At 56.4% G+C, this 65,918-nt stretch overlaps 2 protein-coding genes across 2 annotated transcripts; one reads left to right on the top strand and one right to left on the bottom strand.

The window, feature by feature from the left end:
- The first annotated feature begins 1,526 nt into the window (after positions 1–1,526).
- RUVBL1 (RuvB like AAA ATPase 1) lies at positions 1,527–32,122 on the top strand. The gene is made up of 11 exons (XM_068982151.1): positions 1,527–1,717; positions 4,900–4,986; positions 12,349–12,481; positions 17,587–17,738; positions 20,378–20,467; positions 21,185–21,334; positions 22,869–22,932; positions 23,940–24,138; positions 27,403–27,505; positions 30,889–30,980; positions 31,771–32,122. Exons 1-11 carry the CDS (start codon positions 1,577–1,579, stop codon positions 31,928–31,930), a joined length of 1,371 nt encoding a protein of 456 aa, XP_068838252.1. The 5' UTR covers positions 1,527–1,576; the 3' UTR covers positions 31,931–32,122.
- Positions 32,123–37,524: 5,402 nt separating this feature from the next.
- Positions 37,525–51,054, bottom strand: SEC61A1 (SEC61 translocon subunit alpha 1). The gene is made up of 12 exons (XM_068982581.1): positions 50,949–51,054; positions 50,742–50,809; positions 47,867–47,932; positions 47,700–47,778; positions 46,616–46,747; positions 44,871–44,980; positions 44,444–44,597; positions 42,715–42,875; positions 41,534–41,731; positions 41,098–41,289; positions 40,397–40,473; positions 37,525–39,354 (listed from the first exon to the last, which is right to left on the bottom strand). The coding sequence occupies exons 1-12, from the start codon at positions 50,953–50,955 to the stop codon at positions 39,168–39,170; spliced, it is 1,431 nt and encodes a 476-aa protein (XP_068838682.1). The 5' UTR covers positions 50,956–51,054; the 3' UTR covers positions 37,525–39,167.
- Positions 51,055–65,918: the final 14,864 nt, after the last annotated feature.

Here is a 65,918-nt window from a genome sequence, read left to right on the forward strand (position 1 = left end):
ACTCCATCCTCCTTTAGGGCCTCAGTTTCCGCACCTGTAAAAAGAGAATGCTGGGTCAGATCAGATTTCTGCACCCTTCTTTAGCAGGAAAAAGAATGCAACCGCTCTGGTGGAAGAGGAGGTGGGGGACAAAAGTTTCCATTCACTGACAGAAACCATTACCAAGTCCGGTTAAGATCCAGTGTGTAAAATACACGCAGCAAAACTGCCTGACTCTGTGTGAACGTGGGGGTCCAGAACCGGGCAGAAGCCTTAGCTATGAGCCAGACACTGACGCTAAAATGATGGACAGCAGCGACGAGGTCTGCGGTTTCACAATGCCTGCAGTTTAGTGGGAGAGACTGACACTGACCGGATAGTCATGCAAGTAACTGGAAACCTTGACTCAGAAGTGGTGATGGAGAAGCGCAAGGAGAGACGAGAGTCAGCAACCACTGCAGCACGACGTGACTTCAGGCCTGTCTCAGCCCCGATCCAGAAAGGCTCCCCTGAGCTCTGGGCAAGTCCCTCGTTTCTCTGGACCTGAGTCCACTCACCTGTGACACGGCAAAGCACCATCTTCTTCTAAGGCCGTTAGCCTTAGAAGGGTTCTGTGTGGGCATTACCATATCACCTCCTGGTGCCTTCCTAGGCTCTCCAGCTGTTCCAGGTGGCCTGCTCTGGGCTTGCACACCTCACCATCGCAAGCTTCCCAACTAAGGACTAAGCTTGTTAAGGCTGCAGACTTTGTATTTAAGCCTGCATCGTGGAGTGTCCGGCTCAGAGCAGGTGCAAACCAATGTTTATTGAACGGATGGGTGGATGGGAAGAGCACACTGTTCCAGGCAGCGCTGACATTTTCATGGAACGGACAGGACGCAGCCGCGGGATGACCGTACCGTCCAATCCGAGGGCTGGGATGAGGGTCCCACAGGCTGCCGTGCCCTAAGTCCTCAGCAGAAATTCCAACTGCTGAGGACTTGCTGCGCGCTCTTGGGTGAGGTGCGGGGCCTCTGCGCCCGCATCTTCATCCGGACTAGGAATTACCCTAAGCGTCACCCACAGCCAACTTAATCTAAGTAAAGAGAGAGGCGGAGGCGAGGGGAAGCAGAGGACAGGCCCCCTGAGGACGCTGAGCACGGCCTCCCCGAAGACGGCGGGAGGAGCGGCTGTCAGAAAACTGCTCAGCCGGCGCAGGTCGAAGCTTAAGTTCTAAACCTGTCTGTTCGTCTCCGACACCGAGGTCGAACTTGAGCTCCGCAGAGCGGTATCGGTTCGAACGCGCTCGCGGACCGGAAGGCCCGGGGAAGAGCGGGACGCGCGCCCCTAGTGAGCCGCAGCGCCGCGCGGCTAGGCCCTACCCAGGAAGGAAGCGCCGGCCGCGGGGGAAGCCAACCGTGGGACACCGCCGGAAGCTGGTGGGCGGGCCCTACCGGCAGCCGCGACGGGCGCAGCCAGGAGCCAATGGAGCGCGGAGGCGCTCCCGCCGCGGCCAATGGGACGCCGACCGAGGCGGGACCAACCGCCTGTAACGGCCTCGTGGTGACGCGGGGCGCGCTGCCTGGGCTGTGCGGGCTCGGGGGCTGCGGTTGTCAGCATGAAGATCGAGGAGGTGAAGAGCACCACGAAGACTCAGCGTATCGCCTCCCACAGCCATGTGAAGGGGCTGGGGCTGGACGAGAGCGGCCTGGCCAAGCAGGCGGCCTCGGGCCTCGTGGGCCAGGAGAACGCGCGTGAGGTGTGGCGGCGGGCGGCGGGGCCGGGGCTGCGGCGGGGCTGCGGCGGGGCTGAGGCGGGCGCTGAGGCGGGCCCTGCGGCGGGGCTGAGGCGGGGGTCGGGGCAGAAAACGGGCGGAACCCTGCTCTCCCGGACCGTGCGTTTCGGACACAACGTTTAAACCGCCAAACGGGAGTGTTAGACTTTGGGGACGGGCTCTGGGGGGTTTCTGAGAGCGCATTGGGAGGCCCTGGAATTTTAAAGCCGGAAAGTGGCCAGGCTGGGCAGGTGACGGGTACCGAGTCCTTTTTTGACCATTCCACTTAAAGCCCATATCTACCGAGGGATGGCGGTGCCCGGTCCTTTCACCCACATTATTATCACAGAACTATTCAGGCTCTGGTTTTTTTTTTTTTAGTTGTTGCTTTTTTGTAGATGAAAAAATTCAGGGTGAGAGACCTGTCCACCCAGTCCCCTGGCGACTCAGTTTAGCAACACTGGAGTTTGCGCCTGCGTTTCTGACTCCTGAGACCGTGCTGTCTGTGTAGCAGTCCCCCTCAGCCCGTTGCCAGGACCTCTGCTGTGGCTCAGCAGCTCTGTCAGTCCAGGTCAGGACTCTTGCCCTCTAGCCTAACTGTGCTAAGAAAGGGCCAAAGAGAAGCCTCCATTCTGGACACCATGCTTGCAGAGGGGAAACTGTGGCAGGATTAAGGTGACTAGCTTCTCTTTATCCAGCCTCAGCTGTCTGAGAGGCTGTCACTGCAGACAGTCGCTGCGTCATCTCCATGTGCTAAGCAGCCCCGTTTCCATCGTCCTATCGTCCCCTCCATCCTTAGACTGTCCCTCTCTACTTTTTTATGGCACTCTTCTGACATACGACAAAACTGAAAGAGCTCCCGGGTTCTACAAGCGACATTTTACGCCGTTGCTTGTCTTCTGTCTGTTCATTTAGCCCTCCAGCAGGCTGCCTTTGCATGTCACACTCAGTCGCAGACATTAGTAGACTTCACCGTAAATCCGTTAGCATTCGGGCCTTGATGTTACGAATTCTGTTTTCGGATGAGAAAATTGTGTTTCACAGAGATTGGGTTATGGGTCTCAGATTACTCAGCTGGTGCTTGGCAGAGCTAGGCAAGGCAACCTGACTCCAGAATCCATGCTGTTAACTCAGATGCTGTGTGCCTCCATCTGAATATGAGCTTCCCAAGGATACAGACCGGGTCATGTTAAATATCCAGAACCTGGCTTATTATAGGGACTCAGAATTTATGTGCTGATCTATTAGTCATCCCACCTCTGCTGCCAGGTCCTTGTTTGGGTCTGGTCACATCACCAGCCTCCTTGATGTTTAATAAGCTCACCTGAAAAATGAGAGTTACAGTTCTCTAAAGGCCCTTCCAGTTCACACTTTTTAGATTTTGGAATTCACTGGAAGAAGCTCACTGGAGAGAAGGAACCTAAATGGAAGAATATTAACGGGAAGAGGGAGTGTGTGAATAAGAGCACACAGACAAGGCTTGAAAAGTCTTCCTCCCCTTTGAATCGCCCAGAGCTCCAGTGCTGAGGGTTATGAATGATGTCAGAGGTCACTGTGGAAGGACCTCAGTGGCTCCTTTTTCTTGTTGAAAATGCGACCTCTGAAGAATCTCTTCTGGGCTGTGTAAGTGTGCCGTGCTCTCCCAGCTGAGCCAGAAATGGGGTGGAGCACATCCACATGGTTTCCTTGAACCTGTGTTTTGAGGGGCTGTCTAAGTGTGAGAGCAAGATACACCTCCACAGTCCATGGTGAAAAGAGAGAGAAGAGTTAGGTGTGTTCACAAGACATTGTCAGCAAGGTGCTGTCCAGGGAGAAAAGCTGTGACCTGCCTTGAGACAAATGGAATGCACCTCGGAGAGAGGCGTGCTTTAAATCGTGTAAGGGATCTTGTGTAGTCTCAAGATACAGGAGTTCAGGGAGTGCGACTTTCTCAGCCTTGCTCCAGAAATGCTCTAAAACGCATACAATCAGCAACCCGTTTATAGACTTTCTGTGATGGACATCCATATGTGTGTCAGTATACAGTCGGCCCTTGAGCAGCATGGGTTTGAACTGCATGAGCCCACCGCATGCAGATCTCTTTCAGTGTATAAGTGTTAGGACCCTTGGCTGCTGTCACGGACGTGCAGGGCTGGCTGTAGAGTCATGTGCTGATTTTCGACTGTGTGGAGATTGCGCATCCCAGCTTCAAGGGTTCATGGGTCAACTATATACACATATAGATGTACGTGATTATACATATAAATACACAATGTATATGCTGTACAGAATGGCTTAATACTCAGAATGTTTAAAGTATGCTAACAAATAATTTAATCTTGAGGATTTGAAAGGCAGTTCTTGGGTCTTATGATGCCATAGATTAAACATCACATGTAGCGTTTGCTTGCAGCATTCTGGGATAGTTAACTGATGGCCAACTAGTAGAGTGTGCCATTGATTCTTAGTACTTAGTGGGTTAATTTGAGAATCTAACGAAAGCTGTGAATCCTCTCCCTGGAAAGGTGCACATGTGAAGATATAGACAGTTTCATTTCCGGTTTCTAGAGGCCCCTGGCGTGTGTGCCGCGGCTCCCGTTTCCATTCTCCATACGGCAGCCATCAAGAGTCTTTAAAAACGAATCTTCAGAACATGGCATGTAGCTGAGATGTCTTCACTGGTTTCCCATTACATGCAGAATGAAGCCAGACTTGACTGGGGACTGGCAGGTCCTGTTCCAAGTCCTGCCCCTCCTGCCTCCACGACCTCGTCTCCCTTTTCCGCTTGTTCTCTGAACTCTGGGTCATGCAGCCTTTCTGTCCCTTGGGTGTGCCAAGCTCATTGCTGTATTTTGAATTGCTGGGAACACTGACTTCTGCTCCACCTGGAGTTTCATGTATCAAATATAATGTCTAAGAGGCCTTCCCAGCTCACTCTATAGAGTAACCTCTGCCCCCAGCCACTCACCCTTTTGTCGCCCTTGTCTCTTCCTAGTGATTTGTGTTTGTCTCCTCCACCAGGACAGGAGCTCTGCAGCCCTCATGTTCTCCAGCACCTAGAACAGCCTCTGTGGTGTCCTGGCATTCAGTGAATGAGTCTGTGAATTGTGTGCGCCAGAGACTGGACTTTTTCCTCCTGTGAAGCATTTTAATATTGATTTACTGTTTCTTTCCATTGTGGTGTCTAGGCATGTGGTGTGATAGTAGAATTAATCAAAAGCAAGAAAATGGCTGGAAGAGCTGTCCTGTTGGCAGGACCTCCTGGAACTGGCAAGGTACTCATTTTCTCTCATTTTAAAAATCTGCCTAAGAGGTTGATTTTAATGTCTAAACCAAATTGAATTTGTGTCTTAACTAGTCTTTGTTTAGCTGAATTGGTTATATGTATGTTTTTAAAACTGATGTGCAGGAATACAATTGAGTATCTAAAATTCATGCTTCTAAAATTCAGATTATCCTGGCTGACCTCCAGAGAAAAGAGAATGAAGTCCTCAGAGGGGCCTCATTGTCTGTAATTTGTCTTTTATCTCTTTCGAGTCTCCTTTGCTTTGGAAATACATTTCTGTTGGCCTAGGGCGTCATAAAATCTTGGGAATGACATCTTATTTGGGAGGGAAAGAAAATCGGTCAGCAGGCAATTTTCCACACGCTGACGACGCAACACTGTGCTAGCTGTGAGAGATGGCAGGAGAAGGGAAAAAGATTTTTATTTTTTTATCGCCAAGGGCCTAATAGGCTCTCCGGGGCAGAGAGGAGACCGTGGCACCAGGAGAGTCTCCAGTTGAGCACTGAGCTGCAGGGCATCACCTGGCCATAAATGCAGCTGGCATTGCAGCAGAAGGTGGCACTCGGGCTGGTACGGCTGGAGGAATTGAGGCTTGACATTTGCTCTTGGAGCCGGGAGAGAGTTTGGCTTTGCAGGAAAGAAAAGGGCCTTCTAGGCCAAGATGCCTAACAGCCTGTGGGATCTGTGAGGGGCTTGGCCGGCATCTTGAAACACACCATCTGGGCCTGTTTGTTCTTTAAGAGGGCCGCTTGATGCTTCCCTCATAGCTCCGCTGGTAAAGAATCCACCTGCAATGCAGGAGACCCTGGTTTGATTCCTGGGTTGGGAAGATCCGCTGGAGAAGGGATAGGCTACCCATTCCAGTATTCCTGGGCATCTCTTAGGGTTCAGCTGTTAAAGAATCTGCCTGCAACGAGGGAAACCTGGATTCAATCCCTGGGTTGGGAAGATCCCCTGGAGAAGGGAAAGGCTACCCACTCCAGTATTCTGGCCTGGAGAATCCTATGGACTGTATGGTCCATGAGGTCGCAAAGAGCTGGACACAGCTGAGCAACTCACTCACTCACTTAATACAGGAGAGGAGAAGCTTGGCAGTGAGTTTGTAAAGAAGGGGGTTCCACCCCGGTGCTGAGACCCCAGGCAGGCCCCTTAGCCTTTCTGAAGCCCTCCCTGTTGAAGAGTTATTAAACTTGCAGTGGTAAGATGGTGACTTTACCATTTTGAAGTCATATGATTGAATTGCCAGTATATCTTACATTGATGTCTTAAAGTTGAGGAAAAAGTGCTGTATTTGTGAACAAGTAAACTTTACAGGGCTGTAAACGTGAACTTCAGTTTCCTTTCTGCTCATCACCGTGTGTGTGTTCGTTGCCCAGTCCCTAGACCCCATGGACTGTAGCCCGCCAGGCTGCTCTGTGCATGAGATTTCCCAGGCAAGAGAACTGGAGTGGTTGCCTTCCTTCTCCAGGTTCGTCACTGTATTTACCATTCATTTGCTTGCTATTCCTTCTCGTATCTTAGACGTTTGCTCTCCTTCCATTTTCTTCTTCCTAAACTGCATTGTTAAGAAGTCCCTTCTAGAAGTTTGTTGGTGGCAACGTCAGGTTTGTGTTGATTGTATCGCCCTTGTTTTGAAAGGTAGTTCTGTTGGACGTGTAACTCAGCTGACAGGTGTCTCTCAGCGCTGTGTCTCAGTGGTGTTTCCTGCCTTTTGGCTGCTAGTGTTGCTTTTGTCTTTTTTCTCCGGGTGTTTTTGGGATATTTTGGGTTTGGTGCTTCACTGTAGTATGTCAAAGAGTGGATTTATTTCATTTATCCTGCTTGACGTGGATCTGAGTGTGTAATATATCTAATCAGTTCTGGGAACTGGCTAGCCTCTTTTTCTTCAGATGCTACCTTTGTCTGGTCTCTTCCCTCTCCTGAAATCCAGTGACTGACGCTCCCCTGCAGAGGTCCTCCGCCTGGACCACCGTTGCCCTCTGGGGCCCTTTGGCACTCTCCTGAGACATTTTCGATCGTTGCACTTGGTGGGGCAGCGAGTGCTGCTGGCCTCTTCTTGGTGGAGGCCGCGGGGCCTGCAGGGCGTCCTGCAGAGCGTGGAGCGGCCCCCACCGCGAGCTCTGCAGCCTGAAGCGCCCGGGCCAGGGCCTCTCAGCTTGTCCTCGAGACTGCAACCTCTCGTGTGTGCCCCGTTTCTGTGGCCCTGCTGCATTCTGGGTAGCTTCTTTAGGCCTCTCTTCCAGTCTGCCTTGTAGCCTGTGAGAAAGCTACTCTTCAGTGCAGTCCGTTGAATATTTTCCATTTTGCAAAATTGGAAATCTGCAAAAGAGTGGAAAGGACAGTTTGATGAGCCCCTCTGTACCCTCCTCATAGGTGACTAATGGTAAACGCTTGGCGACATCTGTGTTTTCTGTATTTTACTTCTGAACCATTTGAAAGTGAGTGCCAGGACCTTCTTTGCCATGATACTGTTATCCACCCAAGAAATGTAATGTTGCTAGTAGTATTAGCTAATATTTACTTCATATTAAAATATCTGTACGTCGTTTCCGTTCTTGGCTCTTTCATTTTTTGTGCGTCTATTTTTTTTGTTTCATTTTGTTTTCATTTTTTATCCTTCTTATTTGAATTATAATCACACGCCTCACGTTGCAGTCACGGTAGTTTCTTTAGTCTCTTTATGTAGAACAGGCACCCTTCCCTGCATTTTTTTGATTCCTTTTACAGTGGTGACATTTTTGAAAAGCCCAGGACCATTGTTTTGTGCAGTGTCCCACAGCGGTTGTCTGATTTTGTTTGAAGAAGCACCCAGCACTTTGGCAGAGCACTGCGCAGGTGGCATTGTGTCTGGAACCTGCCTCACAGCGGAAGGCTGGCACCCCACCGCGTTCTCTTTGAGGGGACTGGCTCGCTCTGAAACAGTCTCCTGGGAAGTGACACTGAGATGTCGGGAATGTCCTTTCACCCGCGGCTGCAGCGTTCTTCAGTGGTCTTTGCCTTATCAGTTACCACAGTGGTGGCTGCGCAGTGGCGACTTCCTAAAGCTCTGTATCCTCTGTTAATACATGTGTGCTGCGCTGCGTTCAGTCGCTCGGTTGTGTCCAGCTCTTTGCAACCCCGTAAAGGACTGCAGCCGCCAGAGCCCTCTGTCTGGGGGTTCTCCAGGCAAGAATGCTAGAATGGGTTGCCATGCCCTCCTCATTAATACATATATTAGCCTGCTTTTTTTTTTTTTCTTTTTACTTCTTTTTGTAATGAAGAAGCCTCTCCCTCCTCCTATTTTTAAATTTTTTCATTTCTTCAAGATCTGGCTATTTTTGATTGTCTCTTGTTTCTTGTTCATGAAACAATCTCTTATTCACTTTATATCCTGTGTCTGCTTGTGGACTTGTGTTTGATCAAATCTGAGGCTTCCCTGATCTCCTGGTTAGGGCTGAGTACTTCCTGAGAGGACTTGTGAGGGGCCCTGCTTGCCACCACCCCAGGGCACGTGATGGGAATTTTGTGGCTTGGGTTTCCTGGCCGTCAGGCCGTGTAGAGTCCATTCCTGACTCTGTCTGAGAGCCTGCTAGGGAGGCCTCAGCCGGAGCTGTGCTGAGACTGGCCAGCCTGTCCCTGGCCCTTGGAGAGCTCCTCTCGGCTCAGCTTGTCTGCTGACACGTGCTCTTGGAGGCTTTTATGTGCCCATGGCTTCTGGCATCTGTCCCAGGCCCAGCCCCCCGGGCATGGTAGCTTCCGTTCTGGATCTGTCTTGACTGTTTACTCATTCTGGACGTTCTGTAACAGGAGGGAGTGGCTGTGGCTCTCTCGGCCAGTTGCTGGAACCGTGGGTCCTTGGTGCTCTGGTAACATCGTAGCGTTTTCCTTCTGGGAGATACCAGAGGCCCTCGGCACCTGTGGGTTACCCAGTCCCCCTCCACACGCTCAAGGCGCGTGGTAACTCTCCTGCGTTACTGTGTGCCCGTGGGCCCCAAGGTTTAGGCAGCTTAACTGAGTGGCCGGCAGGAGTGTGGTGCTTGTTCAGAATGTGGCCATTCCCCTCTTAAGGCTGCACACTCATAATAATGGGGCTTTGTGTTTGGGTTTTAGAAAAAGGTGTTCATATGAGATTGAAAATACAGTTGACTTTCTAATCTTGGCAACACCTCTTTGTGCCGCTTGCTTGGGGGTGGTCATGCAGAGGTAGGTCCTAGAGATCGGGGTTTGCATTCTGGCCCTGGTGCTTGCTAACTGACTTTGAGTGAGTTGGAAGTTTGACTTTCAGTTTCTAAATCCAGAAAATGTGAGCTAGACCATCAAGTTCATGGGCTGGCTGGGAGGGCTCAGCAGGATCTCTTGTGCAAGTCAGTTCAGTCAGTCAGTCGTGTCCGACTCTTCTGACCCCATGGACTGCAGCATGCCAGGCTTCCCTGCCCATCACCAACTGCTGGACTCAATGGGCTCAACATCCATTGAGTCGGTGATGCCATCCAACCATCTCATCCTCTATTGTCCCCTTCTCCTCCTGCCTTCAATCTTTCCCAGCATTAAGGTCTTTTCCAATGAGCCAGTTCTTTGCATCAGGTGGCCAGAGTATTGGAGCTTCAACTTCAGAATCAGTTCTTCCAATGAATAACCAGGACCGTTTTCCTTTAGGATGGACTGTTTTGATCTCCTTGCAGTCCGAGGGACTCTCAAGAGTCTTCTCCAACACCACAGTTCAAAAGCATCAATTCTTTGGCGCTCAGCCTTCTTCACAGTCCAACTCTCACATCCATACATGACCACTGGAAAAACCATAGCCTTGATTAGACGGACCTTTGTTGGCAAAGTAATGTCTCTGCTTTTGAATATACTATCTAGGTTGGTCATAACTTTCCTTCCAAGGAGCAAGCGTCTTCTAATTTCATGGCTGCAGTCACCATCTGCAGTGATTTTGGAGACCCCCAAAATAAAGTCTCTCACTGCTTCCATTGTTTCCCCATCTATTTGCCATGAAGTGATGGGACCGGATGCCATGATCTTCGTTTTCTGAATGTTGAGTTTTAAGTCAGCTTTTTCACTCTCCTCTTTCACTTTCATCAAGAGGCTTTTTAGTTCCTCTTCACTTTCTGCCATAAGGGTGGTGTCATCTGCATATCTGAGGTTATTGATATTTCTCCTGGCAATCTTGATTCCAGCTTGTGCTTCATCCAGCCCAGCATTTCGCATGATGTACCCTTCATAGAAATTAAATAAGCAGGGTGGCAATATCCAGCCTTGATGTACTCCTTTCCCGATTTGGAACCAGTCCATTGTTCCATGTTTGGTTCTAACTGTTGCTTCTTGACCTGCGTACAGATTTCTCAGGAAGCAGGTAAGGTGGTCTGGTATTCCCATCTCTTTGAGAATTTTCCAGTTTGTTGTGGTCCACACAGGCAAAGGCTTTAGCGTAGTCAGTGAAGCGGAAGTAGATGTTTTCCTGGAGTTCTCCTGCCTTTCTGTGATCCAGCGGATGTTGGCAATTTGATCTCTGGTTCCCCTGCTTTTTCTGAATCCAGCTTAAACGTCTGGAAGCTCACGGCTTACGTCGCGCAGCCTTCGTGCCAGTCACTCTGTGCCGCTTAGTGGGTGCAGGTACAGTCCGTACGATAGCCGCGTCTTATGCCATCCTCCTGAGAGCCTTTAGACGGAGGCAGCCGGACACCCCCGAGGCGTCTCATAACCACACAGTTCTCACTGTCGCAGGAACGCACCGGCCGTCTCTTCTGTGGTGGCTGCTGTGGGGTCTGCCCTGCATCGGGCGTGGGCCTGTCTCTGAGTTCACACCTGAGGGGGGGGAGCTGGGCCTGAAGTGCTGGGGGAAGAGAAAGAAGAGAGACTGGGAAGGTGAGCAGTTTGGATGGAAGGTGGGCCTGGCCGGCCTGCGGCTCTTCCCACGGGAGTCCTGCTTGAGCGTGCTGCTGCCTTGCTGCCACGCTCTGGAGGTTTTCCCTTCATTCTCAGAAGACGGGAGGGACAGCCTTAGAGATAGCAGCCTCGAGGGCGCACGCTTGGGTGCCTGCTCACGTGGGCGGTGGGCCGAGTGCGGCGCCCGGGGGCTGGCGCGAGCCCTCGCTGGGGAGCGGCTGCCTGGGTGTCCACTCAGTGCGGCCATGTGGTCACTGGGGCCCGCTGTGGCCAGAGCTTCTTGCTTCTCAGAAGAAGCTGCATAACTATTTTTCTGTGAAATTTCCCAAATTCAAGCATGGGCAACAACTAAGTTGAAAAATACACCTGAGACTCTGCAGGCCAAAATAGGAGCAGTCTGTGGGCAATCAGCTTGCTACCAGTGACTAACCCAGGATTTTGATTTGACTGATGAGAAAGTCTGGCATGTGGCTGTCCCATGTGCTCAGGGTCACACTGAACATTAAACCATCAGCAGGGAACAGAAGAGGCATTTTTCCTGGGCCAGTTTTAAAACTGCCTCAGAGATCCACGGCATTCTTTAGCAGCTAGCTTCTTGTCTTAGCCTGTGCACCTTGGGAGCTGACCTTACCTGGGCTTTTGTGTCAGAGCTGAGGAAAGCTGAAAGCAGCGTTTAAGGTTCTGGCTCTTTGCGTTGATGTGTGAGCATATTTCTGTTAAGTCTGTCTGTTCAGCAGCTGTGGTTATTTTAGCAAAAGTCATTTCGTAGTTTATATGGGCACGTTCAAGTGTGACTTTACCAACTCGTAGCCGTAGAATCCCAGCCTGGGTGTCATTCTTCCCGATTTGTGGGGCCACTCGGCATAAAGTGAGCAATCCGGTCACTTGTTCCTTGATTACTGATTTCGGATGGGCTGTAGTTGATGGCTTCCTGAGTCTGTAAAGATAGAAAGCAGTATCTCAGAGACCCAGCAGAGCTGTCCTGCTGCGACGTGGTCAGGGCCGTGTTTTGACACTGAGGGAACAGTTTTGGAAGCCTCTGCTGACTCTGATGGGAACATGATCTCTGGAACCCCGCTGCCAGACCTTGAGGCTCCGCTCTGCCATTTTCTAGATTACGGTACCAAGGACGAGTTATTTAATCTGTGTCTCAGCTTCCTCATTTGTGAAGTGGGGAGAGTAGTGGTGTCCAGCTCATACGGTTAGCGGGAGGGGCGTGTGCAGCCCCGGGAGCTGGACCTGATGGGCTGCGCCTCAGTCGTGCCAGCCGTTGTGATGACAGGGACTGCTGGAGATGCCACTCACATCAGAGATCGACTGCGCAAGAGTCGTCAGTGTTCACTGTGAGCCGTGCAAGCCGTATTAGAACTGAGAGGACTGTAATTCCAGTTCCTAGTTAATAACTTCTGCTCACAGCATGTGTTCCTGAGTTACTGCATTTCAAGAGTGTGAAACAAGTGCATTTCCTTTGTTTTCTGTGTAGACAGCTCTAGCTCTGGCTATTGCTCAGGAGCTGGGGAGTAAGGTCCCTTTCTGCCCGATGGTGGGGAGCGAAGTGTACTCCACGGAGATCAAGAAGACGGAAGTGCTGATGGAGAACTTCCGCAGGGCCATTGGTGAGTACCCGCCCGCGCCTGCCAAGGCTTGTCCTCACCTGCCTCCTCCTGGCGAAAACGCCTCTGGGACTTGCATTTGTGGCGCTGCTCTTTTCTGTTGGCACCGTTAGTGTTATCTTTGCAAATGACACAAAACCCCAGTTTTTCTAGAAAGTGCTTTAGCAACCAGCAAACGCGGGCCCCAGCTATGGTTTGGGGTTTCATCTGACAGAGTAGATTCTCCTGGCAGCCTTCTTGTGCTTTCAGAGATGACAGGCCCCTGAAGAGGTTTTGGACGTGAGCCAGCAGCCCTGTGTGTCGTGCTGTCGGAGCGCCGGGCCTGCACGCCCAGCCGGTCAGTGAGCGAGGAGCTGTGTGGGGCTGCAGAGCTTCGAGGCAGCGGTGCCGACCTCGCAGGGCCTGCAGCTCCCGTGCTTGTAACGTGTCAGGCCCTCTCCTGACCGTGGCCTTTCACTGCCCAAGAGGAAGTTCTCTGCATCTTGCATCTGACAAAACAGAGTCTCATAAAGTTAAATAACTTGCCTGTGGTGATCGACCCAGAAAGTCGCCGCAGAAGCATAGTCTGAGCCTACACCTGTCCGGCCCTGGGGCCCATGCTCTGACTAACATACAGCGAGCGGAAAGGGACTGCTCTTCCGAAATGTCCCTCATTCCGGCCAGGACTTCTGGGGCCTTCTCCTGGTCCCATGCCTGTGGGTCTGGGTCTGGGGAAATCTAGTCTCCCTCAGGCCTGCGTTTATCTCTAGGATGGACTTGGTGAGGAATGGGCGACGGACCCTTGTCAGAGCTCCTGTGTCACTGTGGAGTCCCTTTGGTGGTCAAACCACGGTAAATATTCTCAGGAGGGACATTTACTAGAAAACTTCAAGGAAGTTTTCTTCAAAGTTTAAGAAACAGTGGGTTTGTCTAAGCCCAGAGTTCTTTCCTCAAGAATCCAGCGTCTAGTTTAAGGGGATGTTGAATAGGGCTTTTGCAAATTATGCTGAGTGAAAAGAGAAGCAGGTGAAGAGTGGTTTGGGGTTCACGAGAACCCCTCTGGCGGGGATGGAGGGTGAGAGCGGAAGCAAGGAGCTGATGAGGGGTCTGAGCGAGAGGTCTTGCGGTGTGGACCAGCCTCGTGGAGGTGGAAAGACATGGCTGGGTCCTGGGTCCGGTGGGATGGTGGAGCGATGACGTTTCCTGAAAGATGAGACGTGGGGCTGGGAGAGAGAGGACGTGCGGTGCCTGCCGGGTGCCGCCGTTTTCGGTGGAGGGGCAGTGTGGAAGGAGGGCCTGTTGGATGTCGCTGTGGGTGCGGCGGACCCCGCCCCAGTGGCGCCCTCGTTCCCGGCCCGTGGCGGGGCGCTCAGCGCCGCTTCTCAGGATGAGAGGAGGGTGCACTTGGAGCAGGTGGAGGAGACAGAGGCTTCTGCATCTCAGCTCCGCGTCTGACCGGTAGGTGTCGCTTGGCTTACACAGTGTTTTCAGTAACTCTCGAATGCGTTGCCAGTGTTTGGAAATTGGGATATGTCCTGTAAAATGAGAAAAGCTTTCGTTCCTGCACAGCCATGGGGGTCCCAGCAAAACAGGCTAAGCTCTGGATTTTTTTCAAACTGCAAAATACTCTAACTGAAAATATTTTTTTACCCTGAAACACTGGATTTTTTATGTACCTATTTTAATTGAAATATAACAGACACATAGCAAAGTGTAAAAATACCTATATTTTAACAGTAGTGAAGTAGCTGCTCACGCAGCCACCGTTCAGCTCAGGGTAGAGAGCGTCAGACATGGCTCACGCGCCCCCAGGCGTGGCCCCTCGCCCCCCACGCGTCCCCACAGGGCGTGAGAGCCCTGGCGGTGGCTTCTGAGCAGCCGCAGCCCGCACACCTGAGTGTGTCCCGGGCCGTGTGGCTTAGTTTTGCCCCTTTATAAACTTTCTCTGGACAGAATTCACTTTAGGCGCTGTGTCTTGCTTCCTCACAGCTTTTATCTTTGTAAGGTTCGGTTCCTGTTACTACATTTCGTGCTGTCTCTGGAGTAACAGTGGAAATGGCTCACAAGGCCCTCCTTTTGGTTTAACTTCTTCCTGAGTACTTTTCAAGAATTTGAGGAACATGTGCCAGAGATTTTATTTAACTCAGTAGCTGATGAGATAAAAAGTAAGATGTTTCAGTTGGTTCCAGTTATCTGAGTACTTTTAAAATATATATTTATTTATCTAGAAAATTATTTTCTGAAATTGGTAAAAGATGACAAAGCTCACCTTTACACGAATGCGTATGTCTGAACTGCTTTAAGTTAATTTAAATGCCTTAAATTTTGAAAAAAACGAAGATGAATTTCCCGAGCATCTGTCCAGTGATTTGCCGTTTTTGAGCTGAGGGGACAATGTGATTGTTTTGATGGCAGCAAGGTGAAGAGGAATTTCTTGATCCTGCCACAGACTAGAAAGGCAGGCCATTGACTGCCTTCAAAAGGGAACCCTGTGCGTCTCCCTCTGCCTTTGAGTCCCTGTGAAGTGGCAGAGGGGGTGGGGGGAAGCAGTAAGCTGGCCAGAAATGAAAAGCGAGGGGTCTGTGCTGCTTCCTGACGCGATGAAGGTCCCTGTCAGGGATTTAGAAACCTGAGCCAGCAGATGAAACCTGTGTCGTTCTCGATGTCGTTGCCAGAGAGCACGCCAGCCCGGCCCCTTTCCTGGCTAACAGCCGGTCTCATTGTCCGTCCACACATCCCCTGCCTGCTTGTCAGCACAGAGCAGCTTCTAAACAAATGCAGGGCTGGTGAGAGACGGGAATGCCTTTCTTCCCCACTCAGGAACCTCGTGTCACCGGTGTCTGCCAGGAAATAGAAGGACGCCTTCCATTTGAAGGAGCTTGTCTGTGTGGGCTATAAGTTTTGATTTAAAAAAAAAATCAAAGTTCATTTTAAAAGTACAGAAATTTCCATGTTGTCACAATCTTCTGGTGTGTCCATGTCATTTGGAAAACTTTTGTCTTCATTCTTAGAAACTAGGCATTAGGTGTGGTGGAAAGGAGGTTCAGCCTCTTCTTTGGGGCTACTCTGAGACTTCCGTTTGTAGCCGTCAGTCAGGTCGAATGAAGGAGGGTAAAACTATTCCTTAACTCTAATATCTGAGTCTTTGTCCTGATTGGGTTTCTGGGCAAAGAAGGAAACCAACCCAGTGATAATGCTGGGTTTGAAAGTGGGAAATGCCTGAGAGTTTGTGGAGCCACAGGCCCATGGGATCTTCGTCTGTCAGGACAGAGATGCTGATGGTGAGGCACCCAGCCACCACGGGGCTTCCCATCCTCACCAGCTGGTGCCGCCACGCCGTGAGCAGAGCAGAGCTCTTGGTTCATTCTGTAGATGAGTGTCTCAGCTGAGCTTGTGTGTTGTGATCATCTGGGGAGCTTTAAACTCATAGTGGTGACAGGGCCTGACCCCTGAAGTCGGAATGCAGTCAGGGTGGGGTCAGGTGAGTCTGCAGGGTGAGCGTGTGACTGGACACAGTGGAGACGTGGAGCTGTGCTCTCAGCTCCACCCGGCAGTGCTCTTCCTTTGCCTGGTCCTGCTGCTGTTATTTTCTTGAAGTGAAGTCAAAGTCGCTCAGTCGTGTCCAGCTCTTTGCGACTCCATGGACTGTATGGAATCTCCATGGAATTCTCCAGCTCAGAATACTGGGGTGGGGAGCCTCTCGCTTCTCCAGGGGATCTTCCCGACCCAGGGATCCAGCCCAGGTTTCCCGCGTTGCAGGGAGATTCTTCACCAACTGAGTCACAAGGGCAGCCCCATCGCTTACTTAGACATTTCTCTTCATGTGGTTTTAAAGGGACTTGGTAGTTGGGTGCACACATCCAGAAGAGTGCACGGAACATCGGTATGTATCTCGGTGGGTTGTTTTAAGTTGAAAAGCCATGAAACCAGCCCCCAGTCAAGAGAGAGATGGCCGCCAGTGCCCCAGGCATCCGTATAGGGGCGGCTCCCTTCCGCTTCTGAGATTCAGCCCTGTTGTTGCGAGGAGCCACGATCGTTTCCCGTTGCTCTGTGGTGTTTTTTGGTATGAATACATCACAGCGCAAGTGGCTCTTCCACTGCGGGCAGACGTGGGGAAACGTGGCCAGTGTTTGGCAAGTAAGAATGACGCTGCGTGACCATTGCTGGCTGTGTCCCTGCGTGCACACGTGCACCGCAGCCTTGAGAGTGTAAACCTTGGAGTTGAATTGGAGGGTCACAGATATTCATGTGTTCAACTCTAGGAGGTGATAAACACCGCATTAATTCTAAACCAACTCACACTCCCACCAGCAGTGTCCTGCATTCTTACCAACTCTTGGTGTTGCCCGTCTTTTTAATTTTAGTGATTCCGGAGGTTGTAAAGTAGTATTTCATTGTTTTTTCTTTTATTAAAATTTTTATTTTGGAAACTGTCAAGTATCCAAGAAAAGTAGTCAAGTGGTAGGAAGGCTCCCCATAGCCCCATCTGATTGCAGACCTGCTTTCTAACCTATAAATAGTTGTGTATCTCTGGAAAATAAGGACTTAAAAATGCCATTTTCACCCCAGAGGAAATTAACAATAAATTCTTAAATGTCAGCACACGTGGTTAATGTTTAAATTCCAGGTTGTCCCGTAGGTGTCAGAATGTGCTGCTTTCATAGCGTTATTGTGCGATTAGGATACAAAAAAAGGTCTGTATGATAGATCAGCTGGCATGTATCTTACCTCTTTTGAGTCTGTGTTTCCCTTATGTTTCTATTGTTACCTTTGGGCAAAGTATAAACTAGATAGAGAGGGGGGAGGCCATACTCAGGGGCTGGCAGAATGGGAGTAAGGGGGCCTGTAGGCACATGTTGACTGGAAGGGGAAGGACAGGGCAGGTTCCATGGGAAACGCTCTCAGTGAGTTGGCCCTGTAGTGTGGTCGGAGGAAAGGGGTCCTGGAGAGGGACGGACCCTTCACCTCACCCTGGGGCTGCGTCTGTGCAGTGCTTCCCTCCCCAGGACTGTGTGAGCGAGGCTGACTTGATTCTTACAACGTGGAGGTTTTATGGCTAAAAGGACTGTTGAAAAAGTGAGAGGACGCCGCATTTCTCAGCACGGTCTGTTCTGCCGTCTCTCTTCCAGGGCTTCGGATAAAGGAGACCAAGGAGGTGTACGAAGGGGAGGTCACGGAGCTCACCCCGTGTGAGACGGAGAACCCCATGGGGGGCTACGGCAAGACCATCAGCCACGTGATCATAGGGCTCAAGACGGCCAAGGGCACCAAGCAGCTGAAGGTGAGCACGTGCCTGTGGGCGCTGCTCTGCCGGGGCACCCCGCTGTGGGAGCGCGTCTCTGCAGGGCAGCAGATGGCGCCTGTGGGCAGGGCTGGCACACAGACGGCTCAGTGAGGACGGCTCCTCCTCGTTGACGCCGAGGAAATTGTGTGTGAGCTGTGTGGTGCATCCTGCGTGCCGCCAGGGGAGCGCGTGTCTTGGGCCTGGCCGCTGACGGCTGGTTCCAGGGCTGGCGCTCACGGGAGACGCAGCACTGAGCGGCCTGGGGAGGGCTGAAGAGCCTGGCAGCGCGGTCTCGCGGGGCCCGGCGCGGGGCCCAGCTGCAGCCCCTCCCGTGTGTCGGGGCCTTGAGGCCTGCTGGCTTTGCTGGCGGTTCTGCATAGGCCCGGGGCTCTGGAGAGCGTGGCGGCGGCGGTGGAGACGGTCCTGGGTGACCTTCCACCCCCGTCCCGTAAGCCTTGAGGAGACTCTAGTGTAAGACGATGACTGAGTCTGAAGGTGGGAAGCGGCTGAGAGTGAGACACCACAGGCCGGGGGGAGTGGCAGCTGCCGCCGTGGTGAACGGAGCAATCTGACTGTGGCTTTGCCTTGTTAATAATAAGAAATAACCTTTTCTTCACAGCACTTATTTATTGTATGTGTCAAGCCCTGGGCTGAGTGCATCAACAAATCTGTGTGTGTGTGTGTAATTTCCCTTATTTTACAGATAAAAGAGCTCTGAGGCACATGAGGAGGTTAGGCATTTATCCTAGGATCGCACAGCTAGTTAGTGGCGGGGCAGATTCTCGGAGTCCTACCGACTGCTATCTGCGCTGTAACTTGCTGGTGGGACCTTTAGGCGTCAGTTGAGCTCTCTGGGGCTCCATTTCCCTATCTGTAGACTGCAGTAGGTTGACCATATAATGTCTCCATCTTTGCCTTCCTCTGCGATTTTATCGTTCTTTGATTTTGTACGCTGGTGTCTTGGTCACTGCTTTATGGAGATCATAAAAACGTCGCCTCTCCAAAGCGCTATTCCTCTTTGTCCTGACAGGGTTCCCATCTCAGGAGCTTGCCTCTGCAAGTATCTCTCTTAAACCTCCCCCTCATCTCTCCCATTCTGTATTAATTACATTTCTTAGCAGGATCTGCCACCTTTCCAGTAATTACATCTTCAGTCAATTCATTTGGGAAATTAACTGATACAAAAATGCTTGATGCCAAAAAAAGAAAAAAGAATGTGTACTATCCAATGTAGGATAGATAACATAAGGTGTACAGTTTAATTTCAGTTATCCATAAAGCTGCTTGGCACAGTTTCTCTAAGAAAATAACAAGAGGATGAATGTTTTGCTTTCAAAATGAGTACTTCCTGCCACATGGAGCATCTATGCAAGCTGTTTGGAGGGACGGGTGTTTCAGGGTGAAGGACAAGCCTCTGCCGTTATAGAGTGCCGCCCTTGTCCTGGCCCCACGTTAGGGGCCCGCACACCAGCCTTGGCCTCGGCAGTGGTCCAGGAGGGTGGAGGCCTGGGCTCCTGTGGTTACTGTTTGTAACAACTTCATTGAGGTCGCATTTTAAGTAAAATTCACCCATTTTAAGTGCACAACTCAAGGAATTTTGATCGGTCTACAGAGTGGTATAGCCATCGTCACAATCCAATCTTAGAACATTTTCGTCACCCAGGAAAGAAACCTCACGCCTGTTTCAGTAACTTCCCATCCCCACCCCCAGGCCCTGGCAACCGCTGATCGGCTTTGTTTCTGTCTATTTGCCTTTTCTGAGCACTTCATAAAAGCAGAATCATGCCGCATGTATTCTGTTATGTATGGCTTTTCCTACTGAGTCCTGGTAAGGTTTATTCTAGTTTTGTTTGGGAGTTGAGAGTCATAGTTCCCCTTGAAGTTTAGCAGAGAGAAACATCTCTGAATAAAGACCCCTCACAAAAGATGCGCTCCTGGAATGTCGGCCGCCGAGGTGGCCCGAGTCTGGACGACCTGGGGAAGGCAGCTTTTCCCACGAGTGTCGCTTTTCCCTCTGGAGATAGAAGCAGCTGGGCCCGAGGAGCAGACACTGGGATTTGGGCCCACTGGCTTCAGAGAGACCCTGGTTTTCTGTCCCTTTGAATGAATCGCATCTGTGATGTGACCACGCCTGGGTGCTGTCATGTGGGTGAAGAAAGCGAAGCTCAGAGAGCCTTGTCTAAAGCACAGGCCTGCCGAGGGGCAGTCGTGGGGAGTAAACAGGTTCTGTCCCTGCCTCTGGTGCAGAAACTGCCGCCCCCGCGCGAGGTGGGGAGGGCCAGGATTGCAGCAGGGAGAGCAGTCTCGAAAGGGGGTGTTAGGGCCTTTGGTCTCATGGACAGCACGGGCCCCACCTGGAAGTGGGTAGAGCTGTGTTTGCCAGTTTGCAGCCTCTGGAGTAAAAGGAAGGAGGAGCTTAGGTCTCCCTCTTTGCCCCTCTCCTGCCTGCTCTCTGGGACACGCAGGCTCTAGAGCCCACCTCACACATCCTCACACACGCATTCTTTCTCCATGTGATCACTGACTACCTCAACTCTCATGTGGGAAGCTGCCTTACAGTATGTCAGAATATGTGTATTATGTATATTATATGTGTATTATATATTCCTTGGTTCACTTCTTTTTCTTTTTTTAAGCTGGACCCCAGCATTTTTGAAAGTTTGCAGAAAGAGCGAGTAGAAGCTGGAGATGTGATTTACATCGAAGCCAACAGTGGGGCCGTGAAGGTGCGGCCACAGGGGGAGCCGGGCGGGAAGCGGCCTCTCTCTTCATGGGGTCTGGGGGGTGGGAGGGGCGCTGGGTCTGCTGCTCCTTTGTGGTTAGTCAAGCTTGCTTTCCCTTTATCTGCATTCTTTAACCTTCTCATGACGAAAACAGACAGTCTGTTAGAAAAACACTGTAACCTGTTTGGAAGGGGAGAGCAGCGAGGAGGTGAAATAGCGGTAGTCATTTCCAAATTGAAATGTGCAGGGTATTTAATCTTCCTTTTATCTCTTTGGTATTTTCTTCCCAAGATATATGCATGTGGAAAGGAATGCTGCATTAGTATCTGATTTCCGGGGTCCTGCACAGAGTCCCTCACTGTTTAATGGATGGGCATAATACTTCATATCGTGTGCTAAATCACCCACCTACAAAAGAGTCTGAGCAGCGCCTCCGTCTCCAGTTAATCTACTGGGTTCGCCCTTTATCGGGAATCGCATGCAGTTAAAACAAGGGGGAGATTCTGGGAGAAAGTGTCGGGTGTCCTCCTCAGCTGGGCTTTTGGAGCCCGGCGATGAGCAGCTAGTGCCTTCTCTTGGCATCAGGGGACCAGGCCACGTTTGGAGTTTGTCAAGGTGCTGTTGGCCACAGTTGGGCTGGAGACGTGTGTCTCGCTCTGAGGGGCGTGGGGACTTGGCAGTGGGCTCCCCAGGCACTCAGGCTTCTCTCTGTCTCTGTAGAGGCAGGGCAGGTGTGACACCTACGCCACAGAATTTGACCTTGAAGCTGAAGAGTACGTCCCCCTGCCCAAGGGGGACGTGCACAAGAAGAAGGAGATCATCCAGGACGTCACTCTGCACGACTTGGACGTGGCCAACGCGCGGCCCCAGGTACCGCCCCCGGGTCCTGCTGGGCAGCCGCCGCCGGCCCTGCTGGCGCAGGGTCCGTCTGTGCGCTGGGGGCTCCTGGACGAGCTGTCGGTCTTGCCGCTTCTGAGGGCAGACAGTCCTTTTCTGCCTGTCATGTTCGGCAGTTAACATCGCCAAGAGCGACGAGGGGCTCCTTTGTTCCAGTTCCGATGCTCTAGTCACAGATGCTTCCTGCACGTTGCTCCTTCTCCCAGCCCAGCCTCCGGCCCGAGCTGCCAGCTTCTCCCTGGCTTCCCTCCAGCACTGGCTCGGGCCTGGGATGCTCTGGGTGTGGATGGTAGGGGGCAGGAGTGTTCTTTGAGCCCTTTGCAGGATTTCAGAGAGCCTCACAAAGTGGTCTTCCCCTGCCCAGCAGAACCCCCAGTTTTATAGCTTTGAGCTGGAGCTGTCCCTGCTCCTCATGTGAGTAGAAGATGGATGCTTGTGTCCTGACTAATAAAGCGTGGGGAAGCGCGGGGTGACTTTCTGTCATCTCCGGGGAATGTGTGCTTCACAGGACTGACTCTTTCCCCACTGGTGGTCTTTGGGTCTGGTTTCCTCTTCGTCCTAAAAGAGGCTATCCCCGCCGGCAAGGGAAGAGCTTCTAACCTGAAATCTGATCTGTGGGTGTTTTGTCCCTTGGAGCCTTGGCCAAGAAGCTGCTGAAGAACCTCCGCTCGGTCTGTGCAGCAGCTGCCCCAGGCCAGCCTGTGGGAGCCACTCGCCCGAGTCAGCTCAGGGACTGTGTGGCTCCGACACTGATTGGCTCAGCTGATGGTCTCTTTGAGTCTTCAGGTTTTCTATGATTTAGGGCCCTCTGATTTTCTCTTTGCTCCTTTGAGAAGAGGGCGTACTGTTTCCTACCTGGCGGGGCTGCTCTGGGGATCAGATGCCCTCAGTGCCAGGAACCATTCGCCACCTGTCACTGCTGTGCGTTCAGGGGCCACCTGCGTGCCTGGTAGGGCCTGGCAGCCCCAGGTGACCGTGGAGAGCCAGCTTCTGGCTGCCGGTATGGAGGGGCTGGCAGCTGGAGAGCCTGCCGTGGAGCGGCCTGCTGCACCGCCAGGCTCCAGGCCCTGGGCAGCTCTGGTCACTAGGCCTGATGAGAAGATGCACGCCCAGAGTCGATGCCGCCCGACAGGGCCGGGGCAGCGGGACGGGCTTGGAGCTTCCTGGGAAGTAGGATGTGATTCCCAGCAGGTGGGCTCGAAGTGAGTCCTGGAGAGTCAGGTGCCTAGGGAAGGGTTGGCAGTCCTGTGGAGTCAGGCAGGCATTCGGGACTGGGAAGAGACATGGCTGGGACGGGGTTTTGCTAGATTGTGGCAGGGTGGGGGAGCCTCTTAAAAGCCCTGTGCAGAGAAGCTCCTCAAGTTTCCAGTGCAGGTGCCAGAGGTCTGTGCTTCTCGGGACCTCTGCTGAGTTGATCAGTTGGTGAGGGCCCCTGGGGGAGGTGGTGATGAGGCGCTTGCAGCTGCCTTAGGGAGCGAGGCTGACCCCTGAGCCTTCTCTTGTGCAGGGGGGACAAGATATCCTGTCTATGATGGGCCAGCTCATGAAGCCCAAGAAGACGGAGATCACAGGTGAGACGAGACGCGGTGCCGGGGCCCAAGCCCGGCGGCGTGCGGGGTCCTGCCCCTCCTGACAGCGGGGGCCGCGCTGGGTCCGCACGCGCATCCCGAGAGGGAGACAGGCGGCCCCCGGTGCGTCCCGCCTGCAGCGCGCTGCCCACTCGCCCCGGGGGCCCCGGCCTGCCTCCCCGGGTGAGGCCGCAGGCCGGCTGCCCCTTTGGGGCCTCTTGATTGATCTGCTCCTCTTGCTGACTGTATCCTCCTCTTTTTTCTAATTACTGCACGTAGCTTTGTTACTTGAAAACTGTCAGCATTAGAGTAGCTGTTTTCTTTCAAATTTCAGCCAGTGGCACGATGTGAACCCCCAGAGCAGTGTCCTTATCGTAAATGGCCTCTCCAGCCCTGCCTCACAGCTGTGGCGGAAGGTGCTGGGTGTGTGGGCTGCCCCCTCCTGCTGATGGGACAGGTGCTGGTTTGGAGAACGAGAACTGTGACCTTGGACAGTTACTCAGCTTTTGAGATGCTCGTCCCTCTTCGAGCTCTGAGATGGGGCCTCTCCTCAGACCTTGCCATTCTTCACGGGCTTTCCTCCAGAGAGGATTCTGAACGCAGCCTATTCCTTCTAGGCGCTTGATTGAAAGTTAATTAACCGAAGCTTTGTCACACAGGCCACGAGAAAGGGTCATTTAGTCAGTGTAGCACAGGGGAATTTGCATATGAAAACCGCCCATCTTCCAGGCGCTGGTGTGGTGTGATGAGGCCTGGTGGGGAGTGTGACGGGCCAGGCCGGGGGTGTGCGCCCTGGTGAAGACGAGCGCCTACAAGCTCAGCCCAAGTCCAGGGGCGGGCAGTGCTCTGGCTTTTAGGGAGCCCTGCTATTTGCAGATGAAACTGAAGCCTGGAGTGGGCTTGTAGCCTGTGGGGGGGTCACACAGCTCGCACGCAAGCCCAGCGCTAAACTTGGGCTCGGGTGGGATTCGGAGGCACTGACGCTGCCTGTTACCCTCGTCGACTCCTAGATAAACTCCGGGGGGAGATCAACAAGGTGGTGAACAAGTACATTGACCAGGGCGTGGCGGAGCTGGTCCCAGGCGTGCTGTTCGTGGACGAGGTCCACATGCTGGACATCGAGTGCTTCACCTACCTGCACCGCGCGCTCGAGTCCTCCATCGCCCCCATCGTCATCTTCGCGTCCAACCGAGGCAACTGCGTCATCAGGTACCTGAGCCCCCCAGGCTCCTCGGTGTCTCCAGGGCCACGCCACCCGTGCGTCGCCCGGCGAGGTGGGGAGGAGGGCGCCCTCTTCCTCCTGAGGGGAGCGCTCGGAGTGGCTTGATTTCACTCCAGCAGTCACCCCGTTTCTGCGTGGGAGGGCTTGCTCGTGGTAACTGGGGTTCCCGTGGGTGTGACTTGGTCATGTGGTTGGAATGGGCAAAGGAAAGGTCGGGTGGGCCAGCCCTCAGCGACACGGCCTGTGTTGACTTCGTCCCACGTGAGCTCCCCCAGGTGTGTGTTGTGAGCTCACTTTTCAGATGAGGAAGCAGGATGACAGCATGGGGTGCCCCTGGGCACAGATAGGACAAGAACCCAGGCTTCTGACAGTGAAGCCTGTCCTTTCTTTCTGGCCCAAACCTTTTCTTGGAGCCACACTGGCACCTCCCCACCAATCCCCGAGGCCCACCTTCAAGAAGGGAGCCCAGGGGTGTTCCTGGTGGTCCAGGGGTTGAAATCTGCCTCGCAGTGCAGAGGACATGGGCTCTTCCCGTGGCCCAGTAAGACCCCACGTGCTGCAGGACAGCTGAGCCCGTGCACTGTGGCTCCTGAGCCGGAGAACTGGAGAGCAGCCCCCACCCAGCGCAAGTAGAGAAAGCCCACACGCAGCAACAAAGCCCACCTCAGCTTTAGAAAAGGAGGGGCGCCCAGGGGCCGCACCCTCTCCAGCGCCTGAGTGAGCACCGTGTGCCCAGTAGTTGGCTGCCCGTGTTCTGCACCCCCTGGGTGTGGGGCCTGCTCCCAGCAGTGCTGGGGCACGACAGGGTGGTGCAGGGGCCTCTGCAAGCCTGCTGTACAGTGGCGAGGGTGGCAGGGCCCAGAGACTGCATGCTCCTGGCCCAGGGGGAGCGGGAATCTGAAGAGAGACCCCAAGACCATGACTGTCTCAGCGCAGAGCTGCAGCCAGAGCGAGTGAGGCGCCTAGACCTGCCTCTGTAGAGGCGCTCTGTCTCCGCTGAGCTTGTACGGCAGCCGTGCTGTTGGCTCTGGGGCAGGCCCCGCTCAGGTGGCCATTCTCGCCCAGGGTGAAGGTCTGTGTGCGCGCCGCACGTGCAGGCGGCAGCTTCGTGCAGCCCCTCTTTGAATCCCTGTAATGCTGTCTTGTCAAGAACACCGCTCGTCACCGTCACAGCTGTCTTCTGGTCTTGAAGGGAAGGCAGCTTGGACCAGGTCCAGGCCAGCCAGGGCCTGGCTACCTGGGCAGCATCTGGAAACGACACCTGGCCTGGAGAGCCCGGTGTCCGGCCACACAGACCCCATGTATGTTTTCTGGACTTCGCTTTGGTGGGGCCTGGCTTCAGGGTGACACTGGGCAGACGGGCCCAGCCTGGACAGGTGGCGCCCCCTGCCGAGGGAGCCCTGCGGCCAGAGCCGATCCCGGCCGAGAGCTGGGCCGAGAGCTGGGCCGAGAGCTCTCAGGATCAGAGTCCTCTTCGCCTCCTGCCGTCTAGGGAAAAAAGAGGCATGGGAGGGTGGCCGTGACCTCAGAACCCACCCAGTGGGGCCTGGGGAACTTGGCCCCAGCCCCATCCAGAAGGATGTGTGTTCCAGAAACCATTTTCTCTAATACGTTGTCCGAAAGAAATTTTGTGCCTAAGCGTCAGAGCTTGAACACATTTCCACAGTCTTTGGTCTTTAATTCCTGAGAAGTGCTTAGTATTTCTTAAGCAGAGTTTTTTTGTTTTCTGTTTAAATTTTTAGTTTTATGGACTTAAAACCAAAAGAAAATTTTTAACACATATTGACAAATTCTGTTCCTTTGTGTTTTTTTTCCTATTTTTTTTCTTTAGCCTTTTTGTATTTACTGTCTCTGAAATGAAGATAATTTATCATGAGTGTTATAGAAGTGGGGATATTTTAAGATGGCGAATTGAGATCGTTTAAACTTTTCCCAGGAGAATATCTAAATAGAAAGAGAAAAATACAGCCTAAACAGAGTCGAATAACTGAAGATTAAATGAGGTTTTAGAGGTTATTTTGTTTAATATGACGATTACAGGTATACCAAATACTAAGAGTTTAATCATGACAGAATTTTTTCCTTACAATTCTTTATTTTTTTTTTTTAGAAATATTTGTTGGTGAAAAAGATTTATTTTTTTCTAATGGCATCTTAACATTTTGCATTTGCTACTAGTCTGTTTCCTTTTTTGTTTGAAAAGGTCTTAATTATTTTTAAGTATTAGCTTTAGCAATTATTAATGTAGCATTTTATTTTTTTATTTTTTCATTGTGGTAAAATGCATAGCACATAGTTTGCCGCTTTAGGTATTTTTAAGTGTGGGGGAGGCCAGAACTGGGGGCCTGCTGCTGTGGCCTCCTCGAGTGGAGGCAGGAGCCCCCGGCTCAGCTCGCTGGGCTTCCAGACGCGGCTGAAGCCTAACACGTGCCGCAGGGTCTGCCTGGCACACAGCCCGCTGGGAGCTGGTGCTGTTCAACCCGGTGGGGTGGCCATTCACTGGTTTGGCTAAGGATTCGAGAGAGAGACAGGTAAAAGTTATGATTGGACAGTTCCCCAAAAGAAATAAAATTACTGATGAACACAAGGGAAGGCATTCAAACGATTCACGAATAGTCAAGGACGCGCAGAGTCAGAGGGGGTGTTAGAGCTTCCTTTCCCTAGAACTTTAAGCAGCAGACTGTGAGGCTGCTCAGTGCTGGCCACAGTGTCGTGGGGCCGGGTCGCTCACGCGGCTGCAGACATGAGCACATTCCTTGGTTCAGCCGTCCATGTGTTTAGGGAGATGTTCAGGGTTGTGTCCGGCTCTGTGAGAGATGCTGAGGAAATGTTCATGGCAGTTATGCCTAAGACACCGTTAGTTATAACAGTAACACTAGGGACCGCTACATGAATGCCCGGTGGTTTGGGTCCAGTGAGACTCGTCATGGGCTGTTAATACTGAAACAACAGGGACGGGAGCGGCCCAAACGGATCTGCACACTTAGGGTGGCGCGCGGGGGTGGCAGATGCCGCTGTGAACAGCCTCAGCGCGGCTGCAGTTGGCCTTCTCCTCCTCCCCCGACTCCCTGTGGTGGTGATACTTGCGGAAACAATGGCGTGGTTTCTGATGCCACCCGAGTGAGTCTGTCCTCGCGGTCCTGCTTCTGACTCTCAGGACGAGAACTAGCTGCTTTGTTATCACCGGGGCCTCGGCCATGGTTCCACTGTCCAGAGAGGCCCGAGTGACCTGGAACTTGTCGGCCTTGCAGGGGCACGGAGGACGTCACCTCTCCTCACGGCATCCCTCTCGACCTTCTGGACCGAGTGATGATTATCCGGACCATGCTGTACACCCCGCAGGAGATGAAGCAGGTGGGCAGCCGCGCCCCCTCCTCCCCGCCCTCGCTCGCCCTCGGGTCCCTGACACCGGGCAGGACGGCAGGACGGAGCCCGTGAGTGTCTCTGGCTCCCCACCGCCCCCCACGGCGCCGCCGGCCGTGGGCGTGTCTCCGTGCTCCCAAGCCTTGGCCCACCTGAGTGACACACGAGCCAGCAGGGCGTTGCCTCCCGTGTCCCAGCGGCTTAGCTGCCGGGAGTCCTGGCGGTCCTCTCTTCTACCCCATCCGCCTGGTAACCTTAGGACGCGGGAAAACCAACTGGAGGACCGCCAGTAAGGAGGCCCCAGCTCTGAGCGAGGCGGCAGAGCACCGCTCAGTGATGGGCCCGCCCAGGCGCCAGCGCGCTGGAGCCCAGGCCCCAGCAGAGGGAGTGTGGGTGGCGGCCGTGGAGTGACGCTCGCAGGGAAGGGGCGCAGGGGCGCGCCGAGCTCACGGCCGCACGGGGGCTCCGCCTGTGCTGAATCAGGAGAGGTGACGGGCCGTGGGGCTGGCCTCGTCTGCAGGGCGCAGCCCCAGCTCTCCATGCAGAGTCGGAGCCGCAGCCACATGCCCGCAGCGCCCGCAGCCTTGGCAGCCCCGTCCCTCCTGGGCCTTCCGAGCCATCCTCTCCCCCGGTGCTGGCTGAGCCCTAAGTGGCGATTCCAGGACACAAAGCCGGCCGTGCGCTGCGGGGCCCAGCCATCTGCTCTGCCCACCCTGACCCCAGACAGTCTCGCTGGGGCATAGGTCTCTCACTGTGGGTCCCCGTATGGCCACGCCTGGGGACCTGGGGTGCCCAGGGCCGCACTGACATCCGGGGGACTCTGCCAGACCGTCTCCTCCAGAGCACTCTCTCGGATGGCGTACTGAGTCGTTTGATCCCGTCACTCAAGGTAGGGCAGACAGTTACTACTGATGTTCTTAAAGAGCGGGTGCTGAGATGTAGACTGGTTAGCTTGCCCAGGTTCACACGGCCCATCTGTGGCAGGACTGGGACTGGCACCCAGGCTGTCTCATCCTGAAGCCCCTTACCTGATGTCTCTGCCACCAGCCTCCTCCCCGTGAGAAATGTCCCGTCTGGGAGGCAGTCTCTGTGGCAGTTGGCCAGCAGGCTGCTCCTTTCGGAGCTCAGAGGGCCTCTCCTGGACCCTGCGCAGCAGCACCCCGCCTGCATGTGGCCTGTCTGGCCTGGCCCTGCGTGTCCTGTTGACCAGCGCCCAGGAGGCCCGTGACGTGTAGAGCCAGCGCGCTCCCGCGTGACGGCATGGGTCAGACCCCAGGTGGTTGTAGTTGGCGGCAGCAGCTGGGTGGGAGGTGGGGTCCGTGGCTGGAGGCCTTGGCGCCACACAAGAGGCTCTCGCTCTTGGATGAATGCTGGGTTGAAGCCGGGCTCTCCCTGACTAGGAGCAGAAGCGAAAGCAGAGAAGTCAGTCCCTTCCTCAGGCCACTGTCGTGGCTGGGGCGGCGCCCTGCACCCCGCGGCGCTTCGTGGCTGCATGGTGTCCTCTGTGGGCCTCCGCCTCTGCTCACGGGACAAGCGCTCCCTCCTCTTGGGGCCGCTGGGAGGCCCCGGGGAGAGCGCGGGAGCGCAGGGAGGAACGGCTGCTTCTCACGGGCTCCTCACAGCAGCTTTCAGTGACCAGGGCTCCAGGCTGGCATCGCAAGATCAGCCAGCCAGCCCCTGTGGCTTCCTTTCCACCCAGAGCACGCTGCGCCCCTGCCGCGCATGTGCGTGCTGCCCCAGGGTCCGCAGGCTTAGCCGGGGGCCTCTTCTCGGGCTTTCTCTTGGGCGGGGAGATGACAGGCCAGCTCCAGGACAAGCCTGGCTTTGCGCATGCCGTTCAGGGGACAGTCTCAGCGTTTCTCCTGGAGCTCGGGTGGGTTTTTTAAAAACAAAGTGATGTAACTTGTGTACTCTGCCACCAGCGCCGACACCCTCATAAACTATCCCCTGCAGGTTATTAAATGATTAAAGATCTAGTTTATGAATTGTCGCTGGTGAGCGGTCTGGAGCAGGAGCTCCTGGCATTGCTGTGACCTGCTCAGGGAGAGAGCACAGCGTCCCCAGCACCCTCCGGTGTCGGCCGCTCGCGCTGGGCTCTCCCCACCAGGCCCCGGGACCCCGTGTCCCCATCTCCCGAGAGTGCCCTGAGACCTTGGGGACTTCCTTGTGGCAGACCCAGCTGTTGGGCGAGAAGCTCTTTTTACTCGAAAGCGCAGAGCTGCGCTGCTCTGATGGGCGTGACCGGAGGGGTGTCCTTTGGCGGGAGCCTCCGCCCCTGCTCTCCCCGCCGCCCGCGTGCCCGTCTGGTGACTCCTCTGCTCAGCTGCACTTCTCGCAGCACCCAGACGGGCCCCTCACGCACATAGATGCTTGTGACTGAGGTCACACTTGGCAGCCCCCGGCTGAACTGACGTTTGATGTGGCCAGCGCAGCGTTTGTGAAATGTTTAGGTGGACAGCATTTTAGCGCTCAGGACATTTCATACCAAAGTCTGAGCTGAGACCTTCCTGCCAGCACCTGGCCCTTGGCCCTGGCGGCAGCGCTTACTGCAGAGCAGCTGCCTTCCCACCCACCTTGCCCCTGCCCGCTCGCCACTCAGGTCTGCGGGACCTGCTCCCGAGCAGGGCCTTCCCTGCCAACAGCTCCTGACCCTCCCCCCCTCCGCCCTGGCGACGCTTGAGCCTGGGCTCCGTCCCCCCCAGTCCCGTGGCTATGTCCCGGGCGCGCGTTTATGGCTTCAATTTAAACGAGGCCCTCTTGATATCTTGTTTACGAAGCTGCCAGAGTGAAAAATTCCTGTGTTATACGAGGCTTGACGTCCCCGAGTTATCTCAGCTACACAACACGCAGCATCATTCCCCAGCTGCCCCTTATCACTCGGCACCGCTGCGTGGCCAGGCACCGCTGCGTGGCCAGGCCCCGTGCCACGCGCGCTGCCGGCCCCACCCAGCCCGCCGCCCACCAGCCCCTGGGCTTTCCAGGGCACCCGCGCCAGCCTCTTTACGACAGATGTGATGTCACCCAGTGAGTGATGTTATGAGGGCTGCTGAATCTTTAAAAGTAACTTTTTAAATGTATTTAACCATCATTTGTCAGGCAGAGAAAGGGTGTCTCTCTTTGCCAACGTGCTTACAGGTGGCAGTGCCCGCCCTGGGGAGGGAGGTTGGCTGCCCTGAGGGAGCCCCGAGGGGCAGGGCGAGGGGGCACCAGCTGCCTCCTTGTGGGCCTGTGGCTGCGTCCCTGAGGGGTGGGAGGCCCTCAGTGCCCACGGGGGTGGCTCTGCCCCGCCTGCCCGGGTTGGGCCTCTACGCTCTCAGGAGGTGGGACGAGAATGCTGAGGTCGGCCACTGTTGATCACAATTTTTCTCCCAAAGATCATTAAGATCCGAGCCCAGACAGAAGGGATCGACATCAGTGAGGAGGCGCTGAACCACCTGGGGGAGATCGGAACCAAGACCACCCTGAGGTGAGCTGGCTGCCGGGCCCCGACTGGATGGGGGTCCCTGCCTGGCCCAAGGCCAGAACGGCCCGCTGGCGGAGTTGGGAAAGCTGAGCGGCAGGCAAGTCCTCCGTCCCGAGACGGGCCCCCTGCCCGGCGGCCCCTGGGGTGCAGGAGGGGTCAGCACTGGGCAGGGGGGCGGGGCAGGTGCCCCCTGCAGCCACGGCACCTCTGCCTGGTGGCGGGGAGGGGCGCCAACAGGCGGCTGTCCTGACTGCTCCCAGCGGCCAGAGGCCCCGCAGTCTCCTGATTCCTTCCTGTGAGTCACGGCTTCTCAGTGCTCAGCCCGGCCTGGCTCCCTTGGCGTCAGCGCCTCACTTCTCAGGGGGACGCAGGGCTGCAAGCTGGCTGGGTGGCACGGTGCATGCAGAAGCGCTGGACTTGCTCGCCTCTGGATGGCGCCTGTGCTCTTGGGCACGCTTTCCTCTCCCCGCCGTGTGCCCCGCCCCGTCTGGACCCTGGCACTGGCTCCCCACCCCCGTGTGTCCCCCAGGTTGCGGGCCCCTTCTTGTAGAGTGGGCACCTCCTGCTGGAGCGCTTCAGGCGGTGACAGGCAGGCCGCGGGGCTCACAGCGTTTGGTGACTTCCGGCTCCTCTGGTCGGGTGGTGGGTCCAGCACTCTGGGAAGTGACCGGTGTCCTTGTCTGCTGCGTGCGCAGCAGCTGGCACAGGCGCCCAGGGCTCATCAGCGCCCCCGCTGGCATCGGCAAGGGCTGCTGCCCGTGGCCCTGCCTCACCCCCGCCCTGGCCGCCCTAGGTACGCGGTGCAGCTGCTGACCCCAGCCAACCTGCTGGCCAAGATCAACGGGAAGGACGGCATCGAGAAGGAGCACGTGGAGGAGATCAGCGAGCTCTTCTACGACGCCAAGTCCTCGGCCAAGATCCTGGCCGACCAGCAGGACAAGTACATGAAGTGAGGCGGCCGAGGGCCTCTGCGCAGGCACAGCGGTCAGCCAGGCCCCGGGCTGGCCGTGGACAGGAGGCTCCAGCCACGCCGGGTGCCGTCCCCGCCCGGCGGACAGCAGCGCTGTGAGGTCGGCATGGAAACGTTCCCTTCAAGTTACCGTGGCTCCTCCCACGGCTGCTTTGAAGGAGCCCTGCCCCTGGTGTGTTTTCTAATAAACCCTGATAGGTTTATTTTGGTGACATGACTCCCTTAATTTTTAGAAAGGCAGCTTTGTGCTTTGGAGCAACTGGAGAGGTGGAGGGCTGTGAAGACGGCCCAGCGGTCCCTGGCCGCCAGCCCCTCGCCGCCGCGCGCGAGTCGTGTGCGCTGAGCCCACGGCGCACACCGTGGGCTCTGTACACGTGTCCTCGGTGGTCAGCTGTCCGCGGTCCACCCCAGGAGCCGCCCAGCACCATGTCTCACCTGTGGCTTCCTCGTCTCTGATGGCACGGACCGTTGTGAGCAGTGCCGGTCAGGTGCTCTGGCGTGGCACCCTTAGTGGGGCTGCTTTGGTGTTTTTCTCATGATGAAACTGGGATTAAGGGTCACTAGGAGAAGAGCACGGGGCTTTTCCGTCAGGTCCTGTTGGCTGTGCCCGCTGGCGGGGCTCATGGCTGTTGTGCTGGCCTGGGCCCCCTGGCCCCGGCGTGCCTTCCTCACCGTCCTCCTTGGAAGGCGTCTCTAAGCCCAGCCCTCTCGGGGCGGCACCTTCACTTCACCTCCTGGAGGCTGAGTGTCTTTGCCCTGGAGGTCATCTGTTCTCTTTTGTGTCAAGATGGACTTTTGGGTTTTTTTACTTTCATTATTTAATTTATTTGGCTGTGTTGGGTCTTGGTTGCAGCATGGAGTTCCCCAGCCAGGGCTTGAACATGGCCCCCTGTGTTGGGAGCCCTGAGACTTAGCCACTGGACCACCAGGGAGGCCCCTGGGTTTTTATCAGATGGTTTGGGGTTATAACCCAGTACGACGTTATCTTGTTGCTCAAGTTGTTCAGCTTTGACCACCGGAAACCCTTTCAGCTGGGCCCTGTGTCCCTGAGCCATGCCCCCGCCACTGGGACGACATCTTTTGTCAGGCCCTGGGAGGGAGGGCCCGCGGAGCATGGGCAGACGCCGCCTGGGTGTCCTTGCTGGGAAGGAGGAACACGGTGCGCTCTGCCGGGCCAGCCCTTGTCCCCGTGCCTGGTGCTCACTGCAGGCAGCGCTCGGCACAGGAGCAGCGCCTCACGGGCAGGGTCTCTAGGTGCTTTCGTGTTTGCGAGAGGGACCTACCGAGACGGGAATCCTGAGCACCACCGTAAGTCAGCCTGCACGCACCCCCATCACCGGAGCCTGAGCGGGAATCCAGGCAGGCGGGCGGAGTGCTGGGGTCCTTGAACCCCTGCTGCCGGCATGGGTCTTGTGTGGGCCCTGCTGCTCCCCAGCACGGGGGTCCTGAGGCGGGGGGTGTGAGGGATGTGGGCACGGTGCGTGGTGCGGTGCTTCCCGAGGCCAGGGCCAGGCGGTCTGGCCTTAGCTGGCTTCTCTCCCCCGCATCCGCGCCCTTGTCTCTGGTCTCCCAGCTTAAGCCGTGCTGGGCCCATGGAAGCGTGAACCAAAGATGACGCAGCAACAGCTCGCCCTGCCGCGGGGCCGAGCGCCTCCCGCGTGCTCGCAGCAGCCCCCGGGTTGGACTGGGGTCCCCCTGCCCAGCTAGCAACGGCGCATTGGGGGTTGGGGGCCGTGCTCCTTACGGTGCCGCGCTGTCTCGGGATGGGCCCTCGAGCCCTGGGGAGGGTGGGCGCATGTTCACGGCCCCCTGTTCACTCTCCTGGCCTTGGTGGTGCCCAGAGAGATGGTCTGCTCGTCCGTTGGCACTCACGGTGAGAGGGATGGGTCTGGACAGGTAGGAAGGCTGGGTTATTTTAATTTCCCTCCTATTTTTCCCAGCAAAGCTTGTGATTATTACATTAATCTTCCAGGCGAAGTTTTTACGACCAATCCCTTGCCGACTATGAGAAGTTTCTCCATCCATTACAAGAGGGAAACAGACCCTGGTGGGGAGGAAAGTATTTGTTACATCTTATCTGGCAGACACACAATCTACCAACAATTACAGCAGCCCCATTTTTTGCGCGACTTCAGCTCCGACGTGAAGAACTGTTGCAATATTAACGGGAGGCAGGGAGGCGGCTATTCATAGGAAGTGGCTGATCGTCCAGGCTCTGGTCCCAGGCTGTCCTGGGTGCCTCCCAGGAAGCCAGCTGGGTGGGCTGCCTGCGTCCCAGCCCCCTGCTGCTGTGCTGATGGCCAGGCGTGCATGTGGGCCCAGGGCCTACCGGCTCTTGAAAGGGAGGCCCCTGCTCCCATCTCCTCAGCCCGTCGTCACCTCCACCCCTCTTAGGCTGCACCCCCAGGATTGGTCCTTAGAGGGTATTGGTTTTTAGAACTAAACAGATGATGATGACTTCTTGGCTAGCAGACCTTTCTCAACTGTCTTTCTAATAAAATGGAGCGCCACAGTGGTGGGGGTGCGTTCCCTGTTGGCCCCCCCGTCTCAGACCCCAGCAGGCATTGCCCAGGAAAGCGTCAGACTCGGGTGCCCCCCAGCGTCTGCACCAGCCTGAGCAGCGCCTGCTCTGGAGGGTTCCGGCTGCTCTGGAGGGTTCCGGCAGAGCTGGCAGGTGGGCGGGGGCAGGGGTCGGGGGGCCCGGCAGGCAGGGGCGCAGCTTGGGTTGTCTTTGGCCCTTGGCCTTGATCCCTCTGGTTCTTGAGCTTGGGTTTCCTGCTGTGAAGATGGATTGGTGTGCAGACTTGGGGGGTGTGGTGTGGCTGCATCAGGCACTCCGTTTACTGAGATTCAGTGAAGAGTCCCGACCCCTGTCCCTCTTGGAGGAAGAGGAGGCCACACTTCATCCAACAGGAGCCGGAAGCGGCTGGGCACTGGGCCCTGCCCCTCCTGGTCCTGACAGCTCGTTCTGGGAAGGCTGGAGGTCCCCTGCTGGGCCCGTCAGTTAGGCCCACAGGCTGGAGAAGGGAGAGGGCGGGCAGGGGTCTGGGCCTTTTCCTCAATGTCCACTACTTCCAGGAAGGGTGTGCCAGCCCTCGCTGCCCCCGGGCCCCCTCTTCGATGAGGTGCAGGCAGGGCTGGGCAACGGGGATGCGGGGCGCTGGTTTCCTGCTTTGTCCCAGCCTAGCCCTGCCCCCTTGGCGTCTGGAAACAGGCCCGCTGAGAGTAGAACGGGGTCCACTCATCCAGTCCTTGCCCTGCCTCCGTTTCCTGGGGACAGCAGGCCCCGGGGAAGGGGTGCCGGGGCGGCCGCAGGGCTGGCTGTCGCCGGCTGGCCCCGTCACCCTGGCCGTCACTCGCGGCAGGCGCGGTGATTAATGGCCAGGCCGTGCCGCCCGGGCCGCCGTCAGCGCGCGTCTGCGGCGATGGATGCGCTGTCAGGCGCCGGGCCCGCGCTGACCCCGGCCCGGCCGGCGCGATCAATGGGCGGCGCGCGCGGCGGCTGGGCCGGCGCGATAAGATGCGCCGATGGGCGCCCGCCGGCCGCCCGCTCGACATCGCCGTCGCCGTGTGATTAATGGGGACGCGGCGGTGCGGGGGACGCACGCGCGCGCACGGGGCCGGCGCTCCCAGGACACGCGTGCGCCGCCCCGCGCGAGGGCTGGGCGCGGGGACCGCCGTTCGGCCTCCGCCCGCGGGCCGCCAGCCTCTCCCCACGGCCCGGCGTCTGGAAACCTGGGGTCTGGCCCGATCGCCCGCATTCCGCCCTGGCCCCGTACGCGAGGGCGTACGGCCCGGAGGAGCGCGGGCCGGTGCCGCGGGGCCGGCGAGGAGGGCTTCCCCAGGGAGGTGACGCGCGCGCGCAGCAGCCGGCGCGCATCAGGCCCTCCGGCCCGTTTCCGGAGTCTCTGCGGCCGCCGGCCACGCGCGCCCGCCTCTGCGAGGCCACAGCGCCCCCACGCGGCGCCCGCGCACCGCGCCGCCGCCCTGCCCCGCCGCGGCCGGGGTGGCCGAGCCCGGCGGGCGGGTCGGGCCGTCCTGCCCCACGACGGAGGCCAAGCCCGTGGAGGGGCAGGGGAGGAGCGTGCGTCAAACGCCCACGGGGCAAGAGCATCAGGGAACCTTACTGAACCCGGCCTACATTCCAAAAATCTCCCTTGCCTCCTGCCGTCAGCCACCTTCTGCTTTCTAGCATTTTTATTAGGAGGTTTTTCACCTCCACTCCTTTGCCCTTTTTTCATTGTTATCCATGTTCACATAGATACCGCTCAGGGCAGTGCGATGCCCACCCCCCGTGCCCCGGGTCTATTTCCGGGCAGGGGAGTTGGGGGGCACAGCCCAAGGGACCCCATGGGACTGTCTGGAACTGGGCACTAGCAGGTGTTGAGGTCAGTGCAGAGCCTCCTGCTGGCCCTTGGACAGGAACACATGCCCACCCATTTCCCCTGCACAGGCTTCCTGAGGCCGGTGGGGAGCTGGCCCAGTGAAGGCCTTCAGGAGAGCAGGCCGGGGAGGGTGTGGGGCAGGCAGGGGTGGAGGGCAGCAGTGGGCCTGGGGCAGGGCAGCTGGACAGGCCCCAGGAGGCTCCCACATGGAGAGGTGGCGGCCGTCCCCAGGCCCCTCCTTGCCCCGCAGGGGCCCCCGGCAGAGGCACCTGCAGGAGCTTCCCGGGGCGTTTCTTCTCCGGTGGAGTGGGAAGAGCCCACCCTCCAGGAAAGGCCTCTAGTGGGGAGTGACGGCAGGGGGCTCCAGGGTTCCGTCCCGCCACAGGCAGAGCCCAACTGCCAGGGGGGGAGGGCTGCCGCGCTCCGCCGGTGGAGAGCACCTCTGACAGAGCTCCTGGGGGCTGTGACCGGCACCCCGCCTCTCATGCTTCAGTGCCGGCTTCTGCAGGCCAGGCCTGAGCGCCCGTCCCTCCCAGGGTTCCAGGGTCCAACCTGCCTTGCTGGCACACCCCCTGAGATGTTTCCCGGATGAGATGAGCACCAGGGCTCCATGTGGACAGCTCAGGAGGAAGGCCCTGTCCACATGTCGTTGGGGGCCCCTGAGGAGGTGGGCGTGGAAGGCCTGGGGGGTGGCCTTGTCTGGATAAGAGCAACAGCTCACGACATGGGCTCACGTCACTGTGGAAACGCCTACCGTTCAGCTCAATGGAAACTGCTGGAAACTTCTGCACGGCATGTCCCAGGGAGCAGCCATCGCACCTGGCACCGCTGCCTCCAGTGCTGGGGGTCCAGGGCGGAGTGGAGACCGCCGAGGGGACAGTCTGTCAGCCACCAGGTGGGGAAGGACACGCGCCGCAGCCAAGGCCTGGACTTGAAGTGCTGGAAGCTGCAGTCGGCCCATCGCCCGTTCCTGGAGGGGCTGGAGGGGCCCGCACGCGCGCGGCACACCTGGACAACGAGCTTTCCAGGTTCCCACCGAGGGGGAGCCCTGGGCACTCCGTGCACAACGAGGACTCACGTCTCACAACAGCCCTGTGCCCCCAAAGGCAGACAAGGCCATGCCTTCCTCACTGGCTTCGGCAACAGAACTGCAAACCAAGAGACCACCACCAGGCAGCTTGTAAAAAGTTGGCTTTATTTGTCTCTTATTCACCTCATCTCAGTTATGCCGCTTGGGCGTCCACAGTGACAGTCCCCTGGAAGTCGGGGTCAGCCCGCCTCCGTGACCAGTGACTGCGGGTCAGGCGCCCGAGCCGTGCATGGTCAGAGGCTGCAGCTGGGCTGCGGGAGTCAGATCTCCCCGTGGGACTGGGTCGGACAAGGCCGCGTGTGGTGTGGAGGGTGCCCTGGCCGAGGGGGGACGGGCTAAGGCCCATCCTGGCTCTGCTGTCCACTCGCCAGGTGGTGCTGGGCAAGTCCCCTCGTCCCTCGGTCGGTCTGTTCCCCGGGCAGCACAGCCAGTCAGTCTCGGAGCCCCTCGGACTCGGATGGGCGCCAAACTTGCCGCCTCTACCGGCTCTGTGCCTGCTGCTGGTGGGGTCTGGTCTCCAAGGGGCAGTACGCACCCGGGGGCTCCCTCCAGGGAGCACCCCTCAGGCTGCAGCACCTAACTCTGCTGGTCCCCAAGAGGGGCTTCCCTAAAGGCCTTTGAGAAGGTGGTAATTCCTAAGATCTAGGGCACCTATTATTGCAAACAGAATTTGTCTCAGACATAATTGCCTTTTCATATCAAACATGGGAGAAAGTTAGCAGAAAACCAATGTCTGCCCGTGATGTCCCCGTGGATCTGCTGGGCGGTTCTGGTGACAGTGGGGATCAGAGGCATCCCGTCATTTACTTCACTTGGGTTTGGTCCTAAGTACAGTAAAAATGTTCTAAAGAAATACAAATGGCAAGTCTTCAGCCTAGAAGGTAGTGTGTGGGGCCGGCCACAGCTCTTCCCCTCTTGGGGGTGGGTGGCGGGGACGCAGCACGGAGAGCAAGTTCAGTGATGCCCAGGGCAACTGGGCCGCTGGCAGCCCAGGGTCCTCCGCACAACGGACCGAGCTCAGCCCGGTGCGGCTGCAGAGCTGTGGCTCACAGCCCGGCTCCACCACTGAGGACACCAGGTCAGCCAACCGAAAGACGCACAGATGGGCCAGAAGGGTCTTCTGGAAATTCCTCTCTTTAGTTTAGAAGAAACTGTGTCCTAAAGCACTAATTTCAAAAGGGAAAATGATTGTCTTCCAGAGAAACCGTTTTAAACCAGATGTTCCGGCTGGACTGTGACGGGCACGCGCCGGTGAGCCGCCATCAGGCACCAGAAAAGCCTATTGCCGGGGGCCCGCCCTCCTGCCCCCTGAGACAGAGACGTTTCAACAATATTTGTGCTTCTAACCAACAAGATGCTCCCTTCGAGCGGGGCAGCCGAGACTGCTGCGGTCGCCAGCAACACTGAGAAGGTGCAAAGGCTAGCGCAGAAGTGGCGTGGACACCGGGGCCGCTGGCAGCCCAGCCCCGCCTCTGGCAGCCCAGCCCCGCCTCTGGCGGTCAGCTGACCAAGACCCCACTTCTACAGCTCCGCCGCCAATGCCAGAGCAAAAAGCAGAATTTTAAACTGGAAAATTTCTAGCATTTTACAAAGTGGAATGAAAAGAATATGGAACTCAAACACACGACTGAACCGAAGTCCTTGCGCCTCAGCAGCGCCTGAGACGAGCTCCTGCAGCGCGGCTCCCCCGTCCCCTCTCGGCCGTGGTGGGGCACGCCGCCTCTGCTGGGTCTGGAAGCCACAGCTCAGAAGAGCAGGGCCCCCATGCTGCCGACCTCGCTCTGCTCCTTCACGAAGATCTCGAAGTACTGGTAGATGATGGTGACGGCCAGCAGGATCCCGGTGCCAGACCCGATGGCACCCAAGAAGTCAGCCAGAACCGAGAGGGCGCCGATGCACAGCCCGCCGAAGGCCGCGGCCGTGGGGATGTACCTGGGGAGGGGCACGCATCAGCCACAGGCCGCCCGGAGTCCTCGGGCCTGACCCAGGCTGCGGGAGCAGCTGTGCAGCAACCCGCTTACCTCTGCCTGAGGACCCCGACCCCCTCAGGGTCACTCCATGACCCCGTCGGGTTTCGTCTGCTCAGGCAGCCTAACGGTCTAGACTAGGGCTTGCTGTCTAGTAAGTTTGCACACAAGTCACTGGCAGCGACTCAAATAGGACCAGTCCAGATTGAGACGCTGGAAACGTCACAAAAGCTTTTGAAGACGGGAACATAAAATGTCTCCTCGTGACTTTTCGTTGTATTTCTTCTGAACAGCACTATAAATCTAAAATTCTTAAAGGAACGAACGCAACGGCCCACCCCCTCTGTTCAGTTCAGTTCAGTCGCTCAGTCGTGTCCGACTCTTGGCGACTCCACGAACCGCAGCACAAAATGGCCCGGCATTTGCCACACTGACTTCCTGCGGCTGAGGCAGGCGAGCCGTGGTCCCCGAGACGGACCCGGCCCTGACTGCGGACCTCGACCCTGGAGGCAGCTCTACAGGAAGCCAGTCACACCCGTGCGAGCGCTTGTTCACGTGCGGAGGGAGAGCGAGCTGAAATAAGGCGGCTTAAGGGTCTAAGGCGCTCACTATGGCCCACCCTGCCGCCCACGGGGCAGCCCCATGAGGGGAGAGGCCTGCAGACTGCCGCAGCCTCCTCACCCTCCCGCCTCTGAGTGCAGCCCCCTCGCCCTGCCCGGGGGTCGCGGCCTCCAGCACGGGCCTTCCACACGCTGGCCCCTCACAGTGGCCTCCACCGGCCTCTCTGACCTCACCTGCACTGGGACGCCCCCGAGACGCCCGACCCCCCACGCTCCTCCTGGAGTGCCCCACAGAACCCTGCCAGAAAACCCGCCCTCTCGGTCAGCACCCTCACCGCAGCGTCCACCACAAGCCCCGGCCTCCCCGCCTGGGCTGCCCCTCCGCAGGGAGGGGCTGAGGCACTGAGCTGACCCCCGGCCCCCGGCAGCCTCAGCGTCGGCGCTCACCGGTTGAGCTCGTGGACCATGGACGTCTCCCGGTGGCCCCTCATCACCATCTGCTGCTCCTTCAGCTGCTTTGCGACCTGCGTGGCGCCCCCCCGGGAGGACGTGAGTGAGTCCGAGCTCAGGGCCCCCCCGGGAGGACGTGAGTGAGTCCGAGCTCAGGGCCCCCCCAGGAGGACGTGAGTCCACACCCAGGGCCCCCCCGGGAGGACGTGAGTCCGCGCCCAGGGCCCCCCCGGGGGGACGTGAGTCCGAGCCCAGGGCCCCCCCGGGGGGACGTGAGTCCGAGCCCAGGGCCCCCCCGGGGGGACGTGAGTCCGAGCCCAGGGCCCCCCCGGGGGGACGTGAGTCCGAGCCCAGGGCCCCCCCGGGGGGACGTGAGTCCAAGCCCAGGCAGACACTCGGCACGCCATGAGGCGCAGGTGCCCCCAGCACCCGCATGCGCTGTGAAGCCGCCGCCCAGGAGGCGGAACGGAAAACCTAGCTCACCCTGCCTGCTGCTTCCCAGACAAGCACGGGTTCATCTACCCGGGGTCTGGCCACGGTCGCTAACGCTTTGGAACTGGCCCTAGCAAGGACTAACTGCTGTGTGTGTTCAGAGGCCCACCCCAGGAGGAGGGCCAAGCCGAGCCCCCTCGCTCCAGCCACAGGCGAGGACGCTGGTTCTGCGTCAACACCTCCCAGAGACTGCAACTGTTACTCACGTCCTTGGCGGAGGAGCCCGAGACCTCGATCCACGTCTTGGAGAAGAAGGCACAGGAGCCCAGCATGAACACAATGTACACCACGGCGTGGACGGGGTCTTCCAAGACAGAGCCGAACGACTCGGGCGGGGACAGGTAGTAGCAGAGGCCCCCCACGGGGTAGGCCCGCGCCGGCCCGCCGGAGGAGGTGTCCTGGGGGGATTTCAGGGAGCGGTGAGCGCCGCTCGTCACCCCACCTCAGCACAGAAACAGTTCTGAGCAGGGGCCCGCGGGGCAGCTGTCCCACCCCAAAGAAACGGCACTGAACCGGTGCCAGGCACAGCCAGAAAGCATCTCAGGGTAACCGGCACTGGCCGTGAGCGAGGCACACGGGCGCCAGCATGGCCCAGCTGGAGCCTCATTCATGTGTTCACACTCCTGGGGCGGCCGCACTTACAGACCAGGTGCCCAGCAGGCTGACCAGCAGGTTGCCGCTGAAGCGGGCGGACAGCATCTGGGAGATGACGTACAGGTTGGACACGAGGGCGGACTGCAGGATGATGGGGATGTTGGACGTGTAGAAGAGCTTGATGGGGTAGGTGTTGTACTGGCCCCGGTAGCGCGCCGACTTGATGGGCAGGTCGACGCGGAAGCCCTGAGGAGCCAGGCAGAGGAGAGGTCCTCACCGCGCGCTCGAGCCCCACGCAGGGCTCAGACCCGGGCCTCCACGCCCCACACTCAGCAGCACATGCACAGAAGAGCCCAGAAAAGCTGCCTAAAAGGCACCCGAGCACAGCAGTGTTTCTGTCAGAAAACAAAGCCCACTGCACTACAGGTGCACCAACGTGGAACACACGAAGCGCCATCAGCGGGTGGCCAGCGCCCTCCCGGCTTCCACGGCAGCCCCGGACGAGCCCCACGCCCACAGCGCCCTTGTCGGATGCCCTGCTTCCACGGCAGCCCCGGACGAGCCCCACGCCCACAGCGCCCTTCTTGGATGCTCACTCACTGCAGAGAAGCTAAGCTTCTCTACTTTTCTATGAACACAACCTGTCCCTCTGAAACCCTTCGAAAATGAAAAAGGTTTCCTTTGCGTGTGTGTGTGTTTTTTTTTAAAAAAACAATCTCCCAGTGCCTAGAACGGAGTTCAGAATATTTAAAACAAAACCTCAACAATCAAACCCCAAGACCCTGAGGAGCCAGCTTGCATTAACCGCATCACCTAACGGAGCAGCCGTGCTCAGCCCTCAGCACGCGTGTGTCAGGACAGAGCGGCTGACCACCTACGGCAGAGCGACAGGCAGCCGAGTCTCCTGTCCAGAGTCGCGCAGACTCACAGCGCACGCGTGGACCGCTCTCGTGAGGACAGGCAACCGCGCCTACAGCCACCCGCAAGCCTGGGCGAGCGGCAGCAAGGGCTCAGACTGCGCCGACTCTCACTTCTCTTGAATTAAGACCCTGAGACGTCAGCTCTGCCTCAGCCTGTCAGTTCAGGCAGGGTCCCGTGAGTCCACGGAGCGCCCTCCATCAGATGCCAGCTGCTCGCTTCACTGCGATGCGATGGTTCACGCCACCCCGGGGGTGTGGGCACGGGAAATGCAGACCCTCCTGCCTCCCCAGGGCTGGCTCTGAACCCACCTGGAAATAGATGACCACCGCGAAGACGAAGATGGTGGCGATGAGGTTCATGAGGTTGGGGAGGTTCTGGCGGTAGAAGGCCTCCCGCAGGGCTCGGACCTTGTCGGTGCGGGTGGCCAGCAGGTGGAAGAGTGCGATGATGGCGCCCTCAAACTCCATTCCTGTCACGGGCAAAGGCAGAGGGAGCTCAGGGCAGCCCTGAGCAGCCTGGAGGCCGGAACTGAGAACGGGGCCAGCTCCGGGGCACAAGGAGCTGCTCTGGGAACCACAGCGGGGCCTCAGCCCTCGTCTCTGTTCTGCAGACCCCCCTGCAGCGGGGCTGGCCTTCCGTTTGAATTAACTGATCTCACTTCTGCAGCGTGAGAGTCAAGGAACATCAGGCGTGTGGGGCACCAGGTTTCCCTGGTGGCTCTGCCAGCAAAGAGTCAGCCTGCAACGCAGGAGACAAGGGTTCCATCCCTGGGTAGAGAAAGTGCCATCCAGAAGTGGCAGCCTGCGCCAGGATTCTTGCCTGGTGAATACCATGGGCAGAGGAGCCTGGCGGGTTACAGTCCATGGGGTTACAAAGAGGCAGACATGACTGAGTGACTAACACTTTCAACGTCTGAATGGCTGTGTCTGTGGAGCTCCGGTTTAAGCGGTCCTGCCTGAGGGGCTCAGAGCTGCCCACCCCACGCCCCTGGGGGCTCCCTGGCAGCACAGCACCCAGCTGTGGTCAAGCTGTCCAGACAAGGCAGGCTCAGGCGCCCTGCTCCTCACCCCAAAGCCAAGCCAGGGGGACGACGCATGTGCCCACTCACGGCTGGTTGCTGTTGGCACTCAGGGCCCCCACGAGCGTCCGCGGGGGCAGGCCAGCAGCAGAGCCAGGAAGAGCGCCAAGGAACAGAGCACGCCCACCAGCGGCTCAAGGGAAAGAGCACGAGCGGCCTCCACTGGTGTGGGGACCTATTTCAGTCTAACGACAAGATTATGTGGATTCTGGAGGCCAGGGGTTGTCTCCGGCACTTACTTGACAGAAAACAGTCAAACATGTGCAAACGTTTGCTTCTCCTGGGCCTCTCCTGAGTGAATAGCGCATTTAGTGATGAAGAAACCTTTCCTAGTAAGTCACACTTCCCTGAACGTTCAGAGCTTTTGCTTGAACACGCCCTCGGGAGCCTTGCATTCACCGTGCACCTGCTGCGAGCCTAGGCCCCGTAAGCTCCTGTTATTCGTCATTTAATCCTGGCAGCCAACGGCGTGGCCAGGATCTGAGCTCAGCTTGCGAGCGCCCACATCCCTGCCTCTTTTACAAAGCTGCCCCTTGCAGAGGCTGGAAGCAACTGGGTGTCCACCGGGGAAGCCCTGCTGGAGAGCTGCCCCGCCTGGGCAGTGACGGCCAGGCTGTGCTAAGCGAGGCGGGGCTGGCTGTCCCGGAGGGGCCAGCGTTTGCAGCGTGCTCTCCAGGATAACCACGCCACGGACACATCGGTGTCAGCAGAAACCCGTGTCTTCAGAACCTTCACAGACACACGCACAGACCAATCAGAAGCGATGCAGCTAAGACCGACCTTCTTCCTTGAAACGGGGGCGTGCGTGCTGCTCACCGAACCCCGCCCACGGGCGCCTCTCCCCTGAAGCGGGGGCACGCGGGTGCTATTCACTGAACCCCACCCACGGGCGCCTCTCCCCTGAAACGGGGGCGCGCGTGCTGCTCACCGAAGCCCGCCCGCGGGCGCCGGGGCCTCACCTCGGCCGGTGTTGACGGTGGTGGGGCTGAACGCCTTCCAGACGATGGTCTCGCAGATGTTCGTGGCGATGAACAGGGAGATCCCAGAGCCCAGGCCGTAGCCCTTCTGCAGCAGTTCGTCGAGAAGCAGAACAATCAGGCCCGCCACAAAGAGCTGTCGGTATTAAGAAATAAAAAGGTGCAGAAACCTAGAGAGACTGCCTGAGTGCTCCCCACAGCCTGGTTCTGCCCCTCCTTGGGAGCTGGCTTCTCCATGGGAGCCCCTGAAGGCAGAGGGCACGCCCGCCGCTGGGGGCTCCTCTGTGAACTCAGAAGCGAGCACAGGGCCCGGGCTCTTCTCAGGAAGCTTCTCTCAGCCTGCCTCAGCTCTGCTGTCTGGCGGGGGCGGGCGTGAGGGAGCCTCGGCCGCGGGGCCGGCCCAGGGTACCTGTATGGTGATGAGCAGGCAGACTCCGGCGCCCATCTCGGACGGGTCCCCATACATCCCCGTCATCACGTACACGATGGACTGCCCGATGGTGATGGTCATGCCGAACACTGTGGACGAGAGGAGAGCTGCGTGCCCGGGGCCAGCACACCGCCCTGGAGGACACGGCGACCAGATGCCAGCTCCACGCCAGGAGCACAAAGGTGAGGCCCACAGACCCTGCCCCCGGGGAGCTCGGCCACACCGACAAAGCGAGAGCAACGCTCGGTGACTCAAGCTCGGGACAGAGCTCGTGGGCGCTCTCAGTTCCGCCTCCTGCTCCACGCATCTCCTTTCAGCGACAGGCAGGGGGAAAGGCCTGAAGCATCACCACCCAGCTTCTTAGGACAGACGCGAACGCAACTCAGGGACGTCCGCAGCCTGCACGCCACGCTGCGGCCATCACCTGGGGCCCAGGTTCCAGGAGCACTCACCCAGGTCACCAGGCAGGCTCGCGCTTCAGGGCACCGAACACAGACTCGGCGATCGGGCGAGCCTTCCCAGTTCGTATTGAATGCATTATTTAAGGAAAAACCCATCATGCCGCCAACCTACTCGGCCTGCTCCCCTGCCGCACAGCTCTCCCGGAGCTCTCCAAAAGGAGGCTTTCCTTTTTACGGGCAGTCTTGTGTCCTGTATCATTCACTCCATTCCACCGGGATGTACAACGGAACCCACACGTTTTCGCTGGATTCCACGGTGCTGCACGGATCTTACAGTATGGGACTGGGATTCAACTCCAGCTTTTCGGCTCAGTTTGCCGCCCCCGCCAAAATATATACATTCTACTCCAAAGTGCCTGTGGTATACAGTCCCTTTCTGACTTTTTAAAAGTGCTCAATAAGACCAAAGTCTTAAGGCAGAAAAAAATGTTTTTATAAAGTCCAAGACCAAAGAGAAAACAGCCGATCTATAGTTCTGAAAGATAACGCACACATATATTCTAAAATCCTGGTTTGTGTCTGAAACTGACAAGCGTCAACTACATTAATCTTTTGTGCTCAGCTCTTTAACCTACTAACTTAAGATCTTAAAACCCGCTGGTGTGGAAGGAAACACGGCTGGGCAGGAAAGTGTAATGATTGTTTCCTGATTAATACCTGTCAATCCACAGTCCGGCTTAACCTGGTTAACTGTGATGACTGGTCATTGTTACGAGTGCCGCTTATGATATGCTACTGGGAAGATGCCATTCTCCCCACTTTTACAGGTGAAGAAACTGGGGCACGAGCTGCATCTAACTGCCCAGAGTCACACAGCTGGCACACGGCAGAGCTAAGCCGAGAGGACCACCACTCCTCTAAAGTGAACCCTCTTAAACTCCCACAAGGAGAAATACCACCCTGCCGGCTACTGCCACTGGCTAGGCACTCACTGGTCTTTCACACACAGTAGTCAAATGGACTCTTACCAGGCTCCGCTCTAAGCGGGAAGGACAGGGCGATGGTGGGGGGGTGGGCCCTCCAGCCTTGGGCAGCGGCGCCCTTCCTCTGCCCACTCCAGCCCCTCCCAAGGGCCCTCTTGCTGACACAGGCCACACAGGGCTGGAGGGCCGAGGGGATTACAGCAACGATGCCCCCACTCCTGCAAAGACAGCCAACCCCGCCCCCCAAAAAACCCCAAGCCAATTGTTGATGACCCAAACTTTGTAGCAAATTCAAATTCTCAACTATAGACATCTGAACATCATTTACAATCCCACTTACGCTTTTGGGCTCCGTTGAAGAGGGCTCGGTCTTTCGGGGTGTCACCAACCTCAATTATCTTGGCGCCAGCCAAGAGCTGCATGATGAGGCCGGAGGTGACAATGGGCGAGATGCCCAGCTCCATCAGCGTGCCTTAGAAAGGGGGACAAAACACAGCCGACGTCAGTGTGGAGAAGCAAGACGCTGGTAAGAAAATGACCGCACACAGCTGGACTGTGTGCCCCAGCAGAAGCCCCACACACTTCAGTCTGCCCTCAACATTCAAGTCAGAGAGAAGCCCCCAAATATCAGCAGTGAGAGGGCAAGTCAGCTCATTCTGTTTAGTCCACCAGGTACCATTCTGTTTAGCAAGTCACATGGCACTTAAACGGACTGCTACATTTAAATTCACGAAAGCAGATTCACGCTGGTTGTACAGAGAAGATAAGTTTGTCTCCTCATCAGTTAACAAAAAAGGGTGACGTTAGAATACTTCCCAGCGTCTGGCGATGAGGGCCATACCACTGTCTCTAGTTTCGAGTAACCCTCTACTTCCATCACACTAGAACAAGCTATGCTTCCAACTGGTCTAGAAGTTAATTTGAACCATATTTTTAAAATGAGTTAATCAAAAGCAGTATCAGCATAAACATTCAAGATCCCCCCTCACCCCAAACAGGTAACTGCTCAGAGTATACAGTACATCGTCTGTGCGTTCATTTCTTTGGACACATACATGTAACCCGTAGATACGGACAAGACACAGCGGAGAAACAAATTACACATTCTAAAGAATGTTATCAAAACAGGAGAGAGAGAGAGACATGGCATCATTTCAGCCGCTTAAAAGGCAGTCTAGTCTTCCCACGTTTTAGAAACCCCCACCACGTCGACTTGTCTTTTCGTTGCAGGCTTTGTACCGCATACAAAGCAGTTCTGAGCAGGGTGACGGGCCTGGTGCTGAAGCCAGCACTCACTAGGGCTGTTCTCCGCACGGCATGCGAACACTCTCTAACACTCTGGACTCCATGTGAAGCCAAGCCTGTAAGGTAGCTGCAGGCGGCCACTCGAGCCCGCGCAGCGTGGGGTGCAGGGGTCAGCCTACCTCTGTTGGAGGCGAGGATCACTCTCATCCAATAGAAAGGGTCAGCTGAATCTGAAGACATGATTCCAAACAGGGGGATCTGGAAGCAAGCAGAGAGGAGCCAGGCACGTGCTTCCGGCCCCCGTGCCCCGCCTGGGCCCCGGACGGCGGCCCCAGGCCCGGCTTACCTGGCAGCACACCAGGAAGATGAAGAGCGTGATGGCGGTCCAGAGCACCTTCTCCTTGAACTGGATCTGCAGCGGGGCAGAGCGGGCCAGGACGGCGGGTCACCTCCAGAGCAGAGCGAGCCCAGCCGGCGAGGCGCCGCCACAAGCAGCGCGACAGTGGGCTCTGCCCAGGCGCCCTGCTCAGCTCACAGGAGAGCAACCGCGGACGCGCCCCGCCACGCACCAAACGCGAGTGTGCGTGCGTGTGTGCTCAGCCACACCCAGCTGTGTGGCCCCATGGAATGTAGCCCTCCAGGCTCCTCTGGCCATGGAGTCTCCCAGCCAAGAAGACTGGAGTAGGTCGCCATTTCCTCCTCCAGGGGATCTTCCCGACCCGGGGGTCGAACCCACGTCTCCTGCGTTGCAGGCGGACTCTTTGCCACAGAGCCACCGGGGAAGGCTTTCTGTACATAAGGCACGGATGCAAAGAGACCGGCACAGGCGTCACCCCAGTCAATCTTCACACAGCGTAACGTCACCCTTGCTTTTACAAGAAAACTGAAGCTTAGAAAAATGGACTTCCCCGGTGGCTCAGACAGTAACGTGTCTGCCTACAATGCGGGAGACCCGGGTTCCATCCCTGGGTCGGGAAGATCTGCTGGAGAAGGGAATGGCAACCCACTCCAGCACTCTTGCCTGGAAAATCCCATGGACGGAGGAGCCTGGTGGACTACAGTCCGTGGGGTCGCAAAGTGACCTCACTCGCGGATCTCACAGGTGTCATGGATTTGAGTACAAAGCCTGCGCTCTTAACGGTCAACAGTGAACAGTGTACGATCTGACCCACAGTCAAAGAATGCTGCAACAGAAAGAGGTTCCTAAACCAGACCCACCCTCACGGCACAGGAGCATCACTTCTCACTTGACAGGGTTTTGTAATGGACAAAATCTCGCTGTGCTGGAGTCAACTAATCTGCAACCCGTGTTTGTGTAATCTCCAGCATTCCCCATGAATCAAGGGCAAACCGCTGTTATATACACCGGAGGAGGACGGAGAACCGCATATTCAACCGACTCACTAACTACTGGCAGCGGCTGTTTAACGAGAGTTCTCACCTCTCCTCCGGTGTGTAAGTAGGATAGGTGACTACTCAGAATCATTTTACAGGTGACTGAGAAGCGTCACTGGGGAGACGCCCTGCCCAAGCCCCCTCTGCTCTGAACCCTAAGTGTCTTCATAGCACCTGCAGGCCGCACAGCAAGGATGAACGGCTTTAAAGGCTTAGAAAACACAGGCGCTGTTCTGTGGGCTGAGAATCTTAACACGGAAACACCTTGTGAGTGAAGGTAGTAAGTGAACAAAACCGTGTTCTTTAAGGACACCTTTTAAGCTTTGTTCTAAGTGAGCATGGAGCCGGGGTCACAGCTCTGCGGCCAGCTCAGGGCTACAGCGCCTCTGCGCTGCCCACGGTGGGCAGGGCTCAACGGGACAACCGCACCACGGTGGGGAGACTGGACGCTGAGACGCCCCACGCGCAGCTGGGGGCGTCCGCGGAGCTCTTCCTCTTGAGAATGCTCCCTGCACCCCTTCCCACCAGGAAATCAGGAGGCAGCCAAGGAAAGCAACACCCTGCCAGGCTGACCGGTCGTATAACGAGCTAGAAGTGATCCTTTACGGGGAGGGACGCTGGACAAGTTTTACAGGACTCCTCATTCTTAAATAACCAAGTCTCCTCTCCTGGAAGCAGCCAAACTCAGCAGCAAAACACCAAGAAACTGTCTGTCCCAGTTTTGCCTCCCTGCGTCTGGAGCTCATTCTCCTGGCAGAATCCTCTCAACCTCTTCCCTACCCCAAAGCAATTTGCTAATCTGACTGGCTCCCTGCCCACCCTTTCTGTTCTATCAATACCGAACGCCCTCCCACCACTGGTCTTCTCTGCCTTAGCAGACTCCATACTTGTGCCATCAGAATTCCTTTCCTTTCCTTCAAGGACACGTCTATTCTTCCTTCAAGGCTGCCATCAGACACAATGTCTTCCAGAGCTAATCCCTTCTGGAGCCACTGCCGTACCTTGCACAAATTTCTACGGCTCTCCCACCTCACTCAGTTACACACAAGGCCAAGGTCACACATGAAGAGGCTGTGTGAGGGTGGATCCCAGGCGAGCCTGCCTCCAGAGCCAGGCCCTTTCTACTGTGCTGGGGACACGCGCGCGCGCACACACACACACACCTTTGCATACCAGCCCGTCAAAGCCAGCACATCCGTGGAGGAGACGCAAAGAAGGTGAGGACAGAAACATATTCCTACTAATTCTCCGTAAGAACCCTTCTGAAGCTGTTCTTCCTTGTTTAACGGCTTCGCTTACACTGGCAACTCTCACTGTTTGGGCCTGAAGCTGTGCACGTGCAAAAATTCTCGATAAAGAGTCAACAGAGCTCTACATTTCTCTCTTCCCATGTTTTAATGAACCTGCTGTAAAGACACGGGTCACAATACGCCCTCATTCTCAGTTCAGTGAGGGCACACGAAAAGGCACAGACTCAGTTACACACAGTAAAATTACTGCTCTCAGTTCCTCGCAGCAGCTGAACAGAAAGCGCATCTCCAGGAAAGAGGACAGCCGGCGACCCGCTCCCTGGAGCGGGCGGAGGGACAGGAGCTCGAACCGGAGGCTGAGGCTCTCGAGGCCTTCCCCTCAGGCCAGGGTCCTCGGCGGGGCGGCGCAACCCCCCGGTTCGGGCCACCCGAGGAACGTCCACAGAGCACGCTCCAACCGAAGCCCGGCGCGGCTCGGGGGAAAGCACGCCGCCCGGACCAGACTCGGGGGAAGGGGCGTCCACTCGGCGCGCCGGGGCCGCTCCACCGCCCTCCCCGAGCCTTGCTCCAACTCACCTTCCGCTCCGGCTTCTGAATTTCGGGCAGGATGACACAGAAGGGCTTGATGACTTCCAGGAACTTGACTTTCGGGGGAGAGACAAGAGGGGAGTCAGGGCTGGGGGGCGCCGCGCCGCCCCGGGGAGCAGGGGCGAGGGGCCGGGCGGGCTTCCCTGCCAGGGGAGCGGGGTCGCGCCCGCGCCCGTCTTGCCCCGAGGGACTCACTCCCCATGGCGGCGGCTGCTCGGCTCCAGGTCGCAGTCCAGCTCCGCCGCGCTCCGAGTGCCGCTCCGCTGCCGCCGGGCCTGCTCTGGAGCGCCGCGCCTCGCCGAGAGACACGTCAGTGCTAGCGCCGCGGCGGCCGCTTCCGCTTCCTGCCACGCGCCGCGCCCGCGCGCACCGCCCGCGCCGAGACCACAACTCCCGGCGTGCAGCGGGGCCGCGCGGCCTGTCGGGAGTGAGGCCGGACGGGCGGGGCGAGGCGCGGAGCCCGCCGGGAAGGGGGCGTGCGCCTGCGCAGTTGGACCCGCGTGTCGGGACCCGGAAGACGCTCCCCACGCCGGCTTGTCGCCCCACGCTTCAGGGCCGCGGTGGTCGGTCTCGCGGGGGTAGCCCATGAGCTCCTTAGTGCCGGCCTGTGCTGGGGCGTCTGGGTGCCTGGCGCCCGGCAAGTGCGCGGCGGCGGGACGACGGGCGTCCTTTTGCGGGCTCAGCGAGCAAACCCGCGGCCGCTTGGGGCGCGGGCCCCGCGACTGTGGGGAGGGGGCGAGGCCGGGGGAGTCCAGGGCGAGGAGAGGCGGCAGAGGCGCCGTTGCGACGGCGGCAGACGCTGCGCCTGCCCGAGGTCTCCGGGGAGAGCAGGCCTGCTTGGCGGAGGGCTGTGTGAGGGGAGCGATAAGGTTCAAGGCCCTTGGGCCGTTGGGCGGGGCGAGGGGTGCTGGACGCGGAGTTTGGGGATTGTGCCCGAGCAGCTGTGATCGCCGGTGGCACGCGAGAGGTAATCTGAGGAAGGAGACTCCGTGCCGTCAGCGTCTGGGGCAGGCTGGCGCTGCTGCCTGGGGTTAGGCGAGCTTCCCGGAGCGCAGCCGGAGCTGGGACGGATGGAGTAGGAGAGCCGCGGTGGCGAGGTGTTCTGCAGTAGTTAGGGGTTGCTATTTCTCTTTCCCTTCCCTCCCGTTTCTAGCAGGTAGCCAGGATTTGTGAGTCTTTCCCTCAGGGTTTTTTCTAAGACAGGAAGTCCTGTTTTGGAAACCTAACCCGTGGGTGGAAGATGCAAACGCCAGCAGAAGGTGGGCAGGAATTTCAGTGAAGTGACCAGGCGTGGTAGCGCTTGCTGTGCATCCGCCAGAGGAAGACGTTCAGTCCGACCCTCCTCGGCCTGCTCCTGCGAGCAGCCCCATCTTCCCGTGCAGGACCCCTTTGTAATAACTGCTGCAGGTTTGTGTCCGGCCCTGGACACAGTTCAGCAGGTAGCTCAGAGCTGGTGTTTGGCACATAGGACCCTGCACCATCCTGATGGTGAGACTGTTGTTTCGCTTTATGGTAAAAATTATCAAAGTAATTGTACTGTTGCTGTTCAGCCGCTTATTCAGTGCTTTGTGACCATATGGACTGCAGCGCACCAGGCTTCCATGTCCTTCACCATTTCCCAGACTATGCGCTAACTCCCATCCATTGAGTCCGTGATGCCATCCAGCCATCTCATCCTCTGCCATCCCCTTCTCTTCCTTCAGTATTTCCCAGCATCAGGGTCTTTTCAAATGAGTCGGCTCCTTGCATCAGGTGGCCAAAGTTCTGGAGCTTCAGCATCAGTCCTTCCAATGAATATTTAGGGTTGATTTCCTTTAGGATTGACTGGTTTGATCGCCTTGCTGTCCAAAGGACTCTCAAGAGTCTTCTCCAGCACCACAGCTCGAAAGCATCAGTTTTTCGGTGCTCAGCCTTCATGGTCCAGCTCTCACATCCACACATGACAACTGGAAAAACCATATCTGTGATTATACAGACCTTTGTCAGCAGAGTAATGTCTCTGCTTTTTAATACTTCGTCTAGGTTTGTCATAGCTTTTCTTCCAAGGAGCAAGCGTCTTTTAATTTCATGGCTGCAGTAACTGTCCGCAGTGATTTTGGAGCCCAAGAAAACAAAAGTCTGTCACTGTTTCCATTGTTTCCCTGTCTGTTTGCTGTGAAGTGATGTGGCTGGATGCCATGATCTTAGTTTTTTTGAATGTTGAGATTTAAACCAGCTTTTGCGCTCTTCTTTTCACTTTCATCAAGAAGCTCTTTAATTCCTCTTCGCTTTTTGCCGTTAGGGCAATATCATCTGGATATCTGAGGTTATTGCTATTTCTTCTGGCAGTCTTGATTCCAGCTTGTGCTTCGTCCAGCCTGGCATTTCACACGATGTACTCTGCATAGACGTTAGATGAGCAGGGTGACAATATACAGACAGTACACTCCTTTCCCGATTTGGAGCCAGTCTGTTGTTCCATGTCCAGTTCTAACTGTTGCTTCCTGACCTGCATAAAGGTTTCTCGGGAGGCAGGTCAGGTGGTCTGGTATTCCCGTCTCTTTCAGAATTTTCCACAGTATGTTGTCATCTACACAGTCAAAGCCTTTGGCATAGTCGGTGAAGCAGATGTTTTTCTGGAACTCTCTTTTCTTTTTTCGATGATCCAGCAGATGTTGACAGTTTGATCTCTGGTTCCTCTGCCTTTTCTAAACCCAGCTTGTACATCTGGAAGTTCTCGGTTCATGTACTGTTGAAGCCTAGCTTGAAGGATTTTGAGCATTACTTTGCTAGCATGTGAAATGAGTGCAGTTGTGCGGTAGTTTGAACATTCTTTGGCATTGCCCTTCTTTGAGATTGGAATGAAAACTGACTTTTTCCAGCCCTGTGGCCACTGCTGAGTTTTCCAAATTTGCTAGCATATTAAGTGCAACACTTTTAACAGCATTATCTTTTAGGATTTGAAATAGATCAGGTGGAATTCCGTCACCTCCACTAGCTTTGTTCGTAGTAATGCTTCCTAAGGCCCACCTGACTTTGCCCTCCAGGATGTCTGACTCTAGGTGAGTGAGCATGCCATCGTGGTTATCTGGATCATTAAGGTCTTTTCTGTGTAGTTTTTCTGTGTATTCTTGCCATCTTTTCTTAATCTCTTCTGCTTCTGTTAGGTCCCTTCTGTTCCTGTCCTTTATTGAGCCCGTCTTTGCCTGAAATGTTCCCTTGGTATCTCTAATTTTCTTAGAGAGATCTCTAGTCTTTTCCATTCTATTGTTTTCCTGTTTTTTTTGCATTGTTCACTTAGGAAGGCTCTTTGATCTCTCTTTGCTGTTCTTTGGAACTCTGCGTTCAGATGGGTATGTCTTTTCTTTTCTCCTTTGCCTCTGGCTTCTCTTCTTTTCTCAACTGTTTGTAAAGCCTTCTCAGACAGCCATTTTGCCTTCTTGCATTTTCTTTTTCTTGGGGATGGTTTTGATCACTGCTCCTGTACAATTGTACTGTTACAATTAGCTAATATAAATTTTCATATAAACTCAGTGGTTTGTGCTGACAGTTTTAGGACGTTAGTACCGTAGAAGATGAATCTGCTGTGGTAACCACATCTGAGGAACATTCATGGCACAGATTGGTCTGTGTCACTGAGGGGACTGTGGCTAAGTTGTTTGTGTTAACAGAACGCAGATTGCTTTAGGAGAATCACTGACTTAACATTTTGTCTGCCCAGTGTAATTCTTTTAAACTATAGCAGCAAGTATGCAGTTTTTTGTGCTACACACTTAAGATTGTGTTATAAATATTAAGAACAGCTACCTAAAGTGAAGAGATGACAAAATCTGGATAACTTTTAATATTTCTAAATATAATAAATCTGAGTCTTGGTGGTCTGCAGAACAAAGAAGGGATTGTAACAGTAGTGAGTCCCAGCCTGGAACTTGCTTTGATTCTGTGCAGTAATCTGCACAGAATAAAACTTGTGTTAAATACATATTGTTGGGTTGGCCAAAACGTTCATTTGAGTTTTTCCATGAGATTTTACAGGAAACCCAAATGAACATTTTGGCCAACTCAATACATAAAATCTGTAGTCTGACTTGAATTTTTTTCAGCCAGGAATTTGAGTTAGTGCCAATGACAAGTTTTGGCCACAAATAGTGCTCAAAAGTTACGTGTTAAAAGATCGAAGTGCTAAATATGTACATTTCATCAGGATGCTGTTGAAACGTGGTTCAGGTGAAGAAAATTGTGATAGAACTTAATTCATTTTGGATAAAGCAATACAAGATCTAAATTAAGTAATTCTTGTACTTTTCTCAACAAATTGTATTTCTTACCATGCGTCGTGCAAATATCAGAAAGAGCTGCGGGTTGATTAATAGAATTGGACCTTGACTGGTGGTCTGGAGTGCAGCAGCAGCGGCAGCAGCTTGGAAGCAGGTGAGCTGTGTGTTGGCTCCACGGAAGCTGACGCGCAGAGGCTCTCAGCGTGCTGGCCTTGAATGAGAGGTGTTTTAAATGGGAATGTCAGTGTTTTAGTTTTATGAGAAAACAGCTCACCTGTTGGAGCTGTCATTGTTTTGATGACTGTGGAATGATTAAACGTGAATTGCTGTAGTCTATCCAGCTTCTGTTAACAGAACACCGTTGGCTGGGTGACTTCTAAATAAAAGGCTTATATTTCTCCCAGTTCTGGAGGCTGGGAGTCTGAGATCGGGGCCAGCACCGGGTCCTGTGAGCACGCGCTTGTGGGTTGCGGACTGCCGACTTCTCCCGGGGGACCTCAGAGCAGAGAAAGCAGGCTATCTTGTGACTCTTGCGTGTGTGTGCTCGGCTGTGTCTGACTGTTTGGGATCCCGTGGACTGTAGTCCGCCAGGCTCATCTGTCCTTGGGATTTCCCAGGCAAGAATACTCGACTGGGTTGTCGTTTCCTCCTCCAGGGGATCTTCCTGGCCTAGGAATTAAACCCGTGTCTCTTCATCCTCCCGCACTGGCAGGTGGATTCTTTACCCCTGTGCCACCCGGGAAGCCCAAGATTTGTATTTGTTTAAAATCCTTGCAAATGGCTAGACTGCATTACTGCCAAGAAGTGAAGAAGCGGCCGGAGTTAAATCGGCTCCAGCTCTGTGCCTCAAGCCACGGAGCGCTCGGCAGTCATTCCCCCAGTTCTGCTTCCCGGAAGCTGCGTGTTGGGGCTGTTGGGCAGAGACCGGTCGCAGCGCTGTAGTGGGTAACGGAGAGCAGCTCAGCCACACAGGGCCCTGCCCAGGGAGCGGGGGAGACGGCCGGCTGAAGGGCGCCTCTCCCTGCAGCTGCCGCCGAGCCCCTGGCCGCCTGGTGAGCCACAGCCCCGCAGCAGGGACGAATGCTGATCCTCAGCACGCAGGCTGGAATGCCCTCCCCGGCGCGCGGCGAGAGACTCCCGAGAAGACACACGGCACACTGGCCGCTCCTCGGGCCGAACACCAGCTAAAAAGTGAGAGCCTCAGAGGAGAAGCGCTCATGTTACCTTAGAGCTTGGTAGAAATGCAGGTTCCCAGGCCCACGGTCTGACTCAGAATCAGCGCAGAAGGGGCTGAGGAAGTGGTGTTGCAGCAAGTTCTCAAGATGATTCTTACACTTTGAGAAGAAATGACCCGAAAGAAGGGCTCTGGTCTGTACGACATCCATCCTTCCCACCTCACTCAGCCCTGATTACTTCCCGAAGGCCCCGCCTCCTAAAACCGTCACATTGGGCGGGGAGGGTTAAGGCTTTATTTTGGAGACACTCTGCAACCCCTATGGCCTGTAGCCAGCCAGGCTCCTCTTGTCCATGGGATTCCAAGCGTAGGCTTAAGTTTGCATAACAAGCAAAGGAAACTTTGAAACGGATGTGGATAAAAAGTAGGTGCACCGAAACAAACCAAGTATCGATTCCAGGAGAAAACCTACTGGGCTGTCTAATCAGTAATATGAAAAGGGTTTTGGCGGGAAAATGAGTGATGACCTTTTCAGCTGAATCTTGAGATTTGGCTAACTGCTTTGTGAAGCTTCACGGATTGAGGCTGAACACAATAGTAAATTAAGCCTGCTGGTTAAAAGGTACTTCAGAAGTGACTTTTGTGACTTAGTTGGAAAAAAAAAAAAAGAATGTTTGAGTCTCAGACAGTTTGAGTTGCCTGGAGTTTCTCTGGAAGACCCTAGTTGCAAAGCTGTTTTTATTTGAACTGACTTGGAGCTAGGAGTTCATCCAATGCAAAAAACCTTTTCCCCAGCGGTGGTTTAACATCACAACTGCCCGCCCAAGGGAGTAGATAATGCTTAAGTCAGAAGTTTAAAGGAGAAGGAGGGGATGCGCAACCGGGGTCCCGGCGCCTTTGAGGAGCCCTAAAGCATCAGCTCTTCTGGGAGGCCCTGCTCGGGGTAGAGCAGGTGCGTGCCCAAGGCTGCAGGGAGGCCCCTGCTCGGGGTAGAGCAGGTGTGCACCCAAGGCTGCAGGGAGGCCTGGGAGGCGCTGTGCTGCCTCGAGGCCCCACAGCAGGCATGAGGGCTGGGCAGACCTATCCAGGGCTGGGCTCTCGGCACACTCTGCGAGCCCTGTCTGATCACTAGCTGTCTCCACAAAGACTTCAGTGCTCACACGTTGCTTTCCAGAGTCAGTTCAGATAAATCAACAGGCAGCAACAGAAACTGAAGCCAGCCTTGGGGAGGGGAGCGAGTCTGACTTCCAGAGTTGCTAGTTTATTTTGCTTAGAATACCCCGCTGTCAGGAACGTGTGAAACATGGCAAGAAACAGCAATGGAGAGAGAATATGGTGTACACACAGGAAACGAGCGTCCATAGACGCTGTCCATAAGGGTGCCCAGACATGGGAGTCACTGGACCAGGCCTAAGCCTTTTAAATATGTACAGAGTTAAGTCAGGTCTAGAGACATTTCCCTGGTGGCTCAGTGGTAAAGAATCTGCCCGCCCTCGCGGGAGATGAGGGTTTGATCCATAGGTTGGGAAGATTCCCCTTGAGGGAAATGGCAATCCACTCCAGTATTCGGGTCTGGGAAATCCCACAGAGAGAGGAGCGTGGCAAGCTACAGTCCAAAGGGGCACAAAGAGTCTAACACTACTGAACAACCACACGTGCGTGCGTGTGAGAACACCCATAAAACCAGGAATTAGGGCATAAAAGAAAGGTGTAACTGAAGGGGGAAAGTTCACTTGAGGGCTCAGTAGACTGCACTAGGCGGGAGAAGAATCCAGCCTTACGGACAGATCAGCTGAGATGACCTGGAGGCGAAGAAGAGAGCGAACAGGCAATGCACGGTGGCCGCTGGTGCTGCGGCAGCGAGACCAGGAAAGGCTGCGTCTGGTGCCGCGGTCTCTCCTGAGGACCGCACGGTACCCTTGTATACAGTCAGGTTCCTGTCATCCCGCAGCGGCCACTGGCCACGGGATGAACTGGACTCCACGGTGTTCTGCTGGGATGGCAGGCGGCATACTGCAGACAGTCCCTGGGCTTGTGCGTGCTTACCTTCTTGAGCGTCTCTGTGACACCTTCATCCCCTCCAGAAACCACATTTAAAGTGCAAACAGATTCAGTCTGACTTAGAAGCAAATCATTACTAACAGGTCACTCGTTACACTGGACTGCAGCCTGGTCACACACCTAAGTTTATGTTCTTAACACCATAACACAAATACTGTTGACCTGGAAATGCTCTTACTGGAAGTATGCTTCTGTGTCGGGTGAATGAAGTGTGTGCACAGGGACGCCTCATACTTCCAGACTCTTGGGGAACTATGGGACCAACTTGTGTCTGTCTCCTAGGGGTTCAGCTTGGATGGGCAAGAAAGCCAGAGGCTGGACACTGCTGTAGCCACGTGCTCCGGGAAGCAAACTCACCCAGAAGGACTGCAGATGGCGGAGTGCGGTTTATTACCCCAGCGGGACCTCTTAGGGACAGTCTCCTCTTAGCCAGGGACCCCAACCAGTTTTTGTGAAAACCTTATATGCCCTAAGTGTACATGCTCAAACCCACCTCCCCAGATACCCTGAAACTAGTCTGAACAAAGGAAAAGAAAGATACAATCAAAGTTAACCCATGATTCATAAGCCTTAAGCCTAGGTGGCTAACAGTGGACAATTATCAGTAGGCCTGTGGTCACAGCCCGGTAAGCATACTAGAATGCACGATTCTATCGGTTACACAGATAATTAGGGTACTCTCTCAGGCGGAGGGTCTACGTACGAGCCCTGGGGCTCTTCTTCCGGGGGCCCTGGTTTTCCTGATGGTGTGTCTTTTCTGTAGATACTGGGCATATAACTCAGAGTCCACAGTTCAGCCCAAGATGGAGCCCCACTTTCAAAACAGCCTGTTCTGTTTCCTCCTCCAGCATGAACAACACAACAGTCAACGAACGCTGACTGAGACAGCAGTTAACAATATCACTGGGAGGGTTTGAGGGTAGCAGGTTAAGTGGCAAATTCAGGGACAGTACAAGAGACCAAACTGCCTGTAAGCTCATGAAATCCAAGACTTGGGTGAGCAACTGGCCTGTGGGGCGGGTGTTGCCGTCGCTGCAGCTCGGCCTGAAACCGGATGTCTAGAGCTGCCGTTGTCACTGCCGCGTGTTTCTGCTAAGCCTCATTCTTCCGTTGCACTGTCTCCCTTCATAAAGCAGGAAAAGTAAGCGTCCTAACGTCTGCGTGTCAAGTCTCACTTGGGCCCGCAGTGCAGGTGAATCCTGGGGCCTTGTAAACGATGGAAGTGAGCTGGGGTGTGCTGGGGGTGGGGTGCTGGAGCAGAGTGAATCAGGATTCAGCCTGACTCACCCCAGCCTGGTGCCAGGGAAGAACGTAGGCCCAGGCTTTCCGGTTTTTCCGAGAGGCCCGGCGTCTCGGGCTGGCCCCACCCAGGAGGGCAGCAGGGCCCCCAGAAGCCTGCCCGGGCTTGTGGTCCTGAGGCGTCTTCTCTCCAGCGGCAGTCACTGGGCGCGGGGCACGGGGGTCTAGCCAGGCTCTGGGTCTCACCGGGGAGGAGGGAGGAGATGGTGACGGAGAGGTGAGCTGAGCAGCGCCTTCTCGCTGGAAGGAAGACGGGCTCTCAGCAAACACGACGCCCCTGTTCTGCTTGCGAAGTAACTCAGGGCGTTAAAGGTGTTAGAGGATGCACAAAGCAGTGGCGGGAGGTCTCCGCCACCTGCCCGTCGGGAAGGAAGGTCGGTCTCTTGTCTCTGCTCCGCACCTGTCTGCAATGTGATCGCGACCACATGTCTTCTTCTGTATTGCTTTTCTATCTTAAATCATTTTTGATTTTCAAGGTTTTAATATTTAGAGAAGTATTCTCAGTGTTACTGTGTACTATTTTCCTCGTATCACTAACATTTTTTTCCCGTAAACTACATTTGAATACACTACTCATGGGAGGTGCTTCCAGGAATATATAGCGGCGTTGTATCCACGGTGTTTCACATGCATATATATGGTAGGTGGGCAGAACAGGGGAGAGGAGTCCAAAACGGCAGTGGCTACAAGGCAAGGAAGGGGAAGCCCGCGAAAATGACACAAAAGAAGGTCCGAGGACCGGAGTGAGGGCCTCAGGGAAAACAAAGACATTCCTGGCTGGTCCAGTGTACACAGGACAGGCCCGGGGAGGAGGAACATAAACACAGGAGCCGGAGCCAGCGCGCTCCCTCCCCGCGCTGGGGCGCTCTCCTCGTGTCTTTGGATCGACGCGCCCTCACGCCTCGAAGATGGATTCTCCTGCTGTCTTCTAAGTAGAATAGAGCTGCGACACTGAGCCGTCTAAGAGCTGCAACGCGGTCTACCCAAGACCTGAGAGCTGTGACGCGCCGAGGGGGCTTAATGCCCGTCACTCCAAATCTTCGCTGTGACGAGACAAAGAGCCGAGGAACATACGCTCGCGTGCCCGCTGTGCAGCGACCGCCCCGGAGTTAGGGGTTTAGAGTCTGCACCGTTAACCCACACTGGATGACTCCGCGTGACCGAGCTGTTGCCTCCGCGCCCTCTTGTCTCGGGAGCTCCCGGGCGGGTCGGCGGCAGCACGCTGTTTCGAGGCCTTGGCGTGTGTCGCCATGTTTCTTGACGTTGAGCCGCACCTAGTTTGACTGTGAAGCAGGTGATAATAATTTTAAACACGAAAGGCCCGTGTTCTCAGCTGGAATGGAAGAGGGCTGTGTGCGGGCCTCTCGGGATCAGGCTGACCTGGCCTGCAGGACCGGCCATACCTTCTAGAATATTCCCACCGTCCCCTAGGCCTCCCCCTACCCCCCCGCCCCCCGTGCTTGGCGCCTGTGGTTTTCTGCAGGTGGGTGCCCTCACCTGGACGACGTTGCTCCCAACAGGTTCCAGCCCACCGAAGCCCGTCCGTGTTCCCGACCCTTTCGCGCTGGCCCTGGGCCAGGGTCCTCCTGCCCGGGGTGGTCGGAGCCCGCAGAGCGCGCGTGAGTCGGCTCAGAAGCAGAGGAAGCCTCTGCCGTCAGAAGGGAGGGGTGTGGGCTTGCGCCCCGGAGAGCACGCTCCCTGCCCGCCGTTCTAGCGAGAGGGGTCCGTGCCCCGCGTCTCTCGCGGCCCGAGGCAGTGCAGGGGCCGCGCAGGCCTTACACCAGGACCTCTGAGGTGACGGGCGTGCAGGCCCTGCATGCGGCTTCCTGCAGGCACGTGGACCTGGGCTAAGCACAAGGGAGAAAAGTTGGAGCTTTTAAATGACCAGATCCTACTGGTATTTGCTGGGAGCTGGGCGGCAGCAGCGGGCTGCGGCCCGGGGAGTCCCTGGCCCTCCGCGGACACCCGAGCGCAGGGGCTGCTCCCAGCACCTTCTGTGGGGACACTGGGCCGGCGTCTCGAGGGGTGGGGGCCGTCGGGGCTCCGCCGGCCTCCCGAGGGGAGAGACGCCCCGAGGTGTGGCCTGGCTGAGCCTCCGGTCCGGGCGCTGCCCTGCCCCTGGGCTCCGAGCAGGGTGGCCCTGGCCCTTCTGCGCTGGTTTCAAGCAACGGGCACCGGGGGCTTCGGGGTGCATCTGCCGAGGGAGTCGGGCCCCCGGGAGCTGGAGGGCTGGGGCAGTCCAGCGTCCCGTGTGACCGGGCTCTGGGGGTCGGGTCGGGGGCCGTGGCAGCTGCTCTGCTTTGCCTGTCATTTCCCCAGCCCAGTTTCCTCCCGGGAGGAGGTGGGGGCCACCGAGGGAAATGGCTGAAGACCAGAGGGGGCGTCTGTTCTCGGGCGCAGGGGGGACTTGGACAGAAGGGGGCCTGACGCCAGGCGCCCCGCGGTGGGAAAGGGTTGCCAAGTGCCAGCGGCTCCCAGTGGGTAGATCCAGGCCTGTGGGGTGGGGGGTCACCTTCCATCTTCGAAACCCGCCGGGTTCTCGGTGCTCAACCCAGGGAGTTGGAAGAGCGCCGTCGTCGGGATTCCGAGCTCAGACTTCGGAGTCAGAAGGCGCGGCCTCAAGCTCAGGTCTCTGACGGGCCCGGAACCAAGGGCGGTAGCCTAGCCCGAGCCGAGCTCGCCTGAGCTGTGTCTGGCGCTGAGCGCTCAGGGAGGGGCGGCGTGAAGCGCTCAGCACGCCGGGTGCTTCCTCAGGTGCCCGTCGGCCAGTCACTGCTGGCTCAGGAGTCGATGAAGGGGATCAGGGTCACTCTCTTGCTTCACAAACCTCCGCGTCTTGCTTCCTGCCGTGTTTGTGCAGAGCCCTCACTTTCCTAATTCCTGGAAATCTGAACCCACCTCACTGCCCTGTTGTGGTCCTCATGTCCGCTTCCACCGCGACCTCCGCAGTGCCTTCCAGCCCAGCGTCCACTGCCAGGACGCATTGCCAAGTAACTGCCCTCCTGCACTCCCAGGCAGCCCCATCCAGCCCACCTGCCACAGGCTTCTAGAGCTCACGTGTCCTTCCCCGTGTCTGTATCACTTAGGAGTAGGTCTGGCTGCTTGTTACAGAAAACCCCGAATAACAGCAGCTCGGACACTTGGTTTCTCTTGTCAGTTTCCAGGAGTCTGGACGTAGCTGTCTTAGCGCGGCCGCCAGGCTGCGTGGTCTCAGAGGCCCAGGCTCCTTCTGTTACTGCCCCGTCCCTGCGACACCTCATTGTCCAGCATAGCTGCTCAAGCGCCAGTCTTGCATCTACGTGCCAGCCAGCCAGCAGGACAGAGGAAGGGAGAGTTGCTTTCCTCCTTTTAAAGACCCTCTCCAGAAACTGCACACACAGGCCTTCCAGGCAGCTCTCGCAGGCCGGACTCCAGTCCCTCGTCACACAAGGGCGGCTGGGGCCTGCGTCGCTGAGCCTAAGGAAAAGCACTCACGCATCGATACTCGGGTCACCACGTCCAGGACCGAGGCGGGGACCTCGGTGCCTCCACAGGCTCCTCATGTGTCCCAGTTCCGAGACCCGCCCCAGGCACGCACTGTTCCGGCCTCCACTGTGGCCGCTGACTGGTGCACATTCTGGAGCTCTGCGTGCACGGAAGCACTCAGCCCGGCCCCTCATGCGTCTGGCTCGTTTCACTCAAGCACGGCTGTGAGAGTCCGCGTTGCTGTGCGTGCGGTGATTTGCTCTTTTTAAACGTTTCATTTATTTTTGGCCGTGCTGGGTCTCCGTTGCTGCGCGCCTCCTCTCGCTGCGGCAGCCGGGGGTTACTGTGGTCGCTGCACGGGCCTCTCGTTGCGGTGGCTGTGCTTGTCTCGGGTCCTGGGCCCTCGGGCACAGGCTCAGCGGTTGTGGCCCACGGGCTCAGCTGCTCTGCCGCCTGTGGGATCGTCCCGGACCAGGGGTTGCACTCGTGCCCACTGCACTGGCAGATGGATTCTTTTACCGCTGAGCCACCAGGGGAGCCCCCAAAGTTCACCTTTCTTCCTGGACAGCTGTGCAACAAGTGACGAAAGCATGCAGTCCCTCAGCCACCACTGTAGTCAAGACACAGAGGAGCTGGGTCCACGGTGCCTCTGTGGTCCACGCCCCCCGCCCCCAGTCGCAGCTCCTGCCGACCACGGATGGGTCTTCTGTCCCCACGGTTTTACCTTCACGCCTCCATATGAACACAGCCGTGCAGTGTGTCGGCTCTGCGACTGGGTCCTCCGGCTCGGCTGGCACCCGACTCACCGAGTTGTCGGAGCCCTTCTGCAGAGCTTGCCTCTTCACAGCCTTGCAGACCCCCAGCCGCGTCCGAGGGTTCCAGTTGCTCTGCAGCCTGACCAGCAGTTGCTCGTGTCAGGCGGCTAAAGAACCGTCAGTCTCTCTCGTGTGGCGTCTTACTGTGTGTCTTACACGGGGGATATCGCTGCACGCTGCCGTGCTAGCTTCTGCTTAGGACAACGGGAACCGGCTGTACGTATCTACAGGCCCCTGCCTCGTGGGCCTCCCTGCCCGCCCCGCCCAGGTCATCGCAGCACCGCGGTGAGCGCCCTGCGCTGCCCGGAGGCCTCCCACCGGCTGTCTGTCCCACGCACGACAGCGTGCACACGCCACTGCTCCTCTCAGCTCGCCCCCCTTCCCTGCCCGTGTCCGCAGGTCCACTCCCCACGTCCGTGTGTCTGTCCCTGCCCTGCAGACGGTGCGTCGGCGCCGTTTCTCCAGATCCCACGTAGCCGTGTTGCTATGCGGTACTTGCTTTTCTCTCTCCGACGTACTTCACTCTGTGTGTGTGTGTTAGGTGCCCAGTCGTGTCCAACTCTTTATGACCCCACCAGGCTCCTCTGCCCACGGGATTCTCCAGGCAAGAGTACTGGAGTGGGTTGCCAGTTGCTTCTCCAGGGGATCTTCCCGACCCAGGGATCAAACCCGGGTCTTGCACACTGCAGGCAGATTCTTCACCATCTGAGCCGCCAGGGAAGCCCCTCGCTGTGCGTAACGGGCTCTGAGTTCTTACTGTGCTTCTAAATTGTATTTTCCCGCTGACTCGCTCTGTGGGGCCTCTTCTCATGCGCACACTTGCCATCTGCAGATCTTTTTTTTTGGGGGGGGGGGTGGTTATCCGGGAGTTGGTGATGGACAAGGAGGCCTGGCATGCTGCGATTCATGGGGTTGCAGAGTCAGATGCGACTGAGCGACTAAACTGACTGACTGACCATCTTTTCAGGCCTTTTGCCCATTAACAAGATGGATTGTTTGGATTTTCTTATTATTGAGTTTTGACAATTCTTTGTAAGTTCTGGCTAAACATCCTTTATTAGAAAAAGCAAGAGAGTTCAGAAAATTATCTACTTTTGCTTTATTGATTACACCAAAGCCTTTGACGGTGTGGATCACAACAAACTGGAAAATTCTTCAAGAAATGGGAATACCAGACCACCTGACTTGTCTCCTGAGAAATCTGTATGCAGGTCAGGAAGCAACAGTTAGAACTGGACATGGAACAACAGACTGGTTCCAAATAGGAAAAGGAGTACATCAAGGCTGGATATTGTCACCCTGCTTATTTAACTTCTATGCAGAGTACATCATGAGAAACGCTGGGCTGGAAGAAACACAAGCTGGAATCAAGATTGCCGGGAGAAATATCAATAACCTCGGATATGCAGATGACACCACCTTTATGGCAGAAAGTGAAGAGGAACTAAAGAGCTTCTTGATAAAAGTGAAAGAGGAGAGTGAAAAGTTGCTCTAAAACAACATTCAGAAAACTCAGATCATGGCATCTGGGCCCATCACTTCATGGCAAATAGATGGGGAAACAGTGGAAACAGTGGCAGATTATTTTGGGGGCTCCAAAGTCACTGCAGACAGCGGCTGCGGCCATGGAATTAAACGACGCTCGCTCCGTGGCAGGAGAGCTGTGACCAACCTACCCAGTGCCCCGTCCAGGCCGACTGGTCGTTTCCCCAGGTGTGGGGCTGCCTGCAGGCACACTCCTGGTTGAAACTTAAGACACTGTCAACACTTTGGAAAACACGTCCGGCTGTTCCTCAGTGACTAGACTAACGGTTAAATGTCAGAGTTGAAGGAACGGCTTATGGCTTAACCGTTGAATGTTCTCCGTGTGGGTTGTCCTGCACGCTTAATCACTCAGTCAAGTCTGACTCTGCGACCCCATGGACTGTATCCCGCCAGGCTCCTCTGTCCACGGGATTCTCCAGACAGGAATACTGGGGTGGGTTCCGTGCCCTCCTCCAGGGGAACCTTCTGACCCAGGGACTGAACCCGCATCCCCTGTGTCTTCTGCATTGCAGGCCCGTTCTTTATCCGCTGACCCAGGAATTCCATGCTT

The sequence above is a fragment of the Capricornis sumatraensis genome, chromosome 10 (genome assembly GCF_032405125.1).
Source record: "Capricornis sumatraensis isolate serow.1 chromosome 10, serow.2, whole genome shotgun sequence".
NCBI lineage: Eukaryota > Metazoa > Chordata > Mammalia > Artiodactyla > Bovidae > Capricornis > Capricornis sumatraensis.

Coding starts and splice junctions, on each gene's coding strand:
- RUVBL1 (XM_068982151.1), top strand. CDS start 1,577: ATGAAGATCGAGGAGGTGAAGAGCACCACGAAGACTCAGCGTATCGCC. Junction 1,718..4,899: donor GCCAGGAGAACGCGCGTGAG/GTGTGGCGGCGG, acceptor TGTGGTGTCTAG/GCATGTGGTGTGATAGTAGA. Junction 17,739..20,377: donor AGGGCACCAAGCAGCTGAAG/GTGAGCACGTGC, acceptor TCTTTTTTTAAG/CTGGACCCCAGCATTTTTGA.
- SEC61A1 (XM_068982581.1), bottom strand. Junction 41,732..42,714: donor CGGTGGTCATCTATTTCCAG/GTGGGTTCAGAG, acceptor CTGGCTCCTCAG/GGCTTCCGCGTCGACCTGCC. Junction 39,355..40,396: donor ATGGTCCACGAGCTCAACCG/GTGAGCGCCGAC, acceptor GCCCCTCCCCAG/GTACATCCCCACGGCCGCGG.